Raw genomic sequence first — 70753 nt, forward strand, 5'->3', positions numbered from 1 at the left:
ACTCCTGATTTCCATTCCCATCAGAAAAGACACGGCACCAATAGCCGAAGATTCACAAATGGCTCCTAAGCTAAACCTTGCTTTCACTCACAACCTCATTCGGACGAGCTCCCTATTTCCCTACCCCCTGGAAGGAAACAGCCTGCCTGAGTCCACTGGGAAAGACAGTCAACTTCTCCCAAATTCTCTTAGCTGATCAAGGCCCTCACTCAGATTCTCCTGATAGAATTCAACAATAAATATATATAGCCACATATATACATATATATATATATATTCAGAATATAACTGAATGTATATATCTATACATTCAGTTATTCAGGTCTACTCTTTTCCCTTGGGTATTCTGTCTCTAGATCAGACACAAATTTAAAACTCTTCATTCCAGGGGCGCCTGGGTGGCGCAGTCGGTTAAGCATCCAACTTCAGCTCAGGTCATGATCTCACAGTCCATGAGTTCGGGCCCTGTGCCGACAGCTCCTAAGGGGCCTGGAGCCTGCTTCAAATTCTGTGCCTCCCTCTCTCTCTGCCACTCCCCCACTCATGCTCTGTCTCTCTCATTCTCAAAAATGAATAAATGTTAAAAAAAATTTTTTTTAAATACGGATTCAGCCTTTCAGCATGAAAGGTAAGGCAGAGTATTAAGGTGCACTCCGTGGATTACAGTCCCTGTCCGTGGGCAGTTTCAACGCCAAATATTATACAAATATATAAATATTATTAAAGGCAGTTTAGGCAGCAGATAATTTACTTGCAAGTACAAAAGTTAAGATTTTAGGTTGACACAGAATTTGAAAAGTATCTTAAGAGACTGGTAGGGCAATTACAGGGAAATACACAATTGGAAATGGAAACAGGGTTTCAAGCCTGAAAAAGACTGACGGGGGAAAAATAGGAAGCATATTTAGGAACATCAACCACTCCAATGTGGCTTGAGAATGGGGTGTGTAAAGGCAAATTCCAGGAGTGAAATACACAGGGCGCCAGTATGATGCCATGGTAAAAACAAAGATTAGGAGTTAGGATTAGGATTTTGGTTTCTTTTTTTTTTTTTTTCCAATATATGAAATTTATTGTCAAATTGGTTTCCATACAATACCCAGTGCTCATCCCAAAAGGTGCCCTCCTCCATACCCATCACCCACCCTCCCCTCCCTCCCACCCCCCATCAACCCTCAGTTCTCAGGTTTTTTTTTTAATTTTTTTAAAAATGTTTATTTTTGAGACAGAGAGAGACAGAGCATGAACGGGGGAGGGGCAGAGAGAGAGGGAGACACGGAATCTGAAACGGGCTCCAGGCTCTGAGCTGTCAGCACAGAGCCCGACGCGGGGCTCGAACTCACGCACCATGAGATCATGACCTGAGCTGAAGTCGGACGCTTAACCGACTGAGCCACCCAGGCGCCCCAGTTCTCAGTTTTTAAGAGTCTCTTAGGCTTTGGCTCTCTCCCACTCTAACCTCCCTTTTTTTTTTCCTTCCCCTCCTCCATGGGTTTCTGTTAAGTTTCTCAGGATCCACTTAAGAGTGAAAACATATGGTATCTGTCTTTCTCTGTATGGCTTATTTCACTTAGCATAACACTCTCCAGTTGCATCCATGTTGCTACAAAGGGCCATATTTCATTCTTTCTCATTGCCACGTAGTATTCCATTGTGTATATAAACCACAATTTCTTTATGCATTCGTCAGTTGATGGACATTTAGGCTCTTTCCACAATTTGGCTATTGTTGAGAGTGCCACTATAGACATTGGGGTACAAGTGAGGATTTTGGTTTCAGTACCAACTGTGTCACTTAATGGCCACACGGCCATCAATAATGGGTAAATTTTTAATCTCTCTGACCCTCCGTTTCCTCATTTGTAGGATTAAAACAATAATGTCCACTCAATTATTTCACAAATATTTTACAGAAAGCAACTATGAACTAAGAATTACGTTAGGTGATAGAAATATAAAGAATCATTCATTTGCTCACCAAATACTATCTTAATATGTACTAGGCTGAAAAAAGGCAGAAAAGGAGCAGAGGGGCACCCGGGTGGCTCAGTGGGTTAAGCCCTTGACTCTTGATTTCGGCTCAGGTCACGATCTCCGATCTCCGGGTGGTGAGACCCAGCCCCTGGGACTCTCTCCCTCTCTCTGTCCCTCCCCCACTTGCCACTTGCTACACACACACACACACTCTCTCTCTCTCTCTCTCTCTCTCTCTCTCAAAATAAATAAATAAGCATTAACAAAAAAAAAAAAAAAAGGAGCAGGAGGGGCGCCTGGGTGGCTCGGTCGGTTGAGCGTCCGACTTCGGCTCAGGTCATGATCTCACGGTTCGTGGGTTCGAGCCCCGCATCAGGCTCTGTGCTGACTGCTTGCTCAGAGCCTGAAGCCTGCTTCAGATTCTGTGTCTCCTACTGTCTCTGCCCCTCCCCTGTTCGTGCTTTGTCTCACTGTTTCTCAAAAATAAATGTAAAAAAAAAATAAAATAAAATAAAAAGGAGCAGGAAACTAAGTGACAGGTATTATAAATTGAGAGGATAGCGTGTTTCGAAAAGAAGGACTGGTCAACTATGTCAAATGAGAGGTTGAATGAGATGAGAGAAAAATGTCCGGTGCGTTTAGCCATCTGGGGGGAGTTAGCACACTTAATTATTCTGAGGTGTCTCAAAGGAGCGGCAGCTTCAGAAACTAGTGGGAAGCCCCTTGAGGAGGGAGCAGGTGACTAGTATGAGAAGTTGGGCCGTAACAAGTACTGCAGAAAGTAGGCAGCTGGGCAGCTGGGGTGTTGTCTTCAAGGTGGGACCTGAGCGAGTTTGCACACTGAGGAGGAGGAGCAGAGGAGGAGTCGTGGGGCCAGAGAGCAAGGGAAGGAGGGAGGCTGGGAGGCAGCTCTGGGAAGGCCAGAAGCCAGTACAGGTGCCGGTAAGCCCCTGACAGCACGACGCTCAATGCATACCTTGTGACGACTTAGAAAACGGAATGTGGCTGCAGACGCACATGGTTTCTGAGACTGGGTGGTAAAGAACCTCTGATACTCTTCCTTTCCCGAATGAAATACGAGGTGAAGCCGTCACCTGAGAGCGAGGAGAGGAGAGGAATATAGGAAGTAGGGGGAAAGGTGCGGAGAGCAAGGAGGCCAAGTTCCTAGGAGGCCAAGTGATTCGCCCCCCGGAATTTTGTGGTGGAGAACTCAGGAGTTAAACCAGTCGGACTGGTTTTTCCATGTTCTCTGGCAAATGTGGCTGCTTGAATTCAGGCTAGTCCAAAGTGGATATGCTTTTCGTTCACAAGGGTTTTACCAGATGAGTAAGAGGGGCAAAGGAACTTGTGTTTGTGAGCGAGTGATTGTAACGATGGGCTAGTAAACGGTGTACAGGTTTCAGTAAGGGTCTATAGGTGCTGAGCTCTAAGGACAGGAAGTGACTGCGAGAATAGCCAGCTAGAACGTGAGGTTTCAGAGGTCATACTGATATTGATTGGTGAGGTTTGGAGGGATGGCGGGGGTTCAGAGCCAATGACCAAGAAAGAACTCTTGAGATGTTTTTGGCGCAACAGGGTGATTTTATTAAAGCACGGGGACAGGACTTGTGGGCCGAAAGAGCTGCGCGGGGGTCCTGAGGGGTGACCGGTTACACACCTTGGAGTTGGGGGAGGTAAATCAAAGGGAGGCCTCCAGAAGGACTTTCATATGCTAAAGTGGACTCTTGAGATACCAGAGGCCTAGCTGTTGTCCGGCTAAGGTTGTTTTTCCCTCTAGCAAAGCATTAAGACTTCGGTTGTTCCTGGAGGAACGTGTTACTCCGCCTGCCTCAAGAATTTGTCAATGGGCTGCAGGTTATGAGGAAATTTAATTTTGTCTACATTTCTTTCTGCCTTTGTTTCCTACATCATTTATGATGGCAAAGTCTACAGGATGAACCAAGGAGTAGGTGACCAAGGTGGGCGACAGGAAAAGGCCACTCGGTGAGTGGGTCAAGGAATTAAGAAGCCAGAAAACAAACATCCTAGTTTTCATGAGAGCACAGGACCATAAAAATGAGCACAGAAACTGAGACCGTGCAAAGTGATCGGTAATCAAAGAGAAAAATCACAATTGTCTGATGACTGAAAAAAACTTTTGGTGAAACATTTAAAACTCCCTTCCTGCCACCTGTAAACGTATAGAGAATTTTATTAATTGTAAAACTAATATTGATTTAGTACCCTGTATTTTAAAATGAGGAACACTGGGAATCAGTCCTTAATTTCTGTGTAAAGACTTTACCAAGACTGGTTTGAATGGTGCTTGCCTTCTCATAATATCACTTCCCTTTTCTGGGCCTTGATAAGTTTCCCTGCTCCTCCCAACGTTTTGTTTTGCATTTTCAATGTTGTATAGTATCTCTAAGCGTCTTTAATGTGAAGTCGTTTACCAATGTCACCTCCTTGAGATATTTGCATCCTTTGTCTGGACCACCTGCCCTACCTGACCCGTGGAATCTGGGTGCAGGCTTCCCAGCAGTGCCCTGGCCTGGGCCCGCAGCTTAACCAGAGAGCTCAGCGCTAATCGAGTCTTGTGCACTTCCAAGATGATGAAACCGGACTTTACTGCGGTAAGAGCTTGTCTACCAGTCTCCCTGTGCAGTCACAGTTTTCTTTCAACATGGCAACTACCATCAACACTTGACCTGAATGCTGGCCAAACTGATTACGATTTATTACTATCATTATCATTATCATTGTTGTTATTGGTCCTCCATCCAGAGTAGAAGAAAGTCTTTCTGTTCCTCGAGCAATTTAAACTAAAGGATGTGGTTCCAACGTTACCATGTTTCTTCACTCACTGGGCTTTCTCCCTGTGGTTCCTAAGGGACCTCGTGCGGGCTTAGATCTCATCGTAGCTCACTTTGCTCTTGTCAATTTCAAATTTCCTAATCACATCCAATTTTGTTTTCAACATCCTCATTTCTTATTTCTTTAACACTTTCAACTTTTTTGGTAAATTGTATAAAATGAAATTTTAATGTAAAACAGTTTTCCTTTGACAGCTCATTGTTGTAAAACATCATGTGGGTCTGTCACTGGGAGACAAGGAGGCAATGTGAGAACCTGCTTTGCTGTGTTGTGACCTGAGCCGCTGGATAACTGAAGTGCGGTGACGAGTCACCGACAGGCTTTGCAGGGAGGTTGATGATGCAGGTCAGTCATTAACACAGCGACCTGTGGCCTGACAACTGGCTGTGAAGTTTGTAGCCGATGCAGTCACGCAGTTAACATAGCAACATAGCGTGGTAACTGAAATCTGACCCCCGTTATTGGGGGACCGGTGCTGTTTAACTAAACTGTGGCGATTAAAATTTGTGCATACTAGAACATGCCCCAGTGAGGACTGCCTTAGTGGACAGTTATCTGCGTGATATCGAAGTCACAAAGAACGGGCAGCAGGAGTCGAGTGGAGATGGGGATTGGGGTCCCTTGGCTCATGTCTCCAAGTAGCTGACGAGAAGGAGCAAGCCAGGGGCCGTGGGCAGTAGCGGTGCACACACGTGAAGAGTTGTGAACCCACCGGCACACTTTGCCAGGAGCTGGAGTGGTTCAAGGTCAGAGGGGCCGCTCGCGGTACCTCCCGGCAGCTTTTGCTGAGGGACTGGGGTGGGGAGTGTGAGTCAGACTGACGTCATCTCGGACCAGCCACACCAGCCACGAGGACCGCTTTGCCACTGCGGCCTTCTGGAACGCAGCCCCCCTCCCTGCCCGACCAGGCTCTTCCCCCTGTTCAACCACACCCTTTGGCACACTCTTGGACACACTCTCGGGCCCCCCTGCCTGCTCGGGCCTGGGGCGGGGTTGGGGGTCAGGGGGGGACTAGGAGACACACAGATTCTCAACCATCTCCCCCTGGCTGGTCCCCCACGTCCACACAGCCCCCAGGGCTAGAAAAGCAGGTCTCAAGGAAGGTAGGGTCGTGGAGATCTCCTTGTCCCCTGCCCCCCAGAGACAGGCTTCCATCTGTACGGAACCACAAACCATTTCTTGTCAAGCCGGGCATGGCCTTTTCCTTTGGGTCTGATGGCTCCTTCAGTCTTGGAGGTTGCTCTGCATATACCTCCCTTCCACAGCACAGGGCCTCTTCCGTGGGGACAAGCCAGGCCTTGTTAAGCAAAAGGAGCTCAAAATACATCTGGAGGAGAGGATGATGTTCTGTGAAGGCGCAAAGGGAGGTCGCTAGCCCGCCGTGAGAGGCTTGGAGAGGCAGGCAGTCAGATCAGTGAGGTGCAGATCTCTCTCGTGGCTGAAGCAAACATCTGCGTCACATCTCGTGCGACTCATCCTTAGGGCTTGCTAAGGACAGTGGGAAACTGGTTCAGAAGTTACGGTCCTGACTATGTGGCGGGACGGTCCGGCGGCCCCAGGGTGACTGCCCCCTTCTGCCGGCTCACACAGAGGTGGCTGCCAGTGGGGTAGAGGCCTCCATCCGGCTTGGGGGAGGAGAGATGGGAAGGGGTCTTTGTGGTGGGAGGGAGGCCCTAACGGAAAAGACAGGAGGCCGAGAGACAGGAGGGCGTGTAAGGCAGCCTGATGACAGGGGAGGTCAAGTGGGGGCAGCAGTGAGGAGCACTCCGGGGTCAGAGAGGAGCACTCCGGGGTCATTAAACTCCGGTTTAATGGCACCCGGACTCCATTAAACCTCAGGAGACTGAGGGGACCCGGCCCAGGGGGTGACATCCAGATGGCGACATCACCAGTCTTGCGCGTGAGGCGAAGCGTGTGCTCCCGGGTCCGCCCGGGGGGACGCCCGCTGCCTTCCCGGAGGCACACTCATTTCTCACAGGCCGCCCGTGCCATGGGGTCCGGCGAGGGCCCTGCTCCACACCCCGCACCTCACACGGTGCCGGGACACGGTGGACGCGGGGTGCGGTGGAACAGAACCTGTGACAAATGAGTGCGTGGAAGAAAGGGGCGCCGGGATAGACGCGGGAGAACTGGGGGCCCGGACGAGCCACGGCGCTGACTCTGAGTCACTTCGAAAAATTAGAGACGGTGGAATTTAACGATTGAATACGTACGGGGGTTGGGAGAAGGGAAGAGAACGAGAAAAGCTGCAGGTGATTCTGAGATGTCAAACCAGATGGCGAAAGCAGGTAGTGGTCTGCAGAGCTGTCAAGTGCTGGGCATAGGCTCTTGGTTACTTATTACCTCACTTAATTCACACGCTGGCCTTAGGAGGAAGGTATACTCCTCACTTCACAGTGTGATGAGGCAGCATGTTTTACAACGAATTTATCCTGCAAGTTCATCAGGAAGGTACATTGCACCGCACGAGCGGTTACATAGGCTTCTTATTACTAACTTCTTCTGTGTCCAAGGTTCACAACTCAGAGCTCCTGTCCCGGAGATTCTTTGGGTGACAACTATCATGTTTATGCCGCGTAGCATGGAACTCTTAGTCCTGGGTCATCACAAGTGAAAAGAAAACTCTCCTCTACCTTTCTATCTTCCAGCCTTTGGATTATTCAGACTAACGACTGGGTATTTTCACCATCCGTTAAGTTTGACACCGTTTTTCATGTTCTGATTATCACTCGTAAACTCATATGATCACAGACATTATCGGTTGCCTGCCCCAAGCCCACCCCTGCTTCCTGCTGGACGAGCCCTGATTTATAGTTGTGTCCACTCTTTTCATGTAGCTGGGTGCTTCAGGAAGGGGGATACAGCCCCCGTCCCGAGGAGTAAATTTGACCCATCTGGTCATAGATAAGAACATGATTAAATTATACCCAGTTAAACAAATGTACAGAAAAGTCTAGGGGGAGAGGAGAAAGACAGAAGAAACTGGATCCCTGGTCCAGTGCCTGGAAAAGAAAATTTTCATCTTTTAGACAGAGAGAGAGAGAGAGAGAGAGAGAACCAGAGGAGGGGCAGAGGGGGGGAGAGGGAAAATCCCAAGCAGGCTCCACGCTCAGTGCGGAGCCTGACATGGGGCTCAGTCTCCTGACTGTGAGATCATGACCTGAGCCAAAATTAGGAGTCAAGTGCTCAACCAACTGAGCCACCCTGGTGCCTCTCTCTCTCTTTTTAAAATAAACAATTGGGTTAGGTGTTTCGCTTCCCGCATCTAAAAAGCGCTTAATTAACAGACTAACAAATAGAACACCCACACATTTTAAGCATTTTGATTGGCTAGGGATGTGCTAACTACGTTATTAGAAAGTGTATAATTACATTATAGAAAGTGTCTTTCTTTCAAACTTGGTAATTCCTTTCAAAAGAACGCATACAACATATTAAAATACCATTCAAAAGTACATCTGCCTTTAGAAGTTTTCCAAAATCGATTTTAACATTTAATTGACGCTTTACTAAGTTGTGTCATAATTTCCTCTAGCAAATTCTGATTGTCTTAAATCTAACAAGAATGATAAATAATTTCCCTATCTTAGAATCCACTCTAAGCACTTATATATTCATATCTATCTATCTCTATGTGTCACTCACTCATACTTTCCTACTTTGGGGGTAACAGAGCGTTAATAAATATGATAACTAGTAAATTATAAAGGTAAAAACAATCCAGCTTTTACTTGTTTGCTGTTAAAATGATACAATGAAGCTTCAACTGGAGGCCAAAGTGCAGGGAATCAACGTCTACTGTGAGGTTCACAGATCTACAGATGTCCTGTGTCTCTGCAAAGTTGAGGAGTAAACACTCCCTACTCACAATAGAGAGCAAACACCAGGGCCAAGGCCACGTACGTTTCCGTTTCATGTTTCGCAGCAACCCAGCTGTCCCATGCCACATCCCAGATCCATCTGCTGGCAACCTGGGACAGACCAATTGCAAAAGACCAACCTTAGACTGAACACGTTAAGAAACGATTTTAAAGTCTATACAAGTTTGATATATTTTTTTAAGATGCGTAAGTATCTTAGAAAGTGATATTTAAAAAGTAGTGTGTCCAATCTCCCCTTTCCTGAAGACTTCATAGTGATGCTTCCTGGGCCCCCTCTTCTTCCTGGAGCCAGTCCTATCTGACACAGAGACTCGACCTCAGCAGCGAGCGTCTGAGTGTCCGGGGCAAGAGCAGGAGCCCCTGAAAACCGGGTCTAAGACTTCTGCATACACTACTTCTCTGCTGTGTCATAGCCCGTGATACAGAATGTTCCTTTCCATCCTTACGATATCTTCCAGTGAAAGTCTGTCAGAACCTTGTTTTGAAATAAAGAAATGGCGTTGCTTATACCAGCTGGCTGCTGGAGGAAATTCTAAATCCTTTGCTTCGCTTACAAAGCCACACACAATTTGACTACAGCCTGCTTTTCCATGGCGGCTCTAAACGGCCACAAACCTTTTGTGTCTTCTCCCAGAGGGTGAGTCTATTTCCCCACCCCTCGAGTACGAGTGCGCCTTGGGACCTGCCCTGAGCAAAAGAATGTGATGGGTGACTTGGCGGCCCAGTCTCCAGAGGTCTTCTGCTCCAGCCTTCTCAGAGCCCTGTGAGGAGACGTCCACATAAGGAAACCCGCTCAGTCCACTGGACGACGGTGGCTCCCGTGCAGGAGATCCCAGGTGCCCCAACCAATAGCCAGCGCCGGCCGGCAGACGCGAGGAAGGATGAGCTTGTACCCACGGCCCAGCAAAGGGACCGGGGGCAGGGTGTCGGGAGACCAGCAGAGTCGCCAGGGAGCTGCCAGGGCGTCGGGGAGACCAGCAGGAAAACCCGGTACGGCAGGCAGCGGGGCTGCTCCGCAGAATGACGAGCAAACAAACAGCTGCCGTGTTAGGCTAAGCCTGGGGCGGTGTGTTGTGTGGTGCTGATACACGTCACACTGGACCCCACCACCGAAACGTACCGCGAGCACACAGGTTACTAACCAAGCACACGGAGGTCCCCCTGCCTTAGCGTCTTCACACTCACGTTTTCTCCGCTTGCAAGTTCTTCTTCCGGGTCTCCGGCACAGCCGGTTTTCTCTTGTCATTCAGATTTTGGGGGACTTCCCCGTCTCCAGACAACCCCGGCGGCCGCTCTGCCATTCTATCAAAGTGTCCTACCTTAATTTTCTCTCGGGAGCACCTATCACCATCTAGGAGTACGTGGTGGTGTTCTCTTCTGGCCGGGAGCCAGGACCACGTCTGTCTTGCTGACTCTTGTGTGGCCAGAAGCCCCCTGCCCTGCTTCCGGATACACTTCCCCCCGCCCGCGGTGCACGTCATATGCCCAGCTGCCACACATTCACTCTCACGTGGCCTAGAGGTGTGTGTTTGCACTCGTAACTGAGCACAACGGCCTTGCTGATTACCGAGGGCTCTGCACTGGAGACCGGGTTGAGGACTGTAACATGGCCCGTCTCGTGTAATCCTCAGAGCAGCTCCAGCCGGCAGGTGTATCACCCCCATTTCATAGATGAAGAGCCCAGGCTCTTCAATCACGGGCTGTGATTGTCGCCGCCAGGGTTCATACCTAGGCCAACTGGACTCTGGCACCTATATGCTCCCCCGTCCACACTCTTTCATTTCCTTTTTTTAATTTTTTAACATTTTTTTTACATTTATTTATTTTTGAGAGACAGAGAGAGACAGAGCACAAGTGGGGGAGGGGCAGAGAGAGAAGGAGACACAGAATCCAAAGCGGGCTCCGGGCTCCGAGCTGTCGGCACAGAGTCCGACCTGGAGCTTGAACCCACGAACCAAGAGATCATGACCTGAGCCGAAGTCGGACGCTCAAACGACTGAGCCCCCCAGGCGCCCCATACACTATTCCATTTCTTAAACTCCCATCTGCATTGCTTTCTTTCCTTGAGTGCAGTGAAAACTCCCTGAGAATCATAATCATGGACCATGTCTCATTCTCTGTCTTTTTCTCAGTACCTCACACCCATTAGTGCTCAAAATAAACTTACTGGCTAATTATCAAATGACATTAAATGGTCAAATTGGGTATGATCAAGGAACAGGATAGCCATACAATTTTGTAAATTATCAGTAGCAAATTGCCATTTCTGGGTTAGTACTTTTCAAATAATATGCAGTGAAGGAAGAGATAGTTAACACAATTATCCTTCTTAGAGAGGCACCTCGGGGTCTTAAAGTGCCTTGGAGACAGGCATCACGGTAATTATCACATCACCACAGAGGAGACCTTAGAGCTCTAACTGATAGATGCTGGATCACTACAGTACTTACATTTATTGCCTGACCGGTCTTTTGAATAAATAATACTTTTATAATGAACTTGTAACGGTGGTACCCAAATTCTTTCACTGCTGACAATATGCGGTCTGCTAATTCAAGTGACAAATGAGAGAAGACTTTATCATCATATTTGACATCTTTAAGACTTTCCTTCAAAAAAATAGAAGAAATATTTTAATCTTCAAACCAAGTATCTTCTACATAAAAATTCAAGAAAACATGTATCTAAAAAATACATATACCTTTAAAAAAATACATGCATTCCTAACCAAATGATATGAAATGAATGTTGTGCTTACCAGTTTATTTCAATAACAATGTTGAATAAAATTTATTTTGGTTTTTAATTACATTCAATTGCTTTCCATCACCAACCCCCGGGCTGTAAGTTTTCCTTCACTGGATCACCCCATCAGACAGCAGGGAGACACAGGGGAATTTTAAAAGAATGCTTCTGGGAATTCTTAGGGTAGACAAAGGAAATCTTTCTATAATTTACATGTTTGTGAAAATTCAGACTTTAGTTTTCCTAAGGCTTGGGTTTCCTGGACCAGAGCCTGTACCCTGTGATCCATCCTCCGTGGCCCATTTGCTGTGATCTCCATCCTCCACGGCCTGTTCTCTGTGATCCTGTCCTTCGCAGTCTTCCTGAATCGAAGCCACCTCTCCAACCCTTTCCCCAGGGCTTCTCTGTGGACTCCCGGCGAGCACTGAGGAGATGGAAAGCTTCTGGCCATGTCTGCTGTGGATTAATCACAGCTGGGGAGACAGATGTGAGCCATGAAGCACGAGGCGTTCCTACAAACCGGAAGCAGACTGGACCACCTAGTGAGCAGACTGCAGGCGTCTTTGACTGACTTTGACCCACTGATTCAGACCAATGAATTAACCACAGTTCTGGGTCCCGCCATAACAGACCAGCTAATTGTATAGGCAAGTAAAAACAAAGAGTTTTGAGTCCCTTCTAGAATGCTGCTGGACCTAAAACTGGGTGTAGAAGCATTCATTTCCCTTAGGCATTTGGCTGTGGCTCCATCTTTCAAACGCTTCGCAACATCCGTTCTCTCTTCTGAATCTGCCCAACAGACCTCAGGCTTCGCCTCCCCAGATGCTGTTATTTAACAAGTAATGACTGTAATGAGTGCTTGCTATAGGAAGATGCCCGCAAGCTCCATCAGGAAACACTATTATTCCTGCATGTAGAACTATGTTGAATTTTCCATGAACCCAAGGGAAAATCCCTGGCCTCTTTATGACCCCTAGTCATCCACCTACATATCCAATCAGCTGTTTTAGGCCCCATCATGCTCAGTGCAATTCTGCAAATTATCCTATGTAAATACAATTTGAAATCAGTAAGTCTGAACTTAGTCTATGTAGTAAGGCCAAGCAAGGGACACGTGATAATGTATACTTTCATGTCACAAATGCTTGCTGTTAATTAGATAGGAGAAGAAGGTAATCAATACTTATTTTAATGTATCAAATTGAGTTGAATTTCTCTATTTCCCGAAGCCATGAGCCATAATATCATTGCCAAATATCATCCGACAGTTATTGGTTTAGGTTAGAAATGTACCTGTCTATAGTAGTGGAGGGAGGTTAGAGTAGGCTTCCTAAATATTCTTCTGTATCAATAAAAGTTAATTCACTTAAAGAATTAATTTTGCTATGATTAAAGGAGTACTAAATATTTATACAAAATAAATTAGATGCTTTCTTCCCAACAGCTAGCTCACATCAATTGTTACTGAAGGAATGTACCTTGTAAACTGGAGGGAAGGTACCTTTGAAACAAGGAATGGGCCTGGGGTAGAATCAGGCTTGGTGGAATCCCACAGGGGAATCCGGCCATCAGAAGATGCCTGGGTGCCTGATGCCCAGAACTAGATATCACAGATCAAAACGGGATTCAGAAAAACTGGTCCCTCAAACTTTCTGTAAGTAAAAAAAAAAAAATAATTTTGTCCTTTGTTAAGAAAAGTGATGAAGGAATTATCTTCATCTGAACAATGCAGCCTTCAGATACCAATACTAGTATAAATAACATTGGTCTTCATGTTAGTAATACAGTATTCAGTTCGTTACATTGAAGCAGCTATTTTGGACTAGTCTGGGAACAAGTGCCTGAGTTTCAAACAACTGTCTTAAAAGAACTTTAGATTCCAGCAAGTTTAAAGAAGAAAACCTATGCATCATTGGCGGCTGCCTGTCCTTAGATGTGTTAGTACACAGGAACCAACTTTCCACACATACACAGTGTGTTTTATTTAACTCATTCCTCCAAATACGGGCAAACGTGGAATGTAAGGGATAAATAATTTATGGATAATTAGGAGTTGAATGAAATAACAAAAGAATATTTCCTTTAAATCTAGCTCATAGCATCGATGTGGAGATTCTTGAGTATGAATACAAACTACTTTCATATTTTCAGAGATAAATGCTACAAAAAGTCAGTGAGGGTAAATAAACGGTCATAAAGCTTATCAAACCTCCGAAGCTTAGATACTGCTATCATATGTACTCATCAACCTACCTTTAATATCTGCTGGACTTTAGTTTCCACGGAATGAGCTTGGAATTTTTTCAATGGCTCCATTCTATATGAATTAGCAAACTTTAATTTTGCCAGGGCACTCTTCCATTCTTTACCTAAATCAGCAATTGAATCATCAAATGGAGGCTCTACATACTGAACATCATGAAATGATTCTCTCAGTCTTTCTCTCAAAATTTGCGCATACTGAAAAGAGGGGGGGAGAAGAAGAGAGAAAGATTATTTCTTAAATTGTAAAATGAAATTTTAGATTTAAGAACCCTAGTGCAATGGGACAAAGCTGACACAGACTTTGGAAATCCATTCTGACTTCCGGGATTCAGAGGTTGTTAAATCGTACATTTATTAATTCACTCCTGGCTATCGATTTGGTAAAAGGGAGAGAGAAAAAAGAATCTAGCTAGCTAGCTGTCATCCCTCTATTTATCTATAAACACAAACACATACGAACACAAATTTGCATACATATATTTAAAATATCCATGGAAGATACAAAGACCTGGAAAGAAGACAGGCTGCAGAGAGGGCAACTGGGTGGCTAGGAGACAGTCATGTAAAGAAAACTCAAGTTTTCTACCCCGAAGTTATGAAAATATTATCCTTTATTGTCTCCTTATAATTTTAATTATTTTAATTTTATTTAGTCGTCTTTGACTAATTAATATTATTATTTACATAAGTCATTTGCATATTTACATAACATAACATTACATAAATCTTAAGTTGAAAAGAATGTATTGATTTGGTACATACGTTATTCTATGCTTTTTCAACATTCATTCTGTGACATTCAACACTCCTTAAAGAAATATTTATTTGGTGCCTAATATGGTCCAGAGAAATGGCCTAGGCTCTGAAGTTACAGGGGTGAGCCTTATTGAAATAGCTAGGAATTAATTGTTCTGCTTGTGTTAATTCATAGTCAAGGCATCTGCATTTATGGAGTTATCCGTCTAGTGGAGAGGAGGGCTGATCGACAACTAAGAAGTATTTAGGAGGGGCGCCTGGGTGGCTCAGTCGGTTGAGCTTCCGACTTCAGCTCAGGTCAAGATCTCATGGTCTGTGAGTTCGAGCCCCGCGTCAGGCTCTGTGCTGACAGCTCAGAGCCTGGAGCTGCTTCGGATTCTGTGTCTCCCTCTCTCTCTGATCCTCTGATCTCCCATTCATGCTCTGTCTCTCTCTGTCTCAAAAATAAATAAACATTAAAAAAAATAATAATAATAAATAAAAAATAATAAAAAAAAGTATTTAGGAAAACAAGCTAACTTAAATAGTGGCAATCGCTATAAAATCACATGACTTGGCAGAAACTCCTGTGAAAGTCTATTTAGACTGAATGATCAGAGAAGGCCTCTCAGCCCCAAAAGAACAGGAAATAGACAGGGCAGAGGCTTCAAGGCAAAAACTTAGTGTGCTCTAAGAGCAGGTTTGTGCTCGGTGTATCTCAAGTGTTCTGAACGAGGCAGAGTGGTGACACAACGAAGCTAGGAAGGCAACCAAGGAGTAAGTTGTGCAGCACTGAATAGAATGCGGTAAGGGCTTTGGATCTTATTCTCAGAACAGTGAGAAGCCGCTGGAAAAATTTAAGCGAGCAAGTGATATGTTCTAAATTACAGTTTTAAAAGGTCATTCTGGTGGTGTGGTGAGTGGATTACAGGGAGATCAGGGCCTGGATGAAGGTAATAACTTTACACTTTACAATGTTTTTAACAAATAATGTTAACTAAACAACTCCATAGATTTATAATCACTTTTCTAACCAGGCACATGGTTTGCTTTGACATTTCTGTAAGAATCTGTATTTCCTGGGCACCCGAGGGGCTCAGTCGGTTAAGCTCCTGACTTGGTTTCTGCTCAAGTCATGATCTCACAGTTCGTGAGATTAAGCCCAACGTGGGGCTCTGTGCTGACAGCATGGAACCTGCCTGGGGTTCTCTCTTTCTCCCTCTCTTTCTGCCCCTCCCCTGATCTTGCTCTCTCTCTTCCTGTCTCTCAAAATAAATAAACTTTTTTAAAAAAAGAATTTTTTACTTCCCAGAATTTTTTTATGTTAACACAAATCTTTCAATTTATTCTGAAGCATTTATTATTTTGGTGTTCTTTTGATGAGCCTTTAAGGTGACTTAAAAACACATTTTATGGTTTTAGGAATTGTTTTAATGTAGAATTACTGCTGCACCCAGCTATTAACCTTTTATTTATTTTAATGTTTATTACTTCTAGATTTTTCTAAATATATAATACAGGTCTACACATTTCTATCCTCCCTCCTCCTTTTCATATCTTACCGCAGAGGCCAATAGTTTAAAATGTATATATTAAAAATCACAATCCTACGAGTATTGTGAGAGAGTATTTATTCTCTGCCACTGATGCTTCTATATGTGGCTGAAACTGGCACTGGAGCAGCACTTCCCTTTCTGTGCCCCTCTGAGGGGGTTTATCTGACTGGGCAGTTGGCGAGAGAAAGAACCTTTTCTTTTTTAGTTTCGTGTAGTCTTCCAGCTCTTCTCTTCACATCTGATTATAACAAGTACATATCACCTGTCTCACCACCGCATATATTTCGTAGAGATAGGCCATCATCTTAGACATATGTCATTGTCCAGCTGTGCCGTGACTACTTGGGTCAGCTGATTTAATTTGAGTAGAAAGGTTACCATTTGCCGGCCTGTTTTTCATCATTAATAGTTTGTTAATATGGTTATATGATTTTTGAATATTTAACCAACCTTGAATTCCTGGAAAAAACCTCGCTTAAACTTAATATACCATCATCATTATCATCATCATCATCATCATCATCATCATCATCATCTTTTATAGGATGTTTGTACCTTTGACGCCCTTCACCCATTTTTATTTTTAGATTTCACATATAGTGAGATCATTCAGTATTTGTCCGACTTATTTCACTTAGCCTAATGCTCTCAAGGTCCACACGCATTATTGCAAATGGCAAGATCTCATTCTTTTTTTATGGCTGATATATATATTTAGGTTGTTTTTATATGTTGACTATTGTAAATAATGCTGCAATAAATATAGGAATGCATATATCTTTTAAAATTAGTGTTTTCATTTTCTTTGGACAAATACCCAGAAATGGAATTGCTGAATTGTATGGTAGTTCTACTTTTAATTTTTTGAGGAAACTCAACACCGTTTTGCATAGTGGCAGTACCAATTTACATTCTTACCAACAGTGCAAGAGAACCCTCTTCTTTTCTCCACATCCTTGCCAACCCTTGTTGGAACCCTTTTCTCCACATCCTTGCCAACACTTGTTATCTCTTGTCTTTTTGACAATAGTCAATCTAAGGGGTGAGGTAACATCTCACTGTGCTTTTGACGTGCATTTTCCTGATAATTAGGGATTTTGAGCATTGTTTCATGTACTTGTTGGCCATCTATATGTCTTCTTTGGACAATACCTATGCAGATCTTCTGGCCATTTTTTAATTCAATTGCTAGATTTATTTGCTGTTCAGTTTAATGAGTTCTTTATATATTTTGGATACTAAACCTTATCAGATATATGATTTGCAAATAATCTCTCCCATTCAGTAGGTTGCTTTTTCATCTTCTTGATTTCCTTTGCTGCGCATAAACTTTTTAGTTTGCTGTAGCCCTACCTTTTTATTTTTGCTTTGTTGCCTTTGCTTTCGGAGTTAGATCAAAAAATCATCACCAAGACTGATGTCAAGGAGTTTACTGCCTATGTTTTCTTTTTGTAGTTTTATGGTTTCAGGTCTTAATCTATTTTGAGTTTATTTTTGTGTACATGTAGGATAGTGGTCCAGTTTTCCCAACACCAACTATTGAAAAGACTGTCCTTTCCCCATTATATATTCTTGGCTCCTTTGTTATAATTATTATTTTTTTTTAATGTTTATTTATTTTTGAGAGACAGAGTGTGAATGGGGGAGGGGCAGAGAGAGAGGGAGACACAGAATCCGAAGCAGGCCTCTTAGCTGTCAGCACAGAGCTTGATGCGGGGCTCGAACTCACAAACTGTGAGATCATGGCCTGAGCCGAAGTCAGACACTTAACTGACTGAGCCACCCAGGTGCCCCTCCTTTGTTATAAATTAATTCACCATAAATGTGTGTGTTTATTTCTGGACTCTATTCCGTTCTATTGGCTTATGTGTCTGTTTACGCCAGTGCCATACTGTTTTGATTGTTATAGCTTCATAACACAGTTTGAAATCAGAAAGTGAGATGCTTCCAGCTTTGTTCTTCTTTCTCCATATTGCTTTGGATATTTAAGGTTTTTTGTGATTCCATATAAAATTTGGGATTACTTATTCTATGAAAATGCCATTGGAATTTTATTAGGGATTGCACTGAATCTGTAGATTGCTTTGGGTAGTATGTACAATTTAATATTAATTCCTTCAATTCATGAACATTGGATATCTTTCCATTTATTTGTGTCTTCTTCAATTCCTTTCATCAGTGTCCTATAGTTTTCACTGTAGAGGACTTTCACCTCCTTGGTTAAATCTAGCCCTAGATATTTTATTGTCTTTTATGCAGTTGTAAATGGGATTGTGTTCTTAATTTCTTTCTGATAGTTTGTGTATAGAAATGCAATCAATTTTTTGTACATTGATTTTGTATCCTGCAATTTTACTAAATTTGTTTATTAGTTCTAACAGTTGTTTGAAGGAGTCCTTAGGGTTTATAATATCATGTCATACACAAATAGTGACAGTTTTACTTTTTCCTTTCCTAATTTGGTTGCCTTTTCCTTCTTCCTCCTAATTTCTCTGGCTAGGATTTCCAATACAATGTTGAAGAAAAGTGGTGAGAGTGGGTGTCCTTATTTTATTCCTGGACTTAGAGGAAAAGCTTTTAGGCTTTCACCATTGAGCATCATGTTCACTGTGAGCTTGTCAGATATGACCTTTGTTATGATGAGGTATGTTCCCTCCATAACCACTTTGTTGAGTGTTTTTATGATAAGTGGAGATTGAGTTTCACTCACTGCTTTTACTGTTATCTATTGAGATGTTAAGATTTTTATCCTTCATTTTGCTAATGCGCTATCTTGTACTGTTGGGGGTTTTGAACCACCTTTGCATCTCTGGAACAAATCCCACTTGATCATGGTGTATGATCCTTTTAATATATTGTAAAATTTAGTTTGCTAGTATTTTGTTGAGGATTTTTGCATCTAACATTCATCATGTTTATTGGCCTGTAGTCTTCTGTGGTATCCTTCTATAGTTTTGGTATCAGGGTAATGTGGTCTCATGAAATTAGTTTGGATGTGTTCCTCCTCTTTTATTCTTTTGAAGAATTTGAGGATATTGCTATTCATTCTTCTTTGAATGTTTAGAATTCATTAGTGAAGCCATCTGGCCCTGGACTTTTGTTTGTTGGGAGGCTTTGGTTTACTGATTCAATCTCCTTACTAGCAATTGCTCTGTTTGGATTTTTCAATTTTAGGAATTTATCCATTTTTTCCTGTGTTGTCAAGTTGTTGGCATATCTGGTAGTAATACTGGTAGTAATCTCTTATGATCCTTTGTATTTCTGTGGTAACAGTTGAAATGTCTCCTCTTTCATTCTGATTTTGAGCCCTCTCCCTTTATTTCTTGGTGAATCTAGATAAAGGTTTGTCAATTTTATCTTTTCAAAGAACAACTTCTTAATTTCACTGATCTTTTCTGTTGTCCTTTTAGTCTCCATTTACTTCTGCTCAAATATTTCCTCATTTCTACTAACTTTGGGTCTTTTTCCAGTCCTTGAAGTATAAAGCTAGGTTGCTTATTTGAGATCTTTGTTTTTTGATATAGGCATTTGTTATGAAACTCCCTCTTGGAAATGCTTTTGTTGCAGTCTATAAATTTTAGTATGTTGTATTTCCATTTTCATTTGTCACATGGAATTTTTAAACTTCTCTTTTGATTTTTACATTGACACATTTGTTGTTCCCTAGAATATTTTTAATCCTCACGTATTGTGAGTTTTTGTTTTCTTCTTATAATTGACTTCTAGTTCCATACCATTGTGGTTGGTAACAATGCTTCATATTTTAGTCTCCTTAAATTTATGAAGACTTATTTTGTGGCCTAACATGTGATAGGTCCTGGAGAATGTTCCATATGTACTTGAGAAGAATGTGTATTCTGCTTCTGGATGGAATGTTCTGTACATATCTGTTAAGTCCATCTGGTCTAATACGTCATTTAAGGCTGATGTTTTCTTACTTTTTGTCTGAATAATCTACCCATTGATGTAAGTGGGGTGCTAAAGTCTCCTAACGCTATTGTATTGCTATTTCTCCCTTTATGTCTGTTAGTATTTGCTTTATGTACTTAGGGGCTCCTGTATTAGGTACAATATATATATTTTGTCTTTCTTCTATGTTGTTGTATTTAATTTGCCAGGTTTTTGTTAAGAATTTTTGCATCTATGTTCATGAGGAATATTGGTTTGTTTTCTTGTTATTATTCTGGTTTTGAGAGCAAGGTAAATGCTGGCCTCATAGGATGAATTGGGAAGAATTCCCTTCTCTTCATTTTTCCAGAACACTAGAATATTTGGCAAAAACTCACCATAAAAGCCATGTGGGCCTGGAGTTTTCTTTATGGAAAGGTTTTAAACAACATAGTCACTTTCTTTAATAGATATAGGGACTATTCAGGGTATCTATTATTTCTAGAGTGAGCTACAGTAGTTTGTCTATATATCAGTTTGCTAGACCTGTCATAACAAAATACCACAGACCAGGTAGCTTAAACAACAGAAATTTATTGGCGCACAATTCTGGAGGCTGGAAATGCAAGATCAAATTGCCAGCAGGATTGGTTTCTCCTATAGCCTCTCTCTTGCAGATGGCTGCTGTCTTGCTGCCTCCCCACACAGTTATTCTGCTGTGCACGCTTTGCCCTATGTATCTGTGCCCTAATCTCCTTTTCTCAAAAGGACACAAGTGAGACTGGATTAGGGCATACCCTAACAGTCTCAATTTAACTTAGCTCTTTAAAGGCCCCATCTCCATATACCCTCACATCCTGAGGTACTGGGGATTAGGGCTTTAACATATGAATCCTAGGGGAACACAGTTCAACTCATATTTGTGTCTTCCAAGGAATTTGTGCATTTTATCCAAGTTGTTGAAATTAGGATCATAGATGTTTTTGGTATTTATGATCTTTTTAAAATGTTTATCGGGTCTGTAGTGATTCTTCTTTTTCATTCCTGGTATTGAGAATTGGTCTTTTTATTTTCTTTTCCTGATTAGTCTGGCTTCAGCAAGGGTTGGCAAACTTTCTCTCTCTCGCCAGCTAGTAAATATTTATGCATTGTGGGCCAGCTGTGGTAGTTGCCACTGTTTCTCTTCTTCCAACTGTCCCCTTTCCTCCTCTGCATCCCCCGTCTCCATCTATCCTTTTAAAATTACCTTTTAAAAATACACAAGCCATTCTTAGCTCATAGGCTGTACAAAAATAGGTAGCAAGCTAGATTTGTCCTATAGGCTGTTGTTTGTCAACTTTTAGGCTGGAGGTTTATCAAGTTTATTGATCTTTCCAAAATATTTTTGGTTTCACTAATCTTCTTGTTTTCAGTTTGCTATTTCATCGACTTTCACTTTTTATTACCTCCTGACTTTTGTTTACTTTGAGTTTAGACTTGAAATTTTTCTAATATAGGTATTTAGGGCTACAAATTTCCCCAAGTACTGCTATAGGTACACCCTACAGTTTTTGAAATGTTGTGTTTTCATTCAGTTGAAAATATTTTCTTTCGTTTTCTTTTACCCTGGGTTATTCAGAAGTGTGTCATTTAATTTTCAGACAATTTACATTTTTCAATATACCTTTCTGTTAACGATTTCTGATTTATTCCATTATGGTCAAAGATACTTTGGTATCTTGGTCAAAATACTTTGTGTTACCTGAATCCTTTTAAAGTTATTGGGACTTGTTTCCTGTCCCAGGAGATATTCTTAGTGATGTTTCATGCACACTTTTTAAGTTTATTTATTTTGAGAGAAAGTTTGAGTGGAAAAGGGGCAGAGAGAGGAGAGAGGAAGAACCCCAAGCAGACTCCACACTCCCGGTGTGGAGCCCCATGTGGGGTTCAAACTCAGGAATCATGAGGTCATGACCGGAGCTGAAGTCGGTTGCTGAGCTCACTGAGCTAACCAGGTGCCCCTCATGTGCACTTCTAAAAAACATTTACTCAGCTGAGGTTGCATGGAGTATGTGATTAAAGTGCAGTAATACAAGTTATTATTGTTCCTTTATATTCTTTTATATCTTTATTAGTTTTTGTCTATTTGTTCCATCAATTATTGATAGAGATACTTATATTGAAATTTCCATCTGTAATTATGGATGTCAATTTCTGTAAGGATACATGAAATTCTTGTTTCCTGTATTTCAAAGCTTTGACTTTAGGTGCAAAAAAACCTAAAGACTGTTAGGCCTTTCTGATGAATTGACTTTTCAACATTATGAAATGATTCCCTTTATCTCTTATAATATTGTTAGAAATGTATTTTGTTTGATACTAATATATATACTCCAGTATTTTATTAGTCTTCACATGGTATATCTTTTCCCATCCTTTCTTTAGTGTTTCTTGTAGACAATATATAGTTTCATCTTACTTTCATAAGTAATCTGAATTTTAATTGGGGTATTTATAACATTTACACTTAATGTAATTACCATGGTTATGTTTAATCCTTGCTTTGTTTTTATTTTTGTAAAGATTTTAAGTAATCTCTACACCCAACATGGGGTTCAAACTTACAACCTCAAGATCAAGAGTCACATACTCTACCAACTGAGCTAGCCAGGTGCCCTTGTTCTTTTTATTTTTTGGGCTTTCCTTTAAGTATCTTTCATGATTCACCTGTTATCTGTTGGCCTAGCAACTTTATTGTTTCCCAGTGGTAGTTCTAGGCTTGATAGTATGTATCTTTATCAGTCTACTTTCTTTTAATTTTTTTTTAATGTTTATTTATTTTTGAGACAGAGAGACAGAGCATGAACGGGGGAGGGTCAGAGAGAGAGGGAGACACAGAATCTGAAGCAGGCTCCAGGCTCTGAGCTGTCAGCACAGAGCCTGACGCAGGGCTCAAACTCACGGACCGTGAGATCATGACCTGAGCCAAGTCGGACGCCCAACCGACTGAGCCACCCAGGCGCCCCTATCAGTCTACTTTCAAGTCATATTATGCCACTTCACATACAGCAAGAGTCCTGCAATGGAATATGCCCCCTCCTGCCAACTCTCTGGTCTTTGTGCTAGAATTGTCATGTATTTTACTTCTATAAATAAAATGTTTTGGGGGCACAAGCCCCAAAATATGTTATTCTGGATTTAATCAGCCAATAATCTTTTTTTAAAAAAACTGCTTATTTTTGGAGAGAGGGAGAGTGCATGAGCACATGCAAGCAGGGGAGCGGCAGAGAGGAGGACAGAGGATCTGAAGTGGGCTCTGCGCTGACAGCAGAGTCTGACATGGGGCTCAGATTCATGAACTGTGAGATCACAGCCTGAGCCAAAGTCTGACTCTTGGCCAACTGAGCCACCCAGGCTCCCCACAGTAATACTGAAAAAAATATATTTACCTACATATTTACCACTCTCAATGTTTTCTATTCTTTCATCTAGATATTTACATCTCTTATCATATTCCTTTTGCCTGAAGGATTTCCTTTCACATATCAGATAGCATAGGTCTGTTGGTAAATTTTTCATTTTCATATACCTGTAAAACCCATTATTTTGCCTCTGTTTTTGAAAAATATTTTCACTGGGGATAGAATTCAAGGTTGATGGTTCTTTCAACTTTAAAGACACTTTAAAGTAATGAAAGATGCTTCAGTGTTCTGGCTTGCATTGTTTCTGGTGAAAAACCTATTTTCATTTCATCATTCTTCAGTACTTAGAGTTTTCTGATTTTCTCCATTGCTTAAAATCATTGATTTTAAGCAATTTGACTACTGCATGTCTCAGCATAATTTTCTTCCATGTTTCTTGTGCTTGAAGTTCACTGAGTTTCTTGGATTTGTGGGTTTATAGTTTTGTCAATTTCTGATACTATATATATAGTATCAGAAATTTCCCCACATCTCATTCTGTCTCCTAATATATTTTCTTCAGGCCTTCTTTCTATTGCTGTCTTTAGGTTCACCAATCCTCTCTTCTGCAGTGTCCAATCTATTTCCATTCAGTGTATTCTACATCTCTGACATTGTTATTTTTCAACTGTAGGGTTTCATTTGGATTTCACATACTCAATTTTTTCTGTACATTTTTGCACATACAGAATGCACTAACTGTTTTATAACATGAATATTATATAACTGTTTTAATTTGACAAAAACTAATATGGTAATTTTTTCACAGTAACTACTTTAGAGATCTTTTATATTAATTCTGTCTTTGCCATTTGTCATTTCTGAGTGCTCTTACTGTTTCCTCTCACTTTAGGTTGTGTTTTCCTGTTTCTTTGAGAGTCTGCAAATATTTTAGTGGACACAAGATCCTGTAAATTTCACCCTCATTTTTGGTGTGTACTTCTGCATTCCTTTGACTTCTCTTGAACTTTTTTCTAGCATGTAGTAACAGAAACAGTTTAATTCTCTGGAGGTTTGCTTTTGAGCTCTGATAGACTAGCCTAGAAAAATCTTGGAGTCTAGTGCTATTTCTTCCCCCAGTACTGAGACAATACACTTCTCAGCACTCTAACCAATGCCCTATGGTTTTCCACGCTTACTGGGGGGAAAACAAATGATTTTGTGGGAGTGCAAGGATTTTTTTTTCTGCTCCCTTTGGTGGCTTTCTCTGGCCACAGGTGGCTTCCTTACCAGATGCACTGATGCACTAAGCTGAAGACTTGAGGAAAATCCTTTGCAGATCCTTGGGGCTGTTTGTACAGCTCATTCTTCTTCAATACTCTGCTCTGCACTCATACCAGCTTTATCTACCCTGGCTCCCAAATCCTTCTCAGCTAAGCAAGACCTCTCCACAGGTGTGGGCTGCAATCCCTCATCAAGCAGTCAGGGGTAATCTTGGGGTTCACTGTTGCTGTTTCACCCCCCCAGAGATCAGGATCCTGTCTTGTTTTACATCCCATCAATGGTAAAACCACTGTTTCATACATCTTGTGCTATTATCAGCAGTTTCTGGTAGGAGTAATTCCATGTTGGCTGCAAGCAGAAGTCCTTCATCAGAAATCTGTTTTATTTGCAGCCTGTGTTACGTGTCAGTTGGAAAAAAAGAGGTATTATTAGCTCCCTACACCTCCCCCAAACAAAATCTGCATTTTGTTCTTTTCTATTAAGAGAATGCTTCTCTAGAGTAACTGCCATCTTTCCCCCCACAATATAGTCAAGGGGTACAACTACACTGTATCCTTCACAGTGGCTTCCAACTGCAACGATCCCCTTGGGGATACATGCGTGTGTGTGTGTGTGTGTGTGTGTGTGTGTGTGTGTGTGTGTGTGGTTTGAAAATGACAGATTCTAACGTGCTGAAAACTCACACCTCTACCATTTCTTCCTTATATATAATATGGGTCTTCTGATTCGGTTTTCCTTCTATCATCTTATCCCTTCACTAACGAAGAATCTTTGCAATCACGTCTCTCCTGCATCCTGTCCATTTCGGCTCCGACGAAGTAGAAGAAACCGTTAGACAAGTAGACCAGCAGTCCCAGGACATAGGTTCCAGTCTCGGCTCGGTCATTACAGTTTTGTACTGTAAATGTTCTTTTCACTTTAGGTCTCAATACAAGATGGGAGTCTCGATTACAGTGATGGTACTCGGACTACGGTCTTCCAGAAATCCCGGTGTTATTCCACCAATACACTTGAATGGCATCTTCCATTAATTCCAGACAAGAAATTAATGGGCAGAATATTTTCAACTTAACTTTTTTTCCTCCCGTATGTCCCTCAAATACTGAGCCTGCTGCTGTTTCTTAAAACTCAAAACATCTCGTCGTGTGCTTGGCACACGCGCCACGTTTCCTTCCTTCCAGGCAGCGCGCACACACACGTGCCCGGCCGGACAACGGCCCTGGTCTGAGCGTGGCACTAACCACCCCGGCATCAGGCGTCCAGCGGAGCGTGGAGGGAGACGGCCGCTCCCGACACCCGCGCCGCCGGCCACCGCACTCAGAGCCCCAGCGGGGGTCGGCGCAGCCCCGCCGTCCCCGCACTCACTGCCTCCTTCTCGAACATGCTGGGCCTCCTCTCCTTCCGAGGCTGCGGCGGCTGCAGGTGAGGGGCCGGGACGGCCGCCGACTTCCCGCCGTGACCGCCCTTCTCCATGCCGCCCGCTCGCCACCACGCCCAGCGACCCGCCTCCGCCCTTCCCAAGCTCCTAGGCCGCGTCCCGCGAGAGCTCAAGTCGCGCGCCTGCGTCGCGCCAGCCGGAAGTGCGGCCGGGAGGGAGGGGCGTGGAGAGGCAAGCGTCATCTGGCGGCGCCGGCCGACAGGAGCCGGAAGTCCTGGAGGAGGAGCGGGGCGGGGGGAGTTGCGGTGCAGGTGCGCCCCCGAGCGCGCTGTGGGCGTGCCCGGTGCCCGCCGCGGTGCGGGCAGGAGGAGGTACAGCGTCGGCGGTACCCATCTGGCTGAGTGGGCCGTGGCGGGGCGCGCCCTCGGCCGGCGTCCCCGGGGCTCCGGCGGGTCTGCGCGCGCGCCGCCGCGGAAGCAGGTCGGCCTTGCCCGGCCCTCGTCCGCGACCAGACAGAAGACGGGCACCCGACTCTGACCCCGAAGACGCACCCCTTGCCCTCGTTCTTCTGAGCGCCGCCTCGACCCCCAGTTGTTCCAGGGGCCCAGTTCCCCGCACCTTGCAGGTCCCAGGCTGAAATTCGCGAGTAGATAGTGTAAGAAATAATGTAGTATTCTGCTCGCGCGCGGGGACTCACAGGCTCCGAGTCAGCAACAGCCACGTTTTTATGGATGCCTGGAGCCAGGGTCGTGCAGGCAGCACACGCCCATAACTTGTGTGTGTTCAGACTGGTCTCCATGCCCTAAAGGAGGTTTGTGTAGTGCACGAAGTAATATGGGAAGCGCTGTGTAGTAATTACCCTTGCAGTGGATACTTGAAATTGAAATTCCACGTTTTTAGGCCGTTTGGTGACATTAAATAAATCACGAAGGTCTCAATGGCCGTAGCACGGATTGTATGGGGTTGCCCCACAGGGTTTTGTTTTCTGCCCTCCTGCAGTGAAATATAAAACATCTATCATCACTTTTAGCGATAGCTACTTTTTGAGTACAATGTGCTAGACGCTTTTCAAGTATTATCTCTAATTACTGCAGCGCAGAAGATGATAATACCCTGCACCATTTACAGTTAGAACGGAGGCCCAGAATACTAACGTTTTCAAGGCAAGAGGGACAACGAGTAAGGAAGAATCCAAATTTAAGTCTTTCTAGCCCCTGAGCATAGGCCATTTGCGCTACCCCATACTTGCTCTGGACAAGACACTGATGTTTCCAAGAGTAATGGTATGGGTGCATGCACACGCACACATGCAGGGTTTCTGGCTTCTAATGGGAGGACAGGCTTGTTTGTAACTGTAATATACAGGAAAATGTATTTAATTGTCACAAGTGACAAAATATGGCAGCATGTAATATTTCTTGATTTGAAGTGGGATTTTTGTTTCTTAATTAACGTGAGGTCCTTAATTGTACAAGAGAGTATGTGCTTGAAAGTTAACATAAAAGCCAACTTCTATAATTGTGTCTTGGTAGGGGGTAGGATATTGTTATTCCCAAAAGCTGAAGGTTGTAGGAACTTGAAGATGAGCCCAGGTAGACTCCACGTAGGATGAGCCCTCGTTCAGTTAACTGTTTGTGTACGTTTGCGGTGCGCAGGGGCCATGCTGTGTCCTGGGGGTACGACTCGTAGAAGACCTGACCTTGGTGCTGTAGGATACGACAGTCTGGGGCAGGTACGTTGATCGGGTGACTACAGCCAGAAGAGAAGATATTTCTTAAGACTTCTGTTGCCATCCAGGGCCTGCAGCGGTGGAGTAGATGGGCTCTTGTGCAAAAATATTTGTCTGCTACTTGTCACTCCAGAACTTTATAGCTCATTCCTTTAGATTTCAAATGCTTTTTAAAAATGCAAGGAGTCCTTTTTCATACGAAAGTAATTCTTTAGGGTTTTATTTCCGTATCATTTAGGTGACAAACCACACTAGTTTTTGAACTAAGAGTATTTAATAAAGAGTTAACAAGGTATAGAATTGTTATAAAAAGAATAAAGAGAGATCTCTAAAAGAATTGTGGAGGTGGTAGCCACGGGAAGCAGTCACTACCTGTTGCACTCTGAGAACTAAGGGAAGTGTTGGAATTTTAAAACTTGGGAGCTGGGAGGAAGGTCCCACCTAGTGAAGCTTGGATCTCTAAGGAAGAGGGGGTGCCTCTCAGCTACTTGGAGGGTCTGGCAATTCTGGGAAGCGGACCTTTGACGAGCAGATACTGGACAGGTGGTGGTGGTCTGCTGGGGGAACGGTGATGCAGCTGGGCCTGCAGGCGCCGGGAGAACCTCAGACCGGATCCAGCTGCTGGAGCAGGAGGCGCTGCCACTGCCTCGGAGAAGCTCAAAGGAACAGAAAGTGGACAGGAAGGCCCAGGCTGTGGGAGCAGGTCCCCTCTTGGTCCTGTCTTGCGGCACCTGTCATCCCTCATTGGCTGAGTGGAGTGTGGTGTGTAGGGTCATGGCATCACTGGTTATTTGGTGCACGTTTCTTGGGCGATACCCGAATTGCTAGGGCCTGTGGAAGATGGGTTGACAGGTGGGGCTGAGAGTGGGAGGTGAAACTGGGGAGCAGGAGGGGCGAACGGGCGACACTGGATAGGGGCCGGCGTCCAGTGTAGGGAGTGCCAGGGCTTAATCCCTGATGTTAGGACAGACACCCCTTAACTTGATGCATCAAATAAAGACCCCAGGATAATTTTAGCCTCAGAGTGTGACTCCTTTGCAGGTTTATAGAATGATGTTAGTGTAATGTGGGGATAATGCTGAGGATTTTGGTTTTATTTGATCCCTCATGGAAAACCAGTATGGTTTGCTGCTTTTTACACCATATAAAGAGTCAGAGGCAAGCTTTTTACTTGTGATTTAGTTCATTATGCTTGATTTTCTGCCTTTCCATTCCCCATTGAAAAAAATTGCTCATTTTGATAGCTGTGAGATAGTATAGGAAATCAGATGTGCTGAGCTTTGTAAACTCATGTCTTAAATATTATTAATAATTTCAAACCTTCAACATTTATTTGAAAACATGTATGTAAACTATCTTTAATTAATATTTAATCACATTTTGGGGTGCTTGGGTGGCTCAGTTGGTTAAGTGTCCGGCTTCAGCTTTGGCTTCGGCTCAGGCTCAGGTCATGATGGCATGGTCTGTGACTTCGAACCACACGTCGGGCTCTGCGCTGACAGCTCCGAGCCTGGAGCCTGCTTCGGATTCTGTGTCTCCCTCTCTTTCTGCCCCTCCCTTGCTCACGTGCGTGTGCTCGCTCGCTCTCTCTCTCTCTCTCTCTCTGAAAGAATAAATAAACATTAAAAAAATATTTAATCATGTTTAATGATACAGCTCTCACCATAGCCAGAAAGTATGTTAACAGTAGCTATACCTGGATATAGAATAGGATTTCCTTGTGACTTGAATATATAATTGATATTATTCCATTTTTACTTGTTAAATAGTGTCTTCTTTGTATTTCAGATGCTATTAGAAGATCCTATTGCCACTTGTCTTTCTCCCTCAGTCTATGATATGATCTGTAAATTTGGGTTTGAAGTCAGAGAAACTTGTGATATCAATAGCATTGTAACTCAGAGGGGTGAAGTATGCTGGAAGACAATCACAGACTGCGTGATTTATACAGAATCAGGTCTGTATGTTCTCTGTGCCCCAGGCATCTGTCCGTACTGTTCCATTGAATGTGTCTTGCCTGTAAAATTTCCCTAAACCCTACTGACAGTGTATTTTTCTTTTATTATCAGATAAGTGCTATGTAACGTATTTCCAGCAACAACTGAGTATCTTTATTGTAAGTTTAATTATAAACTGGTTGTTGATTTTATGGAAACTTCATAATAAAAATGTTTTTTCTTTGATGATTTAGGCATTTTCTTTTTTAATTTTTTAAGGTTATTTATTTATTTTGAGAGAGAAAAGAGTAGGGGCAGAGAGAAGGGGGAGAGAGAATCCCAAGTAGGTTCCACGCCATGAGCGTTCAGCCCGAGGTGGGGCTCGAACGCCTGTATTGTGAGATCGTGGCCTGAGCTGAAATCAGGAGTTGGACACTTAACCAACGGAGCCACCCAGGCGCCCCGATGATTTAGGCATTTTCATCACAGAACGTGAAGCTGTGATACTAACACTTGTTTCCTTCTCCTTGAAGCCCAGAGTCTGGATTACCCAGGAAGTGTGAGGCTGCTGGGCCCTGTGTGTGAGGCCGCCCACTCACATTTGTTATCTCTGACCAAGGAGCAGTTTGAAATCTGTTATACACCGTGGCTGCAGTGGACAGCTTTTCCAGAGGTTTGGCTTACAAACAGTCTTTAGAAATAGAAGACTTCACAGAGTCTACTTAGACGCCCTCATTACCTGCTAACTTTAAAGGGGTCCCCTCATCCTCTAGCCTCCACCTGTGAAAAGGGAAAACTTGGCCTGAGCTGAGAAGCACATCCTGTGAACAAAGGAAGTTTTTGGATGCATTATCCGTATTGGGGGCTGGGGAGGTAGTTAGGCACATGGGTGCTGGTCCTGGGACAGACGAGAATGGACCGCTCCAGAACAAAAGACCTTGTGGACAGACAGTAAGGTGTTGTTGAGACAGTGGGACAAGGAAATAGGGTGGGGATGCTTGGTTTGTTGAGGCTGAATCAGAGAGGGGAGGGGTAGTTTGGGGCCACGCAGTTTGGGTTGGTTTCTTGGTTGGTTCAAACCAGCCATTCCAGCTGGCACATTAAATGTCCACAACAGAGCAGTAGCTCTACAAGGTCTAGTTCTAAAATACTTAGAGTTTTCTGATGTGGAGTAGATGGGTCACTGCTTCTTCCCTTTTCTTGGCTCTTAAGGGACAGGTTTTGTTTTTGTTTTTTTTAAGAACTAATCAAAATAGGAAATAAGGTTTAGGTCAAGATATTTGACTTTTTATGACAGATTTATTGCTTTCGATAAACATTGAAAAAAAAACTTTTGAAAAACTTCTAATGTATTAAACATTTTTTTGATCTTTTAGATATTGTAGTTGAGTCTTGAACAGCACGGGCGTAGGGGTGGTCACCCCCTGTCCAGTTGAAAATCTGCATGTAACTTTTGACTCCCTCAAAACTTAACCACTAACAGCCTACTCTTGACCAGAAGCCTTACTGGTAGCATAAGCAGTCGATCACCAAATGTTTTGTATGTTTTATGATTTATATACTGTGTTCTTACAACAAAGTAAGTTAGAGAAAAGTTGCTAAGAAAATCATGAAGAAAAAAACACACTTACAATACTGTACTATATTTATGGAAAAAAAAAAATCCACATCTAAGTGGACCTGTGGAGTTCAAACCCCATGTTCAGGGTTCAACTGTATATTTATGTAGAAAATGTTTACCTATACCAAAAAAGTCATAAAAATATACCAGTTGAAACCTTTAGAAGTTCGAATTTCCTTAATACTATTGTTACTTTGAGTAATATTTCTTGTTGAGCACTAATTCTAATGTATGTCCTACTCTCAACAGTTATTTCCTGAAATACTTGATGCTTTGGAAAGCCTTCAATCTCCCGCTATTTCTCTTAGCTTAATGAAACTGACAGCATGTCTAGAACGGGCTTTGGGTGATGTAAGTGTGAGAACTCTTTCTTTGTTGGTTTAGTAAAGTATCTGAATGAACATAAAACTTTTACAGCTGTATTTAGATTTCTTGACTTTAATTACTGGTTTTCTATTAAATGTAATCATTTAACACAGATGTTTGTTTATTTATTTATTTTGAGAGAGAGAGAGAGAGAGAGAGAGAGAGAGAGTGAGCACGAACATGACTCGGGGAGGGGCAGACAGAGGGAGACACAGAATCCAAAGCAGGCTCTAGGCTCCAGGCTGTCAACACAGAGCCCCACGCGGGGCTCGAACTCACAAACCTTGAGACCATGACCTGAGCTGAAGTTGGATGCCTAACCGACTGAGCCCCAGGCGCCCCATGACACAGATTTTTAATATTTTTCTTTTTGAATGATTATGGAATCAAACATTGATGTCTTTAGTGCTTGTCTCCCCTCATTTGCACAATCAGTGACTTTATGGGTGAGATTTTTCTTCACATTTTTTGTCTCATAATGGGACTGTAATACAATTCTTGTTTGATTTTTAGGTATTTTTACTGAATGGGAAGGAATGTCCTTTTCTTTTAAGAGATCTGCTTGCATCTAAGGAGCTTGCTCAGGTCTTTGGGCAGTCTGTGGTAAGTTTGTTCTTCTAAAACTGGGAGAGTAGGCACAACACAAAACAGTTCGTGTTAGCTACAGTTTTGTGCCTTAAAAGTTGATGCTGAATTAGGAAAAAATTATGTCAATAATTAAATCATACGCTCTTTTCCCACCTCCCCTTTCAAACTTGCCACTTTTCCGGCCACTTTTCCACCTCTCTCTCGGCCTGAGTCTCAGTGCGGTAGAATAGCCTCTGGTTGATGAGCCATAGTTGCTGAGCTGGGTGGTATTGTCCTCGGGCTGACAACCTGCAGTGTGGTGCCTCTGGTGTCATGAGCCGTGGGGCCACCAGGTGGACAGCTTGAACTCTATTGCTTTCATTAATTTTATATTAAGAATTACAGTAACTTATTCTAGAATACAATTTTAACCATTTGAAGAGTGATATACTTTTATCCTAAAATCTCAGTATTTTTTTTTTTTTTAATTTTTTTTTTTTAACATTTATTTATTTTTGAGACAGAGAGAGACAGAGCATGAACGGGGGAGGGGCAGAGAGAGAGGGAGACACAGATTCGGAAACAGGCTCCAGGCTCTGAGCCATCAGCCCAGAGCCTGACGCGGGGCTCGAACTCACGGACCGCAAGATTGTGACCTGGCTGAAGTCGGACGCTTAACCGACTGCGCCACCCAGGTGCCCCAAATCTCAGTATTTTTAATGTGTGGGAATTTATACCCTTTGCAACTGCTCAGACTTTAGGGTGAAAAAAAATTAGGTGCCAACTGAAAAACATGCAGAGCTATTTACTTTTTCAAAATCTTCTGCAGGCCACGTGACCCAAGTTGTTTAAGACTAATGAGTAACCTTTAGGCAACTGATGAGGCAGGGTCAGGGTGAAGGGGAGAGCCAGGGTAGCGTCCCGCAGAAAGTGGAGCCCGCCAAGCCTGGAAGGTGTTTAAAATGATCCTGTAACATGTTACAAGCTCTAATACGTTATTTTGGGGGTAAGAAATCTGTTTTCAGTAAAGCTCTCCCACTTTACAGTGGTTCCTTGTCGCTGAAAGATCGTTTTCTTTAGTGGAGAATGTGAGGTAAAGAAAAGTACAAAAGTCTCGTTGTTACACTGAGTTCTGAAACAGATCCCGTGGTCTGGGGCTGTGTCCTTGTCTGCCTGGGTGCCGGTGGCCTTTCCTGCCTGCAGCCACGCCCAGCGCCTTGCAGGTCCACCGGCTCGTTGGCTTGTGTGTTTCTGATGGCCCAGGTGGTGTGAACAATTCATTAAAGTTAGTATTAAGTTAAAAACGAATGTAGTGAAATGAATATCATCGTGATTACCAATATTAGATACGAATATTAAAGGAGTAAGGACCGATGTGAGCAGGAGGTGTCTGGAGTTGCACGGAAGAGCCAGTTTCCGGGCGAACCCCTCTTTATAACTCTCCGGCTCACCCTGCCTTTGAGAGAACGTGACGGTGGGTCTGTTTCCTCCTCCGCCAGGAGGCTTTCAGTCCTTTCCCGAGTCTTCTGGATGCTCACTCTTCTTTCTCGCGTGGCCCGCTTTTGAGTTGAGTGTCTGCATATCTTCCCTTTTTTCTGACTCTGTTCCCAAGCATGGCGTTCCAAGCCCAGAGGCAGCCCACAGACGTGTGTGGCTCTTGCATTCTGATGAGCAGGAACCCCGTCAGGGGCATCTTGACCGTATGCGTGGAGGGACAGAGGCAGGTGAGGCTTCAGGTCAGACAGTGAGGTCTGGAGGCCTGGGATGGGAGCCTCAGTGGTCTGGCCCCCTCACGGGGTCTGCTTCCTGGAGTTTACCGCGCGAACACACGCTACTTTCTGTGAGGTTTCTGTTCACCGGGTGGTTTTATTTGGTCTAGATAGGAGGCAGGCTTGATGTCCAGTAGGAAAGCTGCGGAGCCTGAGACAGATCCCATCCCCCTTTATAGTTCTGGGTTCCCCGAGGCCTTGGTTTCACCTCTCTATGCTGTACTTCTCATTTGCAGAGTGGGAATAATAGTCATGCCTTCCCAGAGGTTGTTGGGAGTGTGAATGAGCAATAAATACGCACAAAATGTGTCTGATATCTTACATGCCCAGTAAATGTTGTTTGCGTGTTACTACTGTTACTGCTACTCCTGTTTAGCCAAAGCCCTGGGTCTGTTCTCAAGAAGAAAGCAAACCTCTTCCCACTGTATGTTATATTGGTTTGTCCAGTAGTTATGCAACCATTCAGTAATCTGCTGTTCCTAACCTGGTCAGATGGACGTACTGAAAGTCTTCCTTGGATCTCCATGCGGGCTCAATCTGCGTAACATCCTGTGGCATGGGTTTGCGTCCCCTCACGAAGTCCCTCCGAGGTACGTTGCTGATGAAGTCATTTTCTCGCTCCTTTAGTGCACTAAGAGTTTGTTTGTCTTGAATTTCCTGTGAGTGTATTTTGGAAAAGATGAGAGTTTTGAAGCGGGAATTTGAAGATAAAACGGGGCGGATGAACACCTGGGGTGGTGACGGGGTTGAGACTCCGCTGCCATCCACCCCAAGGGCAGTTCTGAGGGTGGGCCTGACGGAAGCGGTGGGGTGCTCGGCCTCCTGGAGGGTGGCTCCCAAGTCTGCCAGACATTGGCTCCCCCCCACCCCGCCTCCCACCATTGCATTAGCTTAATCCCTGCCTCCAGGGGGACCTCCCTGCGATTTAATGATGGTTTGCTTTCTTAATTTTAAGCTTGTTCTTTGACAGTAAAGCTCTTTATGTGGATGACGGTTCATTTTCTAACATGCTATGGTGTTGCGCACTAGATACTGTTCGATGATGACGCTCTTGACAGCGGGCTTGGGTCAGCTGCTAAAGAGTTACTTGCGACAAACTAAATTCGCATTGGTGCACCGACCTTTCAGAGCTCTTCCAGACCTTGAGGATTTGGCCGTTTTCCCAGGCAAGTACTACGCTCCCCATTTGTCCTGGATGTGTCTTTGTACAGATACGTATAAAGTCATTAAGTAGCATGGGGACTTGAACCCTGTGGGTGGACTGTTATTCTTCAGAGGCGAGATGCTTTCAAAAGTTGCATGAAGAACCTCTTAAATTTGCTACGTAAAACCTTCCCTGGGTACCTGGGGACTCAGTCGGGATCCGACTCTTGATTTCAGCTCAGGTCATGAATCACAGTTAGCGACGGAGCCCTGCATTAGCTCCGCACTGACGGTGCGGAACCTGCTTGGGATTCTCTCCCTTTTCTCTCTGCCCCTCCCCTGCTCGTTCTCTGTCTCTCTCAAAATAAGTAAATGAATAAATAAACACTAAAAAAAAAAAAAAAAAAAAAAGAAATGTGCCAATGGAACCATGAAATGGATGTCTAATTCAAAAACAAACAAGGGGCGCCTGGATGGCGCAGTCGGTTAGGCGTCCGACTTCAGCCAGGTCACGATCTCGCGGTCCATGAGTTCGAGCCCCGCGTCGGGCTCTGGGCTGATGGCTCAGAGCCTGGAGCCTGTTTCCGATTCTGTGTCTCCCTCTCTCTCTGCCCCTCCCCCGTTCATGCTCTGTCTCTCTCTGTCCCAAAAATAAATAAACGTTGAAAAAAAAAAAATTAAAAAAAAACAAACAAAAAAACCAAAAAAACAACAAAAAAACACAAAAACAAACAAGAAACCTTCCCTCTTTCCATGGGTTGTGGTGGGGAGGCTGTGAGAGTCGTGGCTGCGTGAGTCAATTATGAGTTTATCCTCCAGGCGTGTTGATGCACAGGTGGCTCAGGACCGTTTTGAAACGTACATTCCCTTTTCCTTTTAGCTCTTGTGCCTGTGTGCGCGTGCTCATTATGCCAAAAAGGCCAACAGCATAGGTGGCCTCCTCCGTCTTTTTTCTATGGCAGAGCCGTTTACCAAATTAATGGGGGCTGGGGACACAAAGCCTGGAAAGCGCAGTTAAACATGTGTTTGCTCCAAGCCCGTTCCTCCCCGCTCCCTGGGGCTGTAGGGGTGTGGCAGTGGGGTCTCTGACGCACGTCACGGGGCACAGCCCAGATCTCTGCAGTCCCAGGTCGGGGGGTCCGGTCTGCGCCTTTGGTGCCGCGGACTGCTGGGTCCTCTGCTGACTGCCGATCGTGTATACTTCTTGAGACTTTAGTTGTGGAACAGTTTTGAGTTTAGAACAAAATAGATGGGGAGGTGCAGACACCCCCTCCCCCCATCAGCATCCCCACCAGAGGGCACATTTGTTCCCAAGGACGAGTCTACGTGTCCTCGTCATGCATAGTCCACTCCTGTTCTTCTGTCTTCCGAAAATGTATTTCACTTTTCTCAGTCAAGCGTGGTCAGCTGGTCCACCCTGAACTCTTCTCAAAAGTTGTCATAGCCTAAAACGCAAGGGGACCCTTGTCCCTGTGCCATTGCCCCAGGGTGTCCGCGGCCACCCACACCCCGGGCTCCAGTCTGCCGGTCTCACTCTTGGACGGCGTGTGCCGCTGCCCCAGGCCTGCTTCATCAGCCTGGACAGGTCGGTCATGGGCATCCCTCCGCGGTCTGGTTCTGTGTCTCTTCAGTTGATGAGTGTGATGGTACTTAAAAATACTTTTCTCTTAGGGCCTGGGTGGCTCAGTCGGTCAAACGACTGGCTCTATCTTGGCTTAAGTCGGGATCTCACGGTCTTGGGATCGGGCCTCCTGTTGGGCTCTGTGCTGACAGTGTGGAGCCTGCTGGGGGTTCCCTCTCCCCCTCTCCTCCACTCCCCCTCTCTGCCTCTTTCCCTCTCTCCCTCCGTCTCTCCTTCTGCCCCTCCTGTGTGCATGTTCTCTTTCCGGGTCTCTCTAAATAAACATGTAAAAATACATGTTTGTTATTTTGCAGATATGACTTCTGAGGTACTTCCAGTGTTAGAAGAAGTGATGAAGAAATCCACTTTTATATTAAAAATCATGTTGCCGTACTGGGAAGAGGCGTTAATCAGGTTCAAGGCACACAGGTAACTAACTGAGGGTGTGGACTCAGAGGTTCTTGATAGTCAGGAGGCTGGTCCCTCTTAAAACCTTTTACTGTCCGTGTTTTCTGCTGCTGGAATGGAAGAGAGGTGGGGCTTCCTCCAGGAGGGTCGAGCACAAGATATCCTCTCACAGTGAGCGAAAAGGTAGCTGTAATTGGGTGTTAAACGCCTCGTGTTGTCCTTTTGGAACAGTCGACAAAGACAGTTCTTGTTCAGAGTCAACGGAGTTCTCACTCTGGGAGGGCCTCTTGTGGGTCCCCTGCTGGAGACAAGGGAGGGGAGAAGCCAGGCTGTTTCCTGAAGGCGGGGCAGAAGCGCTCCGGAGGCATGACCTCTGCTTCCCTCCGGTTCTGTCATTGTGTGTTCATTTGTACCCCGAGAACCCCCCCCAAATCCTGGTACTTGTACCCCGAGAACCCCTGAAATCCTGGTACTTGAGTGTTTCTCACCAGTGATGGGAAGAATCAGGCCGACCCGTGATGACATGTCATTCTCCTGAAGCTTCTAAAGGTGTTTCCTCTGATACACAAAAACAGCGGAAATGAGTTTAAAATCACCAGGCAAATGAGACTGCGTTTCGGTTTTATTGCTCGCGTTAGCGTGTCCTCTGCCCTCCAGGCTTTGAGCACACGAGGGTGACCTCTGGAATAAAGCGGCGTCACTTGGGGTTGGCGCCCGTGTTTGCTTTTAAAGCTCCGGGATTTGCTTGGTTGCTTCTGTCTGCAGGTTTGCTGACTGTGCCGTGTTGTTACTGCCGCAGCTGGAGACGGGACTGAGGAGAGTGTTTGCCGTCGTTAACAAGTGTCCACAGAGACTTCTGACGGCTGAGGTACCCGTGCTTCGGTGATCCATGGGGGTGGTTGCTGCTGTGTTGCCCGTTTTCTGGACCCGCTGACGTTTTGAATCTCTTCTTTTTGTTCACCATGAAACGAATTTTTTAGCTAAGAATTCTCTTTGGAAGGCTTGAGTGCCATTTTTTGTGGCTTCCTGTTATAACGATTTTAGAGGACTTAGGATTATCTGTGATAGTTTTTGATAGTAGTATTCCCAAGTATTTTAAACTCGGTGTTAGAGAAGAGAAGTAGAAACCACTTATCTTGTCCCCATAGCCGTTATTATTGGTGTACCATTGTAACCCCATGAGGTGGTCCGTGGCCTACAGCGTGGCCGTTCAAGGACACCGCTTCCTCTGGGCGGTGGCTTGAAGAGGTTTCTGGGTGGCCACATGCCCCGTTGACCGTCAGAGGATGCGGAGGGTAGAGGAAAGGAGGGGCCTGTATTGGGGGCCAGCGGCAGGGGCCGCTGGACCTGGCCTCGTTCTTTCTTTGACCAGCTCAGCTTCCTCCATTTTGCCCCTTTCTAGAAGCATCTGTCAAAATTCTGTTCTCAGCGTAGTGCTCCCGCATTTGCCCCCTGGGAGATCTTACTGCCACGTCTTCAGCTGCCTTACCTCTGCGGGAAGAACGATTAGAGAATAGTTTGGACCTAATGAAAATGAAAGCCAGCATACACAGCATTGTGGATGTAGCCAGAGCAGTGCCAGGACGGAAGTTTCTAGCATGGGCCGCAGTGCTCCCCAAGGAAGCGCTCTCCCCTACTTCCCGGGTCAGGTGTACACGTGTTCGCCGAACGCTTTCGTAGGGGTTTTCCCCAGCGTCTCAAACTACCGTACTTCTGAAAAGCTTGTTTTCTCTCCCACAGATCTGTTCTCTGGTATTCCCTGTTGTCCTCCTTCGCTTGGTCACTTCGCAGTGGCCTTCCGTACCACCCCGGCCGCTCAGTTCCCGGCCCTGCCCCTCTGTCCTGCCCCTGATTCCTCCTGGGCCCCTCCCTTGCAGTGCTGAGGCCTCGTCTGGCTCCCCTCCCAGTGCTCTTTATGACTCTGATCCTTCTCTCACCCTACCGCAAGTTGTTTTACACACTGATGAATATTCTTCTGTCGTTTATGGTCTCATCTGCATAAAACTGGTTAGCGGCACCCCGGTGCCTGCAGCGAGTGTCGTCCTCCCGTGTGGCGTGCTGGGGCCTCCGTGCGGCCCAGCGTTCCCGTGGCTTGTCTCCTGTCCCAGTTCCTCCGGCTTAATCGAGGCCTCTCCCTGGTTCCGGAACATGTGTGTCTCTCCTAGGGCTGTGCCCACCGTCCCCTGCCTGACCACTTCAGGCCGCATCAGTGACCCCCAGAGCCTCATCCATGCAGACTCTCCAGCTTCGCTCCTCTGCGTCCTGTTTCTGTTTTATCTCGAGGCTGTTCTGCTTTGCCTTCTGTGCATTTGTGTACAGTTTCTGGTGCAGGTCCCTCAGGAGCGGAAGGTTCACATTTGTGCCCCTGGTGCCCACGCCCTGTGCCTTTCATGTTGGCTCTGCCCAGGGCAGTGCCGGGCACTGTTGTGGGGCATCTGTCTTCTGGAAGAAAGAGCTAGAACCCCCGTTTGTCAGAGCTCTCACTCGAGCACCGCTGGGCTTTCTTCATGGCAGCGTGCTCACCGCTATGCGGTTTAAACACGTCCGGCTATTGTTATTTGACCACACAAATAAAAAGAAGACTGTTTCCACAGAGGAAGTAATTGATCAAAGAATATCTTAAATTGTCGCCCAGGCTCTTGTTCAGAATAAACATAGCATCAGTTTGTTTATAAGGCAACGCACATGCGAAAATACTCTATAAAGCCATAAAGTGCTGTGCACACGCTGTTATTTACTGAATACTTACAGCATAAGGTCTCTGAGAGTGGTGGCAGATAGGAAGAAAATGAGTGAGACTTTGTGTCTTCTAAAAAGCTTACGTGTTTAGGGGTGACAGGTAAGCCATTTGTACCAATTCTGTGAAACAAGGTAGAAGTTAATGTGTGCAGTTTATGGGGATAAATGAGCAGTTCAGCTTTTATGAGGAAGTGGTCGGGGGAGTCTTGAGTAGGCAGTCGGATGTTTAGAAGAGCGCTTAGAGAAATTTTAGGGTCAGTGGTATAGGTTTGGGAGTGAAGGATACAGACTTCGTAATCCTCTATATCATAAACGTCGGAGGTAATTTCATAATGTTAGATTGGAAATACATTAATAAGCGTTAAGAGATGAGACACTTTTCTTGAGAGCTGGCTCCCACAAGATACCGATTGCATCACAGCGTGTGTAAAATCTTCCTGAATTCCCCAGCAGCCTTTTGAGACAGGAGTTGCTCATGTCCCGATTTGCAGAGAAGCCCACGTGTGGAGGTGCCCTGGGCTTCCCTTCCGGGGAGGGTGGAAGCTGGGCTTATGTGTTGGGGCAGCGGCTCTGGAGCCCGTGCGTGTAAACAGTAGTGGTTACACCAGGAAACACGCAAAACACGGCTGCTCGTTGGAGGGCACGTTGAGTTGTGCTCTCCTGCCCGCGAAGACGAGCCACCGGCCGAGATCGTGTGTGTGAGTCGTGCTTTGTGAGGCGACGGGAGGTTTCTGACCCAGAGTGCTGTGGGAGTGGTGTCTTCACGTGGCCCCGTGCCTCTCAAGCTGTTACGTCGTACAGGACAGCCTTTCGTGCTGTTACGTTGTATAGGACATTCTACCCAAAGCGTTGCCAGATAATTTTTGGAAGAAGTTTTTGTGTTTGTGGCCATGTACTAGAATTTTTTTCCTGCTTTGAATAACGTCACTGTACTCACATTTTGCTTTAATTATTTCTTTTCTTTCCTTTTCTCAAGTCAACAGCTCTTTATACCACCTTCGATGAAGTAAGTAAACTTACAGGATATCTTGAAACAAACAAAACATTATTGTCTGTTACACAGGAAAGTGTTGGTAGTCATATATGCCAAAAAAAAGCCACATCACCCTTATTATAGAGTTAAGTATAGTCTTCCAGACTGATTTTGAGATCCAGTATCATTAACCTTGTTTCTCAAGTTATAGAAAGACACATACTGGAAAATGTCAAGAGATATTAATATTATATTCTGTAATTATTTGGAGGTTTTATTTATTTACTTATTTATTCATTTATTGATTTACTTGTTTATTTATTATATTTATTTTTGAAAGAGAGAACGTGAGCAGGGGAGGGGCAGAGAGAGAGATAGAGAGGGAGACCCAGAATGCAAAGCAGGCTTCAGGCTCCGAGCTGTTGTAAGCACGGAGCCCGACGCGGGGTTTGAATGCACAAACCACGAGATCACGACCTGAGCCAAGTCAGTCGCTCAACCGGCACCCAGGTGCCGCTGGAGGTTACACTTTAGATTTAAGATTGACACTTGCTTATTTTGCAAATGAAATATAAGTGAACTACCTCTGTGTGTGTACAATATACACTTAGGCATTTATTCTGTGACTTGAATGTGTGATTCTGAATGTGAAAATCTGGAATAGTAAAAATTACCATTGAAAATACCTTTTATCACTTTATAGTGTAGAGGGTTTTGTGTGGGTAGCTAATGATTCTTATCTAGCTTGAAGTATGATTCAGAGTTAGCCTACAGGAGGAAACAAAGGGAGAGTGTGGAGAGATTTGAGTGTTCAGATTACTTCGCCTTTAAGAGAACTCTTAGATCCCTTAGTGAATGGGTGGGTGGGATTAAACTGTGTGCCAGTTTACCTGCAAACTTTATTCCATTAGGTAAATAATTTGCTGTGGTTTAAATATATGATGCATTTGATACTGTGAAGATTGAAATAGATAGTGTAGCCCTATCTGTATAGGATTAGGTCTGTAGGAGTCGATTGGGTGGCTGGGTTCCAAAGTCTGGTGAATTAAGAAGTGGCCTTTGAAGTAACTCTGATGGATGCTTCTGTACACATCCACATGTACGTGCACTTATGCATATGAATGCAACGTGAACACACACATAAACATACATAAACACACACACACACATAGAAGTATGCACATACACACAGACACATTTATAAACACAGGTACACACGTGCATATATGTATGTACATAGATCTGTATAAACATATACAGATAAATGCAAACACATGTGCTCATATATACACAAATACATAAACACACATGTAGACACACACATATACATGTAAATACATATCAACACGTACGTACAAAACACATACACACGTACCCATACATACAAATACACATATAAATACACATAGATGTACACACATGTATAAATACATGCATTACATATATATGTTATCACACATATGCATATAAATACACGTAAACATGCATGTACTCACACAGTTAAGATACATATACATTCATATCTATTCCTAAAGTCATTATACTGGTTAAGAAAAGCTTTCTTTAACGGGTGGCTGCCATGTTTTTAAGACTGTCCTTGTTACATTTAACTTGCTTTGTGCTTACGTAGCATGTCGTACCAAAGATACATCTATCTCCTTGGATGCTGAAGGTACTGTGTGTGTGTGTGTGTGTGTACTAATTAACCCATATATTTATTTTTGGTCTTTTAGATATTGGCAAAGCACTTGAATGATGGTAAACTCAATCAACTTCCTCTTTTCCTTGGAGAGCCTGCAATGGTAAAATTCTAGGCCTTTTCTGATCCAATATTCTTATATTTATGGGTGTGATTAGCACTTCTCCAAAGTGAAGTTAATTTTGACCTGTGACGTGCTCCCCAAAGTGCTTCTGAGCCACTCCCGCACTGTGTCAACTTGACACGTGTCACAGACACTTGCTAGGCTGTGACTGCAGCTCCAGGGCCTGGCTTCTGGCTGGTTATCTACGACCCGCTTTCCAAAGTATATTTGGGTCTGTTGTGTGGTGTGGGCTGCTGGGGGAGCCAGGTTTGCCTTGTGAACAGCGGCAGAAGTCAGGTGTGACTAGTGAGTGTGCGAGTGTGCATGTTGGAAGAGGACAGAGAATTATGTAGAGCCATTTCCTGTTACCAATTTTTTTTTTTTTTTTTTTACTTTATGAAGATACTATAGTAGCTACTTTGGACTGTAAATAGAATTTTTTATTCCTTTTTTTAACTTAAAAAATGTTTGTTTATGTTTGAGAAAGAGAGAGTGCAAGCAAGGGAGAGGCAGAGAGAGTGGGAGACAGAGGACCCACTCTGCTGCCAGCGCAGAGCCCAGCGTGGGGCTCGAACCCACGAACTGTGAGATCCTGATCTGAGCTGAAGTCGGACGCTTAACCGACTGAGCCACTGGGCGCCCCTGTATTTGTTCCTTTAACTGAGAGTTTTGCAGCCTGGATTCTAGTCCCTGTGGGACATTAGTGAGACTCTATGTGCTCTTGGGGCGTCATTTCTGCCGTCAGGACATTAGGATGATTGAGAGTTTATCCGCCATTTGTTTCCATCCTCAATCTTTGTGACTCTTCCGTCCAGTGGCAGTTTTTTGTCTTTCTGTGTCCCCACCCCCCCACCCCACCCCCCGCCCCCGCCGGTGATATTGAGAAAGAAGCTGCTGTCTTAATCAGGCTTCATGGAGGAGGAGGCCATGATGGGAGAGAGGGCGCTGGGAGGGAGCGGCCCCGGGGGGGGGGAAGTGGGGGCTGTGTTCACGGGGGGACAGTGGTGCTTGCTCTGTGGAAGGCAAGTTCGCTTCCAGGTGTGGACGCCTCAGCCCCTTGGCTCAGGGCCGACAGGAGTGAGACGCGGTGGGGGGGGGGGGCCCTACGGCGCTGGAGCTGGCCTCTTGTCGCTGTGGCCAGGCAGCCGGGCCGCGGGCAGAGTTAGAGGCCCGGGGGCCCCCAGCCGGAGGCCCGCACGTAGCTGGGCGCCACTAGCGAGGACTCCGGTCTGGAAGCTCGGTTTTCTCGTCTCTGCAAGCCAGCACTGCTGCTCCGTGACCGTCAGGATGGTCCGTCCGGGGCCTGGGCGCTTTCCTTCCCTTGGTTGAGAAAGCCGACAAAGTCTCTTCTGTTCATTTTCCCGAAGGAGTTTCTTTGGGATTTCCTGAACCATCAGGAGGGTCCTCGTGTAAGAGACCATCTGAGCCACGGGGAGATCAACTTCCCCGAATTTCCAAAAGAAGCGGCGAACCAATTGCTTGCATTTTCCACCGTGCTTTTACTCCGATTCGTCGACGAAGGCCTGTTGTCAGTGCTTAAGGTAACGTACGGGGAGAAAACCGGGGGATTCGCGGTTACTCGGCTGTGAAAGAGTAGTTTGTTCTCACGTGTCATTCGGCCTTAATCAACTTTTGTGGAAACACATCTGAGGTACAGGATGGCTCCAGCAGAACCGACACTTGTGACCTGATTACAGTTGCGCATGCGTTTGCCGCAACAAGTAGGTGAGCATCATGTAATCTAAAGTAATTTAACCTAGTTCTTAAAAACGTATTTTCAGCGGATAAATGTGGAGTGTGTATGTACAATGGAAGTTACTCAGCCATCAAAAAGAAGGAAGTCTAGCCATTTGCAGCCACGTGGATGGAACTGGAGGGTATTATGCTAAGCGAAATTAGTCAGAGAAAGACAGATATCATACGACTTCACTCATGAGGGCTTTAAGACACAGAACAGACGAACACGAGGAAAGGGAAACAAAAATAATATAAAAACAGGAAGGGGGACAAAACAGAAGAGACAAATATAGGGAACAGACAGGATTGCTGGGAGTGGGTGGGGGGGATGGGCATTAAGGAGGGCACTTGGGATGAGCACGGGGTGTTACACATAGGGGATGAATCACTGGGATTTACTCCCGAAATCATTATTGCACTGTATGCTAACTAACTTGGATGCACATTAAAAAAAAACGTATCCTTCACAGATGCTACCAACCAGACAAGTGTAAATGGGATTAACTAAATCAGAAAATTTTACAAACGACTCAGATCGATGGGGCAGAATATTTGCATCTATCAATAAACTATAATTCTTATTTTAAAACAATTTGGGTTATTCTTTTTTTAATCCTTTTTCAAATCATACATGTAACAGTTACTGTAAAAATTGTCTGAAAAGTTCCACCAAGATGGAAAGACTGGCGTGAGAAGGCACTGAGGCAGGCCTTCTCCTGAGGGGACCACTGTTAGCACGTGCTGTCTGTGTCTTTCCACGAGCACAGCAGCGTGGCTCGCTGTGCAGACACGTTCTGTTCCGTAGCTAGCATTTTCACGAACAGTGTGTTACCTTATTTTTATCTGCGACTTGACGTTCCATTTGTATCAGTGTGCCCTTATTTACGTAAGTCGTCCTTCACTGACGGCTGAATTCTAGTTTTCCCTCGTGGGGAACGCTCCTAATTATAATGTCTGAAGGACACTATTCATTTGGACACTTGTGTAAGTGACTTTATGAAAGTGAAGTTCTGAAGCAGAAGGTACTGGCGAGACTTTGTTTTTATCTTCTTGTATTTTGGGGGTGACTTGGCTATCTTTTCTTGTGGCTGTTGGAAGTGTGTAGTTCTTTTGTGAACTGTTAATGTTTTTTTCCATTTTGTGCTTCTCCCCGCTGGTTTATTAGCCGTGTGCGCCTTCTCCAGTGTGCCTGTTGCTGCCTACTTCAGTTTTGAGGTTTTTTTCATTTTGGCTTATGCATTTGGAATTATTCTTAAAAAATCCTTTGCTTTCCAAAATTACAAACATATGTACGCATTTCCCTAGTAACTTTACAGCCCCCCCCCCCCCCCCCATGTAGGTCTTTTGATCCAGCTGGAACTTACTTCATCTGGGAGTGAGAGAATCTAGATTTACTTGTTTTTGTTTTTTGTTTTCTTGGCCCTTTTTCTTTGACAAGTCACTTCCAAGGGCCCAGCAGCATTTAGGAGACAGCATCTCTGTGCTGTGTGCAGTGGCCTTGGTCTTGGGTGCTCGGGGTGTATCTGTACTGACCTTCGTGATGGAGCCGAGCATCTGTCGTGATGGAGCTGAGCATCTGTCTTACCTTGTAGAGTTTCCCTGCCTCTTCTCTACTTAGTATTGCAGCCAAACTTGTGTAATTACACAATAAACACAAAGCCTAAGACTAACCAGGCAACAAACAGGAATGAGATGATGGGTTGACGTAGGGATATTTGATGTTTTTTTATAATAGTGAACATAATTCCCCAACGCGGTGTCTCCACGTCCTCAGCCTCCCCTCCCCAAGCCTCCCCCGAGTGGCAGTGCCATCCCAAGGCCAGAGTCCTGTCTTTGCGTGACCGCACGCCGTGTTCCGTCCTCCACCCGAGCGTATGTCCCGACGCGTTTCTCCCTGCACCGTGTGCACCTGCTGGGCCAAGCTGCTCCCCCACCCCCCCACCTACCCTCCACCTGCCCTCCCCGCGATGGCCCCTCTGTTCTCTTGTCTGCACGGCTGCCAGAGCGATCCTCCACACGCCCCCTCCTCGCGTCCACCGCCCTCCCGCTGCCGCGTCCCCTCTGAGGAGAAGCCGTGTGCTCTGGCAACTGCCGGGCCCCAGGGCCTCTGTGGCTCATCACTGATCTTTCCACGTGGGAACCGTGGCTGTCCGTGGGTCTTGTGCACGTGGCCCAGAACTCCATCAGCTGCGTGTAGAACTTGGGTCTTCGAGCAAATGACCGGGTCAGCGTATCTCTTCACGTAACTTACGTCTGGCTACTTGGCGACTTGCTTTGTGCTGTTGAGAATTCTGGGTAGTTAGAGCTTCTGTGCGGGGAAGCTGTTCATTGATTATTGGTGTGTTAAATTAGTCAGCAGGAGACTCACTGACTTTTTTGTTTCTGATGGTTTTTAGCCAGCCAGCTTGGAGTTTCGGGTTACATGGTTACGTCAGCTGTAAATAATGTCATTTTACTATTTTCTTCAATGTTTATGTGTTTAGTAATTAAGTATTCATAGTGATATAGCTTTTGGTTGTACTGATTTTTAATGTCTACATTCCCATTCTGGTTTCTTTTTAAAAAAAAATTTTTTTTTTCAATGTTTATTTATTTTTTTTGGGACAGAGAGAGACAGAGCATGAACGGGGGAGGGGCAGAGAGAGAGGGAGACACAGAATCGGAAACAGGCTCCAGGCTCCGAGCCATCAGCCCAGAGCCCGACGCGGGGCTCGAACTCACGGACCGCGAGATCGTGACCTGGCTGAAGTCGGACGCTTGACCGACTGCGCCACCCAGGCGCCCCCCCATTCTGGTTTCTTACGAGAAGTTCTTACGTTCCCAGTTGTTTGTTTGGAATCGTTTTCTTCTTTCTCACTTATTTCTAGCGTCCTTGATCGTGAACAGAGAGCACACGTGGCCTTTGTTATTTATCATTGTTGATTGGCTTCATTTAAAAAAATCGTGTTGGTTATGGTTTGCTGCCTCGAACCTGTTTTAATGAAGAGCCTTGCTCTGTTACAGCTGAGTGGGATTCTGTGAAGGAAGGTAATGGGAAATTGGGACTCCCGTGTGATTAGCATTCGGTAGAAGAAAAGTACAGGCCTGACCAGACGTCATCCTAACCGCGGTCTGCTTTCTCTGAACCAGGAAAAGGCGGCGATAAGGTCACTGGTCGGTCTCGCCGAAAACTACCGTGCTCACCTCCACCCGGTGTCTCAGCTGAGAAAACAGGTGAGTCGCGCGCAGGCCTCCGGGAGGGGCGCACGCGCGGGCCCCTGCAGCGGAGCCTTTGTGGGCCCCAGGTGCCTCCGTCCTCTGAACCCCCTGTTCCGCTTCCGGCAGTTTAAGTCATTGGAGCGTTTGTTTCTTCAGGTGTTTTTAGTACCTGATGCGTGGTGGTTGGATCATCGTGGGGCCCTGGTGGGCTCTTGTCATTATTATTGCCATCGACTCAGGACCACTGACGCTCTTTGTCCGTCGGTGGCGAAGAATGGCCATGTTCCTTTAACCACATAAGACCAGCTTTTGTCCGCTCCTAAGTTAAAGCAAGCAAAGCACAAACCTGGGAGCGGTTCCGCCAGGAAGTTCCAGTGTGGAAACTGGCTTCGGCACTTTACCTCAGGCACACGTAGGGGGATAGGAGTGTGGCACGAGGGGCAAGAACGGGGTCGCCTCCGAGAACATCATGATCGTGACAGTCGCTAACTTAGAAATTCATCGGTGAGATTGGCCTCTCCACGGAAGCTATAAAATCCGCACGTAAGGGGTTTAGAGAGAGATTTGCAGTGGCAGCTGGAGGGAACTCTGTCCACCGATTTGTGACATCCCAAGAAAAATAGTGTCACTTCCGAGGGGTTGTCGGCAGTCGACGCGAGGGGTGTTCTACCATGCTGGGGCCATGTGAGAGAATTCAGCCCGAATAGCTGGGTCCGGTGGGTTCTAGTTTGGCAGCGAGACATCGGGCTGACATAGCCGCACCGCCCACTTAGCCTGCCCGTCGTGGCTCTGAGCTTCCCAACAACAAGAGTCGCTGGCAGGGAGGCCACCGGAAGCTGCCCGCAGGACTCCACACGCAGAGACAGGAGGGAGGGAGGTCCCGGAAGGAGGAGAGGCCTCAGGAAGGCAGGCTTTGTCCGTGGACCTCCGCGGCTGAATCTCCAGCCCCACGAGGCCCCCTTGCTCCTTGGCTGCTGCTTCCGTGGCCCCTCCGTGCCCCACAGTGGGCGTTTCAGATGATCACCCTTGCCTGCAGCCTCTTATTCCTGCTGTCCGTTGTTTATCCGTTTTTCATTAGGCAGTGTTGTATCCTGTCCCTTGTAGGGTCATTGCTTGCTTATTATTGCCGCATAAATTACCCACATTCAGTGGCGTCAACAGCAGTGTTTAACATGCTCCCACTTTCGTGCATCAGAAGTCTGGGCTCCGCTGGCTCGGTGTTCCGTGTAGGGGATGAGAGGTTGGTGCAGGGCTTCCCGATTGCTGGCTTCCCCAGGAGAGGCCCAGCCCTCTGTGACCTGTCGTCCAGAGTCACACAGCCTAACTTCCGCTGTGTTGTCTGGGTGAAGGCCACTCACTACAGCGAGTCCTGACTCGGCGATGGAGGAGAATTGTCGACCTCGGCTCTCAAACGAGAGGCGCCAAAAGAGTTGGGGATAAGTTTTACAGCTAGTCCAGGCGTTAACTACCTTCCAATCCCCTGTTGACTTCACCGGCCTTCCCTTATCTGATTCTATTGAATAGCCAAGCCCTGCCATCTAGTTTTAAAATGTAAGATCCGTAACAATTTTACCAACATGCATCTTCCGGAACGCTGTTGGTTGCTACGTAGCAGTTTGCAAACGTGTTTTCCAGGCCGTTCTATAAAAGCTTTAAGGGCAGTAGGGTATTTTCCTTGCAGGTGCTGAGCTGTGAGAAGAGCCTCGGGGCTTGGCCCCTCCTGTCTTTGCCCACAGAAGCCGAGGAGGCTGCCAGGTGAGCCATCCTGGGGCCCCGGCGAACGCCAGCCTCGAGAGGTGTGCTGGCCGAGTGTGGGGAGGGGGTGGGGAGGTGGGGTGTGTGTGCTCGGGGGATCACCGAGTGCGGGGGTGGGTGGAGGGGACGATGACCGAGTGCTGGGGGGGGTGGCGTGGGGGGAGGGGGAACGACCGAGTGCGGGGCGGGTCAGAGTGAGCCTCGGTCTCTGCACGGGGGTGGGGGGAGGGGGCCGGGCCGGGCGGTGAGGGAGGAGGGTGGTGTCCACTAGCGAGACTTGGTGGTGAGAAGCGGGGTCTGAAGCTGAGGAGAGAGCCGGGGGTGGAGAGGTCGCTTGGAGTCAGGGTGTAGCAGGTCCCGGGTTCTCCTGGAGGACGCGCGGGTGACCTGTCCCTTTTGTGAGCAGTCGTACTGTGCTCGCACCACTGCCGGGACGGAGCCTGTTTTCTTTGATGTCTGGGGAAACTAAGTTGCAGATGAAGTGCTTTGCTCAGTGAGCCACTGAAATCATCATCGCGCACGGGCACCGATTGGCATTTAATCGTCGTCCTGTATCTTTAAATATTCTGTCTTTCAGATTAGAAGGTCATTCTGAGACCGATGCCTGCAACTCTTTACTTACAGAAATCACGTCTGAGCTGTGTCACCACCTGCCTGAGGGTCACCGTGTCGCTAGGGGCTTGGACAGCCTTCCTGCTGAGAAGTAAGCATCTGGGAGTTGTTGAATCGTGGTCACAGACTCCGCCGTTGTGTGTGTCTCCAACTGGGCGAGCTTGTGGCGGCGTCAGATCCCACGGTGGTCGTGCCGCCAGGGGAGCGGGGAGATGAGCCTCGACGGGCTTGCGCGCGTGCGCTGTGCCTGACGAGCCGGCCCTGTGCCCCGTCCCCCCCAGTCCAGCATGTGTGTCGCCTGCCGTGTGTCATGTTGGCCTAGGCACAGTGCACGACTGGCCACGCTCTCCGGAAGCTGACCTTCCAGGGAGCCCGGGCGGCGCACGTGCCCCATGAGAACTCGCGCTCTAATCCCCAGGTGGCCCCAGGTGATCCGTGAACTCTGCGGCACCCCCGTGCCAACTCTGTTCTGTCCCAGAACCGTTCTGGAAGTGCTCACTGTCCTCCGAAACATCACCGCACACTGTGCCCGCGTGTCCAGCCAGGTCGCTGCCTCCGCGGAGCTCAGACAGCAGCAGTGGGTGGAACGGAGGCTGCGCTCCCGGCAGAGACAGACGTATCTGCACATGCTGAGTAGGTGTGTGGCTCACCGTCCCGGGTCCCTGTTGGGCAGGAGTTCTCTCGGGATGCAGTTCTGATGCTTTTTCAGAAAGTTCCGGCACATGTGACTTTAAACACTATTGCAATTTGGGCATATGAGAATATGGGTGTTACCAACCCGAAAGAATATTCGGATTTTAAATATTAACAGCAGGTCAACCTGGGTGCGTCTGCCTTCTGGTGTCTTCACCTGTGTGTATTTCAGGACATGTTCCATCCTTAGGAAATTACAATTTTGGACAGATTACTAGAGCTTTGGGTTGAGTGGCATCTGTGTCTCGAACACTTTTAACAGGTGTTCCCTGGCTGCTTCTGAAAGGTAACACGCAGTTACACTCTTAGCAGCAGTCCGTAAGGTGGCTGTTATGTGTACATCCTCCCCCAAATGGTGTATTTGAGAAAATGCTCTTCCGGTCTCACGGGCGAGATAGTATCTTACTTTGATTGTAGTATCTTTGAGTCCTGGAGACGTTGCACATGTCTTCACGTTACAGCCATAGGCGTATTTATTCTTGTGAGAGTCCTTTGCCAAACATCAGACTAGAAGTAAGATGCTGGCCGGTGGCACAGAGACCCGGGGCCAGTGGAAGCACGGGGTGTGGAGCCTGCCAGCAAGTCCTGCTCCTGGGCAGCTGGGCACCGTCCTGCTGGGGACCAGCCTCCTGAGAGGCTGCTCCTGAGGGGGAGCGGGGCGGGCGGGTGGCGGCAGCAAAGGGGTGGGGGGGGGGCACACGGGGAAACCGCCACAGAGGCAGCCTCCTCTTGAGAAGTTTGCATTTCAGTTCCCTTGAAAAGAAAAAAGTATTGAAAAAGGGTTTGCATTCATGAAAGTGAAAAATACTTTCGTTTGTCAAATTTTAACTGTTTGTTGTCTGTTTTTAGTATTAAGCTTCTGTCTCCTGTGCTTTACCTGATTTTACTGCTGATTGCGCTGGAATTGGTCAACATTCATGTGGTTCATGGAAAAAATACTTGCGAATATCAACAGTATCTAAAGTAAGTATGTCCTGCCTATGAGAAATGAAACTATGTCTTGGTAATTGTCAGCAATTTTCACTTCTATTGGTTATTTTCCTTGATACATTTTTTTTGAAACCCCCCAGTCTTGGTTGGCTCTTTGCCATTTTTCTCTGTGGACTTTGGGGCAAGTTTGTGAACCTTTCACACTAACACCGTGTAGGCTCACTTCAGAAAATTTATGTGACGCACTTGTGAGCGCTTTCAGAATTCCTCACTCTGTGTAGCGACACCACCCAGGGACGGGTATTGCTGCTAGTTTGGAGGTAACACGTACCTCGTGTTTACGACGGATATGAGGGGTGTCTGGGTGGCTCGGTTGAGCGTGCGACCGCGGCCCAGGTCATGATCTCACGGTTCGCGAGTTCGAGCCCCTCGTCGGGCGCTCTGCTGTCAGCGTGGAGCCTGCTTCGGATCTTCTGTTCTCCTCTCTGTCTGCCTCTCCTCTGCTTGTTCTGCCTCTCTGTCTCTTTCAGAATAAATAAATAAACTTAAAAAAAAAAAAATCACGAAAATATGACCGATGTTTTCTTAAAGAATCATGGAACCCAAGTGGGAACGAGGGCAGCGAACTTGCAGAATGTTAATGACTGGTGGCTTTAGCACTGCTGATGCTCTGAGCTGGGGGGTCCTCTGCGGTGGCTGTGTGGATACGCAGGGCGGGAGCGGCGCCCCGGGGTAGCCATAAGTGGTGTAGACATCCCCAGATACAGTGTCCTCCCCAACTGAGAACCACTCTCTAGACGAAGCATCTGTGGATTTTTATTGCATTATTCTTTTAACTTCCAAGTTTGAAAATACTTGGAGTTAGACTCTGGAGAACATCTTAGACTACTTGGCAGACTGGAGAGAACTTGGAAAATACAAGCGTGACCGATTCCTCTCAGTCGGGAGGAGGGACGTGGACAGTTTGGTGAACGCATGTCAGCAGTGCTGCCACAGCGGAAGGTGTCCCACGAGGCGGTGCAGCTACAGGGCTCGTCGCGAGGGCAGGCGCCGGGTGCACAGGAGCCCAGGACTGAGAGCAGCCCGCACGCGGGGCCCCGGGGCTCCTCGCCTGTTCCCCGTTGCGTGCGTGTGTGTTTATCACGTGGCATTTAATCCACGTGGACTCTAACACCCTTTCTGGAACTCAGTTCTGTCTCCTAAAACCATTTCACCGGAGCTGAGAGTAAGTTTGAAAAGGCCCCCGGGTGTGTAAAACTCGCGGGAGTCCGGCCCCCTCTCCAACCGGGAGGCGTCTCGGCATCTCCCTCCGACTCCTGTGCTCCCGTTTCTGTTCTGCATGTACTTCTCTCTCTCGAGTGTGCAGACAGAAATTAAGTCCAATAGTTTGGATCCCAAAAGGAAGAGAGTGCATTTAAATCACTGGGGCATTCTGTGATAGAATAAAGGAGTTCATTTCTTTTTATTAAAACAGGTTCTTAAAGTCGATCTTGCAGTACACGGAGAACCTGGTGGTTTACACCAGCCAAGAGAGGAACAAGTGGAACGAAGCGATCGTTCTTACGCGTGCAGCTCTGTTGAAAATTTGGACTTTCAGTGAGAAGAAACAGATGTTAATACATTTAGCCAGGAAATCCACAAGTAAAGGGGTTCCGTGAAAGCACTTACTGTCAAGATGTTTTGGGCGACATCCAGAAACCCGGTCCACACAGGCTTTATTTACCTGCATGGAAATTGAAAATCCAAAGGTAGGGTGGTTTCCAGGGTCTGTTTGATCAGGGATCCAATTCCGTTTCTCTGCGGTTTTCTGATTTGCCGTTCCTGAGTCCGTGTGAACCTCAGGCTGGGTCCCATCCCGAAATCAAGTGGCCATGGCAGTTTGGTGCCCTCCCCCCCCCCCCCCCCCCCCCCCGCCATGACACAGTGTCCAGGGGCAGGGGTGCTTTTCACCCCACGTCACCCAGAGAACTCTTGAAAACTGTCACTGTGGCCGGGACCCTGCCACCGTCTGTACTCACTGGCCAAGCTGTGTAGGTGTCCAGTCCTGAGCAACCACCGGGACACAGAGAGCGAGCTTGGGCCAGTCTGGCCTCATCCCCGGAGCTGGGAGTGAGGTTGGACGATCCAGGTCCCATGGGAAGGGTCAGGAGGAACAGCTCCTGGGAGGTACGCCAGGCAGACGTGGGCGCCGGGCAGCACGTGGCTGGGAGAGCAGGAGCCCGGGCACGTGTCAGGGTAAGGAGAGTCCCGTGCAGGAGCAGGGAGAGCCGGAGGGGTGAGGGACAGGTGCAGCCACCTCAGTCCAGCCCCGAGAGCCACGGTCTGTGCTTCTCCAGGGCTCCCTGTGCCGCTGCAGCTGTCTGACCGTCTGTCTCGGGTGGCAGCCGCAAAGCCAGCAGCCGTCAGGGCCCCCGTGAGGCTGTCCGGACCCCAGGTCTGCATGTGCGCTAGGCCACGTACGGTGAACTGTGGCCTCCTCTCTGCTTTGCAAACCTGGCCGGCAGGTTCTAACCCACAGCCCTCCAAGGAAGGACATCCAGCACGTGCGTTTCTGGCTTCTTTGCTGTCGGAGAACAGTGTCGAGGGATGGTGCTGTGGGATGACAAACATTCTGGCACATTCCGTCCATCCCTTTGCCAACTCCGTACCCGCCACACCTTTTTTAAACTAAACTCCTGGGTGAAGGCAGAGCACCGAGCTTCTGCCCCTGTAAAGCATCCTTGCTGTTTGCAAGTGTAGACCCCGAATCCCACAAGTCCCCGTTTCTGCTCCTGGGACGTGTTCTTTGGCCGGTGGTCACAACCTCCCTTGGCCGGATTCTAAGTGACGATTTGTAGGAGTAACCACTCTTAACCCTGCTGATGTTGGAGCTGGACCGGAAAAGGGCAGACAAGAGAACCCATATACTTACCAAACCTGCGAAGGAATAGGTGGGGCCTGTGCACCTGGTGATCTGCAGAAGTTGGTATTAAAAATCCCCTTTTCTCCAGCACATTCCGTGTTCCTCTGCCCTTAGCCACTTACCTGGTAGGGTGGCCCAGGCTGCTTTCCCGAAGGGTTTCTCTCAAGTCTTTCTGGTTTTGCCAACTAGTTTCCCACCGGCTCTGATCCCTGGATGTGGGAATACTCGGAGGTTCCCCAGATGACCCCTCGATTCCAGACACACTCGTCCCCGCTCCCCTGTCTGGCAGCACGCCTGTCCCTAAGCGAGTGAGGAGCGGTCGCCCACACCGTCACGGTCAACCCCTCTTGGCCTTTTTGTTTATTGACACGAGGCATCCGGGGGGACGGGCGGACTCTCAGCCTGCAGGCCAGTGGGGCACCCGTGTCCCTCTGTGGAAGCTTCTCAGGAACCTTCCAGCAGCACAGTCCAGAATTACGAGACAGGCTAGTGGCTCAGGGACCGTAAGGAGAGGAACCGTTCCCATCGCTCGTGCTCCCGCCACCTGTGTGCCGGCAGTGAGACGCGCTGTGAGCTGAGTGGCTGCTCGGGGCATGAGGCCCATCTGGGGGGACGGCAGCCCCACGGGGCACGGCTGCCAGCCAGTGTAGATGCGTCTGCCCCCCGCCACGTCCTCCAGCTGGCCGCTTCGGAGTGCGCGGTGGGCGCGGTCGGCGGGCCTCCTTGCTGGGCTTCTCGGAAGCGGTGCTGTCAGAACGATGGCGGTGAGGGAGGCTTTGTGAGCCCGCGGACCGAGAGCAGTCACGTCCAGGGACAGGCCGTTGCGTCCCCGGGTGCCGGTGGCGGGCACCCGTGTGGGGCACGGCCTCTGCCCGCGGCTCTTCTCAGGAGGCCTAAGCACGTCCCTCTTCCGCGGTCCCTGTCCAGAGCTTAGACACCACTTGCCAGCGACTTTCCAGTCTTACTCCGTCACCGACCGCCTAGCCAAGCGCTTTCTCGTTGCCTGTTTTCCTGTAGCTCCGTCCTCCTGGCTCCGCTGCGTCCAGGGAACGTGGACAACTGCGTGTGGTGCCTGCCCTGGTAGGGCCCCCTCCCAGGCACGCGCCCCTAGCGTTCTGGGACAGAACCGTGGTAGTTGTTCTGCAGATAACGCCTAAGGCCGCGCTTTGCCACGGGACACCTGGCGATCCTCCCTTAGGGTCACCCTTGAGGCTGTGATGCTACAGCTTTCGTCTTTAGTTGGTGTCAGTGGTCTTGTACAGAAATCAAGTAGGACCTTCTCACATCGGGCGTCCGATCAGTGGAAACTCCGGGAGACCGTGGGTACCCGACGAAGGGCCGGTGTAGCAGGGTAGGTGCTTTGGGATCTGAACCATTTGCGTGTGCAGCCTGTGCCCTCGGGACACGCTCGAGCCCGTGTGTGTGTGTGTGTGTGTGTGTGTGTGTGTGTGTGTGTGTGTGACTTCTGTCTAGTGGTGAAGTGCCCCAGCAGCTGCCCGGCCTAATGATACAAAGGGTCGGATACGCTCTGACCGGCTCCATGGCGAAGTGCAGTCTTAGTCTGTCTTGGGCTCCAGAAGAACTGCAGAATGATCACCGTGGTCCGTCCTGCTGCGGGATCCTGTCGGCACCACGGTCTGAGGGGGCCAGCAGCTTTCACATCAGCCTGTTGTGGAGCATTTTCTTATTCTGGATCTCCTGCGAAGCTGGTGGTTTTATAGGTTCATTTAATGTCAGGACAGCAAGGCCAAGTGTTACTCCCAGAACCCAAAAGAGGCTCCCTGGTAACTTGCTTCATTCCAGTGGCAGTGGGCGTAAGACACAGAAACAGCTCTTCCCTTTGCAGGATACACTGGAACATTCCCTGATCCCTGGGTCCCTGGAACCTTCCGGACTGCGACCCCCTGCGTTCTTGTGGGTTTGTGCCCCACCCTTTGGCCTTCACGTCTTTCATCCAGACATCTGGGGTATCTCTCATTTCCTGGGTGCACACATTATCCACGGGTGGACTGGCCTGCGGCACGGCCTTGGGCTCCGGCATGTGCTGAAGAACCGGGGAGGTGGCCCAGCCCGCACACAAGCCTGTGGAGGTGCGCTGTCTGGCCTGCTGCCGGTAGGTTTGGAAGTAGGCGGACAGGGAGGGGCCACGGCAGGCTGCAGGCCAGAGGTCGGGCCGTATTGATCTGAAGAAGCCACATCCGGGGCAGCGTCTGCAGCCGAGCTGGCCGCTCAACCCGTGCCTGCTCACCAACATCTGGCTGCCTTCTCGTAGGCCAGACGGGCACAGGTCACATGGGGACTCACCTCAGAAATTCCCATCGAAGCAATATGGCTTTTGGTTTCACCATCTTGGAGGTAAGAGGCCATGCTGTAAGCTTCCCTTTTCCACTAGACCTTGAGGGCCAGGGGACCCAGCCATCCCTCTGAGAAAGAGGTTCTGGGCCTGCGAACTGGCTCAGTCCTGGAAATTTGCTGGGTGTGTGTGTGTGTGTGGGGGGGGGGGTTCTCTGTTGCATGACCTTAGTGGCATCTCCGTCCACCAGACCGAGGGTGACGTCAGGACTGCCCACATGTTCCTGCCTGTGGAGCCCCATGGTGAGCTGGCTGCCACCACAGGTCTCTGCGGGTCTGATCGCCAGCTTAGTGCTGGGACCCCGCGGCCATGGCTGGAACCGCCGTGGCCAGAACCGCGCCCATGCACACTCTTATTTTTCAGTCCTTCCAGGACCTGGTGCTCTAGGTCCTTCCCGATAAAACTGAGTAATGCAGATTGTGGCAGTTCTTCTGTCGTCCTCGCCTGAAGGGGACAGTGCTGCGGATCTGCCCGGGATGCCAGGGTCCCCTTGCCAGTGTGTTTTCTCAGTGTCTGGATGCTGCTTGTAGATGCTCTTGGCAATGTAGTCCCCTCATTAACAACCAACAAAACTCAAATATTCCTGCCTCCCTGAGCTTTGGGGCCTCTTCCTCTGAAGTGCGTCAGGGAAGCTAGGCCAAGTGCGTGTGTTTGGTGCGGCCGTCGTGAAGTCTAGAACTCAGGGCCTTGTGCCTGGGTCAGTATTGTCTCTTTATCACCCAGCACCTAGGCGTTACTGATCCCCGCGTGTACTCCCCAGTACTCTGCCGATACAATCTGGAAAAATTCAACAGTTTTTTTTTTGGGTGGAACTTTGTACTTTTCACTGTGCCTGCTGGGGTTGACGCACTTACCTGTGTGGGAGCAGGAAGAGGCAGAGGTGACGATCTGTGAGGGTTCCTGGCAGCAGCCTCAGGAGCGGCCAGCCTCAGGCACTGTGGGAGGACGTTCCTGCGGCCGGGGGCTCTCTGGAACTTGGGGTTGGAGGCCACCAGACCCTACCTTGTGCACCCACTACAGCGGCTCTGTGTGTGATCCGTCCGGGCGCCTGCTCCCACGGCCCCTGCGAGCTTCCCCAGCCTTGTGCTCTGCACACACGTGTGGGGGCACCCCCCTCTCCAACCGGAAGTGTCCTGGACGCCCACACGACCTCTCTTCCTCCCAGACTGGTACCTCGACCCTGGCCGTGTGCCTGTCCACTGCTCAGGTGTGAGGACCTGGGCAGACCACTCGGAGGACACGTTCCTGGGTGTTTTCTGGAAAGCAGCAGGAAGAGGTCAGTTTCTTAGCAGAATGAGCCCCTGCACATCAGGTTCGTCCCGCTCTTTGGGTTTTGCCAAGTGTATGGCCTTTGTTGTGCAGGCACAGAAATTTGGTTGTTGTCAGCACACCCAAGGCAGAGTCATCCTTCCCGTTAGCCAAGTTCGAGTTCACAACACCAATACCAACAATGCCGATTTGTGGGTTTGCAGTTAGAAATGTTGTTCACAAAACCAGATGGCTCAAGTTTGCACGAACGCAGATTCTGTCCCTGTTGCGAGGGGCTAGCGGCGCCAAAGGCTGTAAATGAGCACGTTGCTCTCCGGGTGAGTCAGTGGCGGAAGTGATGTCAGAGCGAGAGCAAGTGGAGTGAGCGCTTGTTGAAATAGATGGTGTGCGCGGATGAAGCGCGCATTCCCCCCGGGGCGGACTTGGGGTGCTCCACGAGGTGGCACTTGGGTTGGTTTGGGAAAACTGAGGCTTTCAGCAGATTCACGCGGACTGGAAATAAAAAGCGTGAGAGAAAGAAGACGCTGACACTGGGTCAAGGAGGGGTCGCGTGTGCTGGTGGCTGCCCCAGGTCTGCCCCCCCGTGCCCACCAAGCACCCCAGCACAGGGCTGGCTGTGGGGCCACCTTCTGTGGAAGCCCCCGCAGTCATACAGAAAAGGAAGCCGCTTCCACTTGAGTGTCAGTCCTCAGTCTCCCCCAAAACAGCCCGCCATTGGGGTTCCTCACTGACCGTGTCTGTCTGTCCCAGGGACCCCGACCCCCTGTTTCCCTAGTGCTCCTTACATCCCCATTTTCTCCCACTTGTTTGGGTTCTCACCTCCTCTGTCTAGAGCTGTCCAAGGGGATTCAGTCTCTCTCACTTCATATTACCAAGAAATTAATTTTTCTCTGCCCTTACCTCCCATTAAGCTATTACAAGGGGGAGTCTTACTTTTCTCAAACAAGATGTCCAACCAGATTGCTTTTCTAAACCCAAGAGTTCTCTACCCAGATGAATGGCCCAGCACTCAGGAGGCACAAAAAGGTGTGATAGGATTTTGCTCTAAATTGCAAGTTATTTTCCCCACTTTTATACCGATGACTCCCAACTATCTCAAGCCCTGACCTTAAGGCAGTCTTCTGCCTCCCGGACCGCTTAGCACCAGCACCCACGACCGCGTTCCTTCATGTAGCCTCCTCCTCCCTGAGTCCTTCCTGAGTGTGCTCCGTCTTGACCAAAGACACCAGCAGGATCCCAGACATCAGTGCTAGAAACTTCAGGAGCACGTGCCTGCATTCACCTCACAGTTTCCCCTCCATCCCACCACCTCTGGTACTGCCCATGCCTGTCCTTACCATCTGACGGCTTGCTCGAGACCCCGGCTTCTCTCACTTCTCCAGCCCATTCTCTGGGCCAGAGAACTATGTTCCCCAGCCACTGGTCAGGTCACGTTCTTCCTCTAAATAAACACCTTCTGTGCAAAATATCTTGGTTCCTTTGCACGGTGTCCCAGGCTCTCCACGCTGCCACCACATGTGGGAACGTATCTCCCAGGTCACTTCCTTGTGCACGGTCATTTCTGCAAGTGAGAACAGGAGTTGGCACCATGGAAAGTAAGGAACAACTTCTTGTTCCTTCTAATGTTCCATCACTGAGCCATGTGTCCCTTAGTGATTTCTTGTAGATACATTCTGTTAGTTAAGGACGTTTTCTTTGGATATCTGCTTCTGGCAATGAGGGAAAGGAACTATTTTGGAAAACAGTTCCAGCTGAAAACCCCTGGGCACATATCTGCATGGCAAAGCTGAGGGGCCAAAGAGTCCGTGTGGGACAAAATGGAGAGAGCGAGAATCCAGAGCCCTGAGAGAGTGTTGCTGATCTCGCTAAGAGGCTTGTGTGTGGAAGGCTGTCTGGGGGATCGGAGAGGAGGTTTCAGGCCACCCCTGGTGGGGAGATGGGACCTCTGGGGAGCTGTGTCCTTAGTTCCTTCATGGGTGGCCTCTGATAAGGCTGTGTGACAAAGGACACACGGGGCTGGCCTCATGGCAGTGAGACTGCATGGTCACATGGGAGGGACCCTGTGCTCAAGAGGACTGACTGGGCTTGCTGCTCTGTGGTGTCATCTTCTGACACTTCTTTATCTTTGAACTTGAATTTTGTAAGTGAAGTCTGACGGACCGTGGGCTCTGTGTGAACAGAGGAGGTACCTGTCTGGCATCCCTTGCTGCCTCGTCCACGTAACAGTGTTCGTGATGCCGCATGAACAAAATATGCCAGTGGACCCGTGATGTGCGGGGGTTCGGTGAGACTCAGAGTGGGCACAAGGTGGGTGTGTCACTTCTCCTCTGTGTCCCCGGAGGCAGGCCCACTGAACTCCGTCGGACTGTGGAGCCTGAAGCCCCTCTCAGCTGTGGTCTGGGAGTGGACCCACCTGCCCAGGGACCCAACAGGAGGCATACCTGTGTGTGCCCCTAGAGGCGATCCCGCAGACCTCAGTCCTGGCCATGGGCCCGGATTAGCCCTGCCGCTTGGCGCCAGCCCGTCTCAGCTGCTATCTGGGGCCAGTCCTGCCGGCCCAGGGACTGCGTGGGAGCCACACTGGTCTGCACACCTGGTAACAGGCCGCCATCAGCAGACCCAACCGCAGATTCCGAAGTAGGTCCTTGTCCCAAAGTGCTGAAAGTAAAAACCGCGAACCAAGAATGCTCTGCTTGGAAATGAAGAATAAATAAGGATCTACCCAGACAGACGAAAGCTGAAGGGGTCCATTATCACTGGCCCTACCTTACAAGAAATACTGAAGGGAGTTCTTCGACTGGAAACTGGTAAAGCCACAACTTCTAAAACTCAGTGGTAGTGGTAAATACGTAGTGAATTCAGATTCCCGTAATAGGTAACGTTGGGGCATAAATCACGTAGCTTTGGTATAAAAGTTAAAAGGCAAAATAATAAAAATAACTAGCTACAATAATTTGTTAATGGACACACGATTTACAAGATGTCAAATGTGACATCAGTAGCATCCGATGGGGATGAAAGCGTAGAGCTTGTGTATGATTGAATGAGGTTATTATCAGCTTGAAAGACTGTTGTAACTATCAGCCACTTTAGGTAAGTCTTAGGGTTACCACAAAGAAATCCTCTCTAGTAGACACACAAACGTTACAGAAAAAGGAATCAAAATAGGCTACCACAAAAAAGCCCAACAAGTCACAAAGGAAGACTGTGAGGAAGGAAGAAAGGAGTGAAAGTAGTGCAGAACCATCAGAAAACAATGAACAAAATGGCAATAGCAAGTCCTTACCTACCATTAGTTACTTTTAACGGAAGTGGGTTAAATTTTCTAACCAAAAGACACAGAATGGCCGACTGGATAAAAAAAAAAAGCAGACACCAAGATCCAACAATATGTTGCCTACAAGAGACTCGCGTTAGCTTTAAGGACACGCACAGGCTGAAAGTGAGGGAATGGAGTGAGGTTTTCCTGCACGTGGAACCAGAGCAGGGCCGGGGTGGCTGGACTCATCAGACAAGATAGGCTTTCGGATAAAATCTGTCACAGGGGTCAGAGAAGGTCATCACATAGGGATAAAGGGGGCGATTCATCAAGAGGGTTTTTTTTTTTTAATATTTTTTTTCAACGTTTATTTTTGGGACAGAGAGAGATAGAGCATGAACGGGGGAAGGGCAGAGAGAGAGGGAGACACAGAATCGGAAACAGGCTCCAGGCTCTGAGCCATCAGCCCAGAGCCCGACGCGGGGCTCGAACTCACGGACCGCAAGATCGTGACCTGGCTGAAGTCGGACGCTTAACCGACTGCGCCACCCAGGCGCCCCAAGAGGGTTTGATCACTGTGAATACATACGCACCCAACACTGGAACATCTAAATACATAAAGCAAATATTTAGAGAACGAAAGGAAGAAAAGCAATACAATGGTGTCAGGAGACTTTAGTGTCACTTCAACAGTGGGTACATCATCCAGACAAAATCAATGAGGAAACTGAGTAACAGACCAAATCGACCTAACGGGGAACATTTCGTCCAACAACAGCAGAACGCACATCCTTGTCGAGTGTCCATGTGGCGCTCTCCAGCAGAGCACATACGGGCATCAGAGCAAGTGTCAGCACATTTAAGAAGAGTGAGATCACATCAAGTACCTTTTCCAATCGGAATGTTGTGGAACTAAAGATCAACAACAGGAGGGAAACTGGAAAACTAAAAAAATCTGTGGAAATTGATACACTCCTGAACCATCGATAAAGAAGACCTCAAAAAGGGAATCAAAAAGTTGTCTCAAAATCTTGAGACAAACTAACACAGAAACACATCATACCCCAACTTGCAAAAGCAGTTCCGAAGGGAAGTTTATAGTGATAAATGCCTACATTATGAAACAAGATCTCCCAGAAACCTCACTTTACATCCCAAGAAACCAGATAAGAACAAGAACAGACTAAATCTAAACTTAGCAGAATGAAGGATAAATCAGATAAATGGAGACTGAGATGACATAGAAACAAATTAAAAGTGGGTTGTTTGTTTTTTTTTTTTTGAAAATCTAAACAAAATTGACAAAACTTTAGCTAGACTTACCAAGGAAGGAGGGAGGACCCAAATAAATCCTGAATGGAAGAGGAGACATTACAGCTGCCACCACTGAACTGCAGGGGGTCGTAGGAGACTGCTGTGAACAAATTGGACGACCTTGAAGAAACGGAAGGGCTCCTGGAAAGGCACAGCCTGCATAAGCGGATCAAGGCAGGCACATTTCCTGTGACGGGCTGGGCAGGGGAGGGCGCTGACGGCTCTGGGGAGCCACGCTTGCAGTCTGAACCAGCATTTGCTTCAAATACGAAGAGAGAGGAAAAAAAAAACTTGTGTTTGTAGAGACACAAACGAGGAAGCTAGACTAGCCTTCTTCATTCCTGCGGCTGCAGGAGGCCGGGGGCCACCACCAACCTCACCAAGACCTCCATGTCTTCATCCCCAGAACCCGCAAGCAGGGCACCTTCTGTGGTGAGAGGGAGCGTGTGGATGTGATTGAGCCCCAGGCCTTGGCACGGGGAGCATCAGGCAGGGTTCTTCAGAGAAACGGGACCAACAGAACCCTGTGTGGGTCTGGCCTCTGGTGAGAAATTGGAGATGGGCTCACTGGGTTTGGAGGCTGGCAAGGCTGAAGTCTGCAGGGCAGGCTGGACACTGGGGCAAGACCTCATGTTCCAGCCACGGGGAGAAGGCTTTCCCCTGTGCGGAAGCTCTGTCGCAGCTGTTCAGCCTTTAGCTGGTGGCTGGGGCGCCCACACACTGTGGAGGGCCATCTGCTTACCGAGAGCCACTGGCTGTAGGTGTCGAGCTCGTCTTCAACATGAAGACCTCGTTTTAACCTAATCACCTTGTTAAAAGCCCTACTTCCACATACAGGCACGTTCCGAGGTCTGGGAGTTCAGACTTCAACATACGCACTTTGGGGACGCGACCCAGCCCCTAATGGAAACCGTGGAGGAAAGAACAGCTTTCCGGCGGAGCACCTGGAATTTCATTTTGTGCCGGGCCTCAAGAGTGGCGCAGCCAGCCCCGGACACTCAGCTTGCATGGTCTGAGCTCAGCGGTGGGACAAGTGTCTCCCCTTGGGAATATGCAGCAAAAAGCCAGCCTCCGTGAGGATGTCCTCCACAAGGTCCCGGGAGCCCTGAGACCCAGTGCGTGCCTCCTGTACAGAGTAGTGTGGGGACTTTGGGGGCAGGTGATGGGCGCAGTGGCCGGGGCTGTCTTCCTGCCTCCGGGAGGCCCTGCTGACCCTCCGGTGCACACTCACCTACACTGAGGCGCCACTGCCTTCCTGCAGACTCAGCACGGATGTCACCTGTCTCTGTGCTGGTCCCATCCCAGCCGAAGTCACGTAGAGCTCACCAGCAAGGGGCAGACGCCCTCTCGCTTTGACTTGCTGAAGGATGCCGCCACGCAGTCAGCTTGCCAGCCAGAGTCCCCATCCTCACGTGGACTTCTGCCCTGCAGCGGGGGACTTGACCCACGGCACGTACCCAATACCCTCAGCGTGGCTCACCTTCCCCAGCTGCTGTGTCAGGTCAACGGGTCCTCTGCCTCAGGTTAGAGGTGAGCAGTGACTTGGGGTCGACCCGAGGAATACCCTTTGGGCTGTGACTTGGAGTGGCTCGTGGCCTGTGCACAGAGAGGCCTGTCTGTCCCCTGGGCTGACGGCAGGGCCCCCCCGCCCACCCGCCGCCACGTGCTAACCGCAGGGGCATCCTCTCCTTCCCCACCTGGCTCATGGCAGGAGCGTCCTCTCCCCTCCCTCCGCCCCCCCTCACGGGGTGCCCCCACCTCGGCTCATCGTCTCCCCCACCCCGCATGGGGATGTCCCCACCGTTCAAGACAGCCCCCCTGGCTCAGGGCAGAGGCACCCCATCCCCCCCCGTATCACGGCAGGGGCGTCTCCCCAACACTGCTCACGGGATGCCTGCACAGTTCAGGACAGGCAGCCCCCCCCACCCCGCCCCAACCGGCCCCACCACTGCTTCAGGGCAGGGGCATCCCCTCCCCCTCCCCCCCCCCCCCCCCCCCCAGCTCAGAGCAGGCGGCATCCTCCCCCGACTGCTCACAGTGTGCTCCCCGCTCCAGGCTCAGGGCAGGGGCCCTGGTGCCCAAGATCCTATCCAGAGGGGGCTGTCTGCGCAAACATGGTTGGTCATGTCTTGGTGACATTTGTTTTGCGTTTTAGAGATTTGATTGGGAAGCCGCTCCTGGGAACAGACTTGGGGTTTCCCAGAGCAGCATGCGGAGGCCATAGTTGACACAGGGCGTGTGCATTTTCTCCAGGACACGCGTGGTGGCGCCGTTTAGCAAAGGAACTTCGCACTGACACCTCCTTGCTGTAGCTGATGATGGCCACCCTGGAGGTGAGCCTCTGTGACCTTGGGTCAGATGACACGAGTCCCCCCGCCCCCAGGACTGCTCACACATGGGGGGGGTGGGAGGATGAGTACCTCTGTCACTGCTTACACACGGGGGGACGTGTCCCCCCGTCACTGCTCACACATGGGGGACGTGTGCCTCTGTCACTGCTCACACACGTGGGTACACGTCCCCCCAACACTGCTCACACATCAGACATGTGCCTCTGTCACTGCTTACACACGGGGGGACCTGTGCCTCTGTCACTGCTCACACACAGGGGGACGTGTGCCTCTGTCACTGCTCACACACGGGGGGACACGTCCCCCCATCACTGCTCACACATCGGATGTGTGCCTCTGTCACTGCTCACACACAGGGGGGTGTGTCCCCTGTCACTGCTCACACATGGGGGAACGTGTCCCTCTGTCACTGCTCACACAGGGGGACGTGTGCCTCTGTCACTGCTCACATCCAGGGGGACGTGTCCCCTCGTCACTGCTCACACATCGGATGTGTCCCTCTGTCACTGCTCACACACGGGGGGACGTGTCCCCCCGTCACTGCTCACACATCGGATGTGTCCCTCTGTCACTGCTCACACACAGGGGGGTGTGTCCCCTGTCACTGCTCACACATGGGGGAACGTGTCCCCCCATCACTGCTCACACATCGGATGTGTCCCTCTGTCACTGGTCACACATGGGGGACGTGTGCCTCTGTCACTGCTCACATCCAGGGGAACGTGTCCCCCCGTCACTGCTCACACATCGGATGTGTCCCTCTGTCACTGCTCACACACGGGAGGACGTGTCCCCCTGTCACTGCTCACACATCGGATGTGTCCCTCTGTCACTGTTCACACACGGGGGGCGTGTGCCTCTGTCACTGCTCACACCCAGGGGACACGTCCCTCTGTCACTGCTCACACACGTGGGGACGTGTCCCCCAGTCACTGCTCACACATCGGATGTGTCCCTCTGTCACTGCTCACACACGGGGGGACGTGTGCCTCTGTCACTGCTCACACCCAGGGGGACGTGTCCCCCTGTCACTGCTGACACATCGGATGTGTCCCTCTGTCACTGGTCACACACGGGGGACACGTCCCCCCATCACTGCTCACACATCGGATGTGTCCCTCTGTCACTGCTCACACACGTGGGGACGTGTGCCTCTGTCACTGCTCACACACGGGGGGACGTGTCCCCCCGTCACTGCTCACACATCGGATGTGTCCCTCTGTCACTGCTCACACACACGGGGGTGTGTCCCTCTGTCACTGGTCACACACGGGGGGGACACGTCCCCCCGTCACTACTCACACATCGGATGTGTCCCTCTGTCACTGCTCACACACGGGGACGTGTGCCTCTGTCACTGCTCACACACAGGGGGACGTGTGCCTCTGTCACTGGTCACACACGGGGGGGACACGTCCCCCCGTCACTGCTCACACACAGGGGGACGTGTGCCTCTGTCACTGGTCACACACGGGGGGGACACGTCCCCCCGTCACTGCTCACACATCGGATGTGTCCCTCTGTCACTGCTCACACACGGGGGGACGTGTGCCTCTGTCACTGCTCACACACGGGGGGACGTGTGCCTCTGTCACTGCTCACACACAGGGGGACGTGTGCCTCTGTCACTGCTCACACACGGGGGGGACACGTCCCCCCATCACTGCTCACACATCGGATGTGTCCCTCTGTCACTGCTCACACACGGGGGGACGTGTGCCTCTGTCACTGCTCACACACGGGGGGACGTGTCCCCCAATCACTGCTCACACACGGGGGGACGTGTGCCTCTGTCACTGCTCACACATGAGGGACGTGTGCCTCTGTCACTGCTCACACACGGGAGGGACACGTCCCCCCGTCACTGCTCACACATCGGATGTGTCCCTCTGTCACTGCTCACATCCAGGGGAACGTGTCCCCCCGTCACTGCTCACACATCGGATGTGTCCCTCTGTCACTGCTCACACACGGGGGGACGTGTCCCCCCGTCACTGCTCACACATCGGATGTGTCCCTCTGTCACTGCTCACACACGGGGGGGCGTGTGCCTCTGTCACTGCTCACACACAGGGGGACGTGTGCCTCTGTCACTGCTCACACACGGGGGGACGTGTGCCTCTGTCACTGCTCACACACGGGGGGACGTGTCCCCCCGTCACTGCTCACACATCGGATGTGTCCCTCTGTCACTGCTCACACACGGGGGGGCGTGTGCCTCTGTCACTGCTCACACACAGGGGGACGTGTGCCTCTGTCACTGCTCACACACGGGGGGGACACGTCCCCCCATCACTGCTCACACATCGGACGTGTGCCTCTGTCACTGCTCACACACGGGGGGATGTGTTCCCCCGTCACTGCTCACACACGGGGGCGTGTACCTCTGTCACTGCTCACACACGGGGAGACGTGTCCCCCCATCACTGCTCACACACGGGGGACGTGTGCCTCTGTCACTGCTCACACACGGGGGGACGTGTGCCTCTGTCACTGCTCACACACGGGGGGGACACGTCCCCCCATCACTGCTCACACATCAGACGTGTGCCTCTGTCACTGCTCACACACGGGGGGACGTGTCCCCCCGTCACTGCTCACACACGGGGGACGTGTGCCTCTGTCACTGCTCACACACGGGGGGACGTGTCCCCCCGTCACTGCTCACACACGGGGGACGTGTGCCTCTGTCACTGCTCACACACGGGGGGGACACGTCCCCCCATCACTGCTCACACATCGGATGTGTCCCTCGGTCACTGCTCACACACGGGGGGACGTGTGCCTCTGTCACTGCTCACACACGGGGGGACGTGTCCCCCCATCACTGCTCACACACGGGGGGACGTGTGCCTCTGTCACTGCTCACACACAAGGGACGTGTGCCTCTGTCTGCTCACACACGGGAGGGACACGTCTCCCCGTCACTGCTCACACATCGGATGTGTCGCTCTGTCACTGCTCTCATCCAGGGGAACGTGTCCCCCCGTCACTGCTCACACATCGGATGTGTCCCTCTGTCACTGCTCACACACGGGGGGACGTGTGCCTCTGTCACTGCTCACACACGGGGGGACGTGTCCCCCCATCACTGCTCACACACGGGGGGACGTGTACCTCTGTCACTGCTCACACACGAGGGACGTGTGCCTCTGTCACTGCTCACACACGGGAGGGACACGTCCCCCCGTCACTGCTCACACATCGGATGTGTCCCTCTGTCACTGCTCACATCCAGGGGAACGTGTCCCCCCGTCACTGCTCACACATCGGATGTGTCCCTCTGTCACTGCTCACACACGGGGGGGCGTGTGCGTCTGTCACTGCTCACACACAGGGGGACGTGTGCCTCTGTCACTGCTCACACACGGGGGGACGTGTGCCTCTGTCACTGCTCACACACAGGGGGACGTGTGCCTCTGTCACTGCTCACACACGGGGGGGACACGTCCCCCCATCACTGCTCACACATCGGACGTGTGCCTCTGTCACTGCTCACACACGGGGGGACGTGTCCCCCGTCACTGCTCACACACGGGGGACGTGTGCCTCTGTCACTGCTCACACACAGGGGGACGTGTGCCTCTGTCACTGCTCACACACGGGGGGGACACGTCCCCCCATCACTGCTCACACATCGGACGTGTGCCTCTGTCACTGCTCACACACGGGGGGACGTGTCCCCCCGTCACTGCTCACACATGGGGGTACACGTCCCTCTCTCACCGCTCACACACGGGGGGACGTGTTCCCCCGTCACTGCTCACACACGGGGGACGTGTGCCTCTGTCACTGCTGACACACGGGGGGACGTGTGCCTCTGTCACTGCTCACACACGGGGGGACGTGTCCCCCCGTCACTGCTCACACATGGGGAAACACGTCCCTCTGTCACCGCTCACACACGGGGGGACGTGTCCCCCCGTCACTGCTCACACATCGGATGTGTCCCTCTGTCACTGCTCACACACGGTGGGGCGTGTGCCTCTGTCACTGCTCACACACAGGGGGAGGTGTGCCTCTGTCACTGCTCACACACGGGGGGGACACGTCCCCCCATCACTGCTCACACATCGGACGTGTGCCTCTGTCACTGCTCACACACAGGGGGACGTGTCCCCCCGTCACTGCTCACACATCGGACGTGTGCCTCTGTCACTGCTCACACACGGGGGGACGTGTCCCCCCGTCACTGCTCACACATCGGATGTTTCCCTCTGTCACTGCTCACACACGGGGGGGCGTGTGCCTCTGTCACTGCTCACACACAGGGGGACGTGTCCCCCCGTCACTGCTCACACATCGGACGTGTGCCTCTGTCACTGCTCACACACGGGGGGACGTGTCCCCCCGTCACTGCTCACACATCGGACGTGTGCCTCTGTCACTGCTCACACACGGGGGGACGTGTCCCCCCGTCACTGCTCACACACGGGGGATGTGTGCCTCTGTCACTGCTCACACACGGGGGGACGTGTCGCCCCGTTACTGCTCACACACGGGGGACGTGTCCCCCCGTCACTGCTCACACACGGGCGACATGTGCCTCTGTCACTGCTCACACATGGGGGGACGTGTGCCTCTGTCACTGCTCACACACGGGGGGACGTGTGCCTCTGTCACTGCTCACACACGGGGGGGACACGTCCCCCCATCACTGCTCACACATCGGACGTGTGCCTCTGTCACTGCTCACACACGGGGGGACGTGTCCCCCCGTCACTGCTCACACATCGGATGTGTCCCTCTGTCACTGCTCACACACGGGGGGGCGTGTGCCTCTGTCACTGCTCACACACAGGGGGACGTGTGCCTCTGTCACTGCTCACACACGGGGGGGACACGTCCCCCCATCACTGCTCACACATCGGACGTGTGCCTCTGTCACTGCTCACACACGGGGGGACGTGTGCCTCTGTCACTGCTCACACACGGGGGGACGTGTCCCCCAATCACTGCTCACACACGGGGAGACGTGTGCCTCTGTCACTGCTCACACACGGGGGGACGTGTGCCTCTGTCACTGCTCACACACGGGGGGGACACGTCCCCCCATCACTGCTCACACATCGGACGTGTGCCTCTGTCACTGCTCACACACGGGGGGGACACGTCCCCCCGTCACTGCTCACACACGGGGGACGTGTGCCTCTGTCACTGCTCACACACGGGGGGACGTGTCCCCCCGTCACTGCTCACACACGGGGGACGTGTGCCTCTGTCACTGCTCACACACGGGGGGGACACGTCCCCCCATCACTGCTCACACATCGGATGTGTCCCTCGGTCACTGCTCACACACGGGGGGACGTGTGCCTCTGTCACTGCTCACACTCGGGGGGACGTGTCCCCCCATCACTGCTCACACACGGGGGGACGTGTGCCTCTGTCACTGCTCACACACAAGGGACGTGTGCCTCTGTCTGCTCACACACGGGAGGGACACGTCTCCCCGTCACTGCTCACACATCGGATGTGTCGCTCTGTCACTGCTCACATCCAGGGGAACGTGTCCCCCCGTCACTGCTCACACATCGGATGTGTCCCTCTGTCACTGCTCACACACGGGGGGACGTGTGCCTCTGTCACTGCTCACACACGGGGGGACGTGTCCCCCCGTCACTGCTCACACATCGGATGTGTCCCTCTGTCACTGCTCACATCCAGGGGATGTGTCCCCCCGTCACTGCTCACACACGGGGGACGTGTGCCTCTGTCACTGCTCACACACGGGGGGACGTGTCCCCCCGTCACTGCTCACACATC

The 70753-nt window shown here is 48.8% G+C and overlaps 2 protein-coding genes across 8 annotated transcripts; one reads left to right on the top strand and one right to left on the bottom strand.

The window, feature by feature from the left end:
* Positions 1 to 8687: 8687 nt before the first annotated feature.
* On the bottom strand, positions 8688 to 26081 carry DYNLT2 (dynein light chain Tctex-type 2). 2 transcript variants are annotated; one of them, XM_047860453.1, is made up of 4 exons: positions 25927 to 26081; positions 13707 to 13913; positions 11159 to 11317; positions 8688 to 8798 (listed from the first exon to the last, which is right to left on the bottom strand). In XM_047860453.1, exons 1-4 carry the CDS (start codon positions 26032 to 26034, stop codon positions 8688 to 8690), a joined length of 585 nt encoding a protein of 194 aa, XP_047716409.1. In that variant the 5' UTR covers positions 26035 to 26081. The 2 variants fall into 2 exon arrangements, with proteins under 2 accessions (XP_047716409.1, XP_047716410.1); XM_047860454.1 differs by lacking the exons at positions 8688 to 8798; positions 11159 to 11317 and adding an exon at positions 11376 to 11926.
* A 129-nt stretch (positions 26082 to 26210) lies between these two features.
* Positions 26211 to 53202, top strand: ERMARD (ER membrane associated RNA degradation). 6 transcript variants are annotated; one of them, XM_047858973.1, is made up of 19 exons: positions 26211 to 26594; positions 27595 to 27671; positions 29457 to 29625; positions 30139 to 30278; positions 31476 to 31577; positions 32106 to 32195; positions 34421 to 34518; positions 34958 to 35094; positions 37007 to 37121; positions 37866 to 37968; positions 40816 to 40845; positions 42546 to 42614; positions 43982 to 44155; positions 47481 to 47564; positions 49231 to 49304; positions 49882 to 50007; positions 50335 to 50553; positions 51459 to 51572; positions 53014 to 53202. In XM_047858973.1, exons 2-19 carry the CDS (start codon positions 27600 to 27602, stop codon positions 53195 to 53197), a joined length of 2100 nt encoding a protein of 699 aa, XP_047714929.1. In that variant the 5' UTR covers positions 26211 to 26594; positions 27595 to 27599; the 3' UTR covers positions 53198 to 53202. The 6 variants fall into 6 exon arrangements, with proteins under 6 accessions (XP_047714929.1, XP_047714932.1, XP_047714931.1 ...); XM_047858976.1 differs by having other exon boundaries at positions 50395 to 50553; XM_047858974.1 differs by lacking the exon at positions 26211 to 26594 and adding an exon at positions 26613 to 26750.
* The last annotated feature ends 17551 nt before the right edge of the window (positions 53203 to 70753 follow it).

The sequence above is a fragment of the Prionailurus viverrinus genome, chromosome B2, assembly GCF_022837055.1.
Source record: "Prionailurus viverrinus isolate Anna chromosome B2, UM_Priviv_1.0, whole genome shotgun sequence".
NCBI lineage: Eukaryota > Metazoa > Chordata > Mammalia > Carnivora > Felidae > Prionailurus > Prionailurus viverrinus.

What these genes read in the sequence shown, in the direction of transcription:
- ERMARD (XM_047858973.1), top strand. Translation starts at nt 27,600, where the DNA reads ATGCTGTGTCCTGGGGGTACGACTCGTAGAAGACCTGACCTTGGTGCT. An exon ending in CGTGATTTATACAGAATCAG is followed by an intron (nt 29,626 to 30,138) that starts GTCTGTATGTTC and finishes TTCTCCTTGAAG; the next exon opens with CCCAGAGTCTGGATTACCCA. An exon ending in TGTCTCAGCTGAGAAAACAG is followed by an intron (nt 47,565 to 49,230) that starts GTGAGTCGCGCG and finishes TTTTCCTTGCAG; the next exon opens with GTGCTGAGCTGTGAGAAGAG.
- DYNLT2 (XM_047860453.1), bottom strand. Translation starts at nt 26,034, where the DNA reads ATGGAGAAGGGCGGTCACGGCGGGAAGTCGGCGGCCGTCCCGGCCCCT. An exon ending in GCATGTTCGAGAAGGAGGCA is followed by an intron (nt 13,914 to 25,926) that starts GTGAGTGCGGGG and finishes CCCTCTTTTCAG; the next exon opens with TATGCGCAAATTTTGAGAGA. An exon ending in AAGTCCAGCAGATATTAAAG is followed by an intron (nt 11,318 to 13,706) that starts GTAGGTTGATGA and finishes ATTTTTTTGAAG; the next exon opens with GAAAGTCTTAAAGATGTCAA.